Raw genomic sequence first — 72,089 nt, forward strand, 5'->3', positions numbered from 1 at the left:
CAGTGCTCTGCTTTCAGCGTCTGTAAGGGAAGGAAATTGGTTGCACCAACTTATGTTAGGATTTACTTTTAAAGAAGGTCCTTAAGAAAGGCAGCGTTTTAACCTAAGGGAGTGCATTTTCAAGAGTGGATTTTCAGGCAGGGAGCGCAGCCGGCTTTTCCCAACATGCCCGTGGGCAAGACTCGATCACGGCACAGAAACCCTGCTTTGCAGAGGTGACCACCCCGGCCCGCCCGGGAGAACCGGGCCCGAGCTGCTGCGCCGCCACGGTGACTCGGCCATAAGACCCGCCAGACGGGTAAGGTTCCTGGTCCGAGGCTGCCCCTTCGGCTTTGCACAGCTTCCTCGTGCCGCCGCCCCCGCCGCTGATTCCACGCTGCGAAGCGTGGGCCCAAGCACTTGAGTCATAGCTTCATAAGCGACTTTCCTGAGAATGCTAGGGCTTGGGGTGATATCATGGATGGTAGCGTAACGTCCCTTCGGAAGGAACCCAGCTTCCGGCAGCCCAGTGCGCCGCCCTTCTCCTTCCTCCCATTTCCTCCCGCCCAGCCAAGAGTGTCAGGCAAACCCTTCCCGGCTGCCCTCAACCCAACAGTTCCGCCTTCTTCAGAGTTCTCAAGCTCAGAGTCTTCCAACCTTCCAAACGAATACAGCATTCTGCTTAGGAGGTATTTCTTAAGGTTGTTGAATTCTCTGAGTCTCGAAGCTTGTAGGTCATCCCCTGTGTCTGTCTTGTTCTCTGCCGTTTGAGACAGGCTTAATGATAGCAACTAATTTTTTTATTATTATTAACAGCTGCCTGAACAATGTCATGCCCTGTCTCTTTAATTGATTCAGTATATTGCACATGGGTCTTCCATCTACATTGTCCTTTATTAGGCACGTGGGGCATTCAAACACGGACAGCACATGCTTTCTGCACTCCAGGAACTTAAATATAATCTTGGGAAAACAAATACCACAGGAAGAGTTAACACACCATTCTCCAGCATTTTAGGTAGGAATGATACACACATGTTACCATCTGTGAATGGTAGAAGAAAGTCACCTAGTGGGCAGTGGAGGCTTCAGAGAGGAGGTGGGGCTTGAAGTGTACCTTGGTGGGCTGGGTAGCCATTAGTTGGGTGGACAGGAGAAGAGGGGCCCTTCTAGATTGGAAGCGGAGTAGGAGGGAATTGAGGTGAGGAAAGACATGACCAAGCTTGGGGGTGGGAAGACTGACATAGGTGGGAAGTGTATGTTGACATGTGAACCGTCATCTCCAAGAGATACAGTCCTATCTTTGTATTTTGGGTGACCATCAGCCTTAGTAATGCAACAAAGTGTGACACTCCCCTCCCTATCTGGCCCCACTTGAGACCTAAGACAAAGACTGAGTAACACCATCCTGTGGGCTCTGGCTTTTATGCCTCCCTCAAAGCCACTCGGAAATGGCGCATACCTTTGGCAGGCACATGAGGTCCAAACAGAAACAGGAAGCTGTCTGGGTTTTATGGGCAGCCACATAATAGAAGAGTGATATTTGTCTTCTAGGGTGATGTCTATGATTAAGAAGATCTGTTTAAACATGGTTAGTGGGTTATTCAAACCCCATTTAGGGAGAGCTAAAGGAAACCTTAGTTTCTATGGGTTCTTAGTTAATAATCAGAGCAGGGCTGGAAGAGAAGGACAGGATGTGGTGAGCATAGGGGAAGAGAGAGGATTCCCAGGGGAAGACTAAAGTTGGTAAGACACTCTGAACATTACTTCATATACTAAGGCTTTATTTATTCTAACAGACCTTTTCTCCTCGAAAAGATAATAAAATCTGTACTATCATCACTTCAAAGGAAAGGAAGCATTAAATCATTTTAGATACAGAGGGTAGCAAGTTTTAATGAGGACTTACTACTGGGGGAGGCGGTGGGAGTGGGCATCTTCTCACATCTGGCATAAAATTGATGATCTTTTTCTGGTTTGTGTAGAAGGCTATGAATAGAAGATGGAGAAGAAACACCAGGGAGACTGCTTGGTGTTCAGGCCCTCTCCTCCTAGGTCTCTACACAAATGCTGCATTGATTTCTCTCCTTCTAGTCTTCACCTTGGAGATTCTTTAGGGCTACTGAATTCTTCCTTTAAGGTGGGGCACAGTGGCTCACACCTGTAATCCCAGCACTTTGGGAGGCTGAGGCAGGTGAATCATATCAGGTCAGGAGTTCGAGACCAGCCTGGCTAACTTGGTGAAACCCCATCTGTACTAAAAATACAAAAAATTTAGCAGGGCTTAGTGGCGCATGCCTGTAATCTCAGCTACTCAGGAGGCTGAGGCAGGAGAATTAATTGAACCCAGGAGGTGGAGGTTGCAGTGAGCTGAGATCACGCCACTGCACTCCAGTCTGGGTAACAGAGCGAGACTCTATTAAAAAAAAATTCTTCCTTTAAAATGAAACACACTTTAATGGGAGGAGAGGAAGGATAATAGAAGGGTAAAGAAGGCCAACCTGGCAAACACGACAAAATCCTGTCTCTACTAAAAATACAAAAATTAACCTGGCATGGTGGCACACACCTGTAATCCCAGCTACTCAGGAGGTGAGATGGGAGGACTGCTTGAACCCAGGAGGTGGAGGTTGCAGTGAGCTGAGATCATGGCATTGCACTGCAGCCTGGGTAAAAAGAAAGAAGGAGGAGGAGGAGGAGAGGGAGGGGGAGGGAAGAAGAAGAAAGAAGAAGAAGAAGAAGGAAGAAGAAAGAAGGAGGAGGAGGAGAAGGAGGAGAAGAAAGAAGGAAGAAGGAAGAAGAGAGGCATAAGACCAGAAGGATTTTAAGGTTTAGGGCATCTTGAGGGAAGAATATCTGAGAGGGGATCTTCAGAGGACTTTGGAGAGAACTGAATTGTTGGGAAAAGGCATCAACAATGAACTGGGAATGCACTAGGACAGACTTTGCCTAATGTGTGCTCAGTGATAATACAAAAATTGTGTTAAATGCCAACTATGAGAAATTTGCTTCAGAACTCATAAGGGTTTTTCAGATTTCTCTTGCCACTTGAAAAACTAATCAAAAACATAATGACCTAAATCAATAAGCCCATTGTATTATGTCTAGTGATTTTGTGGGTCAGAAATGAGCGGTGGCGGGGGGGGCTCTGCTAGATGATTCTGCTATTCTGTATGGAGTATATGGAGATCACTTAATGGTACTCTGCTACCATTTAAGAGGAAGAAGTAGAAAAAGTCAACTAATAAACATTCTTTGAGCAACTACTTAGTATGGCACAGGCTCTGCTGTCAGAATGCAGCAGTCTCTTCCAACTTGTATGGCCTTGCAAGAGTCACTTAGTTTCTCTAAGTGTCAGTTTTGTAGGGAAACTTCCTCTTGGTATTATTATGAAGTTCCAATGAGATCATATATATGAGTACCTATTAAATATAAGTTGGTGCTGCTGCTGTTTTTGTTTCTCTGGGAAAGCTATCTTGCTTATGTGTGGAAGCACAAAGATATAGCAGACATGATCCCTATTATTAAGCAGCTTAGAGAGACAAGCCCTACACCAACAGATGGATAATATAACAATGCATGATAGCGTTGACAAGTGCTGGCTTAACATGGGAGATTAGTGGAAGGGAGATGACTCTGATCCTACAGGACTTCATGGAAGGTGAACAGGTTTCAGATGAGGGAGTAGAAGAAGGGCATTCCAGGCTGCAGGGGAAGCAGAGATAAAGGGGAAAGCTGAAGGGATGTAGTAGGAGTATCAAGTAAGGTTCTTGTGGGGAAGTAGGGTTAGTTCAGCCTGGAAAGCAAGTGGGATGGACTGGAAGGTCTGAATTTCCACCATAAGCCCTTTGTCCTGTTTTAAGTTGTTTTTCATGAATTTCCATTGAAATATTCTAAACAGGAACTTGCTGGAGTCCAAAGCGGCACCACAAGCAGGACATCCCATGGAAGTCTCATATTTCATCTCAGAAATTCGTGTAATTTTTGTGTTTGGCTCAGCAATGCCTTCAGATTTATTTTTCATATAAAAATAATCTTTTAAATTACTTACTGTTGAGTAAAAGGGAAGGACCCAGTGAAGTATTCTTCAGCTTCCCTTCCTCCATGCGTGTGGTCTCATGCCACTGTGGGGCTGACCCCGGTGTGAGACATGAGGCCATGTAGGGTTTGGGTGAGCACAGACTGGAATGAAAGCAGTGTTCATAAATAGTCTACTGTGGGGGTGGGGGTAGGGGTGATGTGGAGACTAGTGGAGTTGCTGGAGGAGAGTGCCTGAGACTCTGAAATGAAGGGCTCGCTAGAAGTGGTGAGAGGACACCTTAATTTCTGCAGATCCAAGTTGACATCAGATGCAGTCACTTACTGGCAGCATGACCTGGTGAAGGTGTAACCTGTCTCAACCTCAGAGCCCTTACTCACTGTAAGCCAAACTTTATAATAGTGTCTTTCTTGAGGGGTTAGTGGGATTTGATTAAAGGTAATTTGTATGGTTTGGCTGTGTCCCCACCCAAATCTCATCTTGAATTGTAGCTCTCATAATTCCCACATGCTGTGGGAGGGACCAGGAGGGAGATAATTGAATCATGGGGGCAGTTCCCCCATACTGTTCTTGAGGTAATGAATAAGTCTTACAAGGTCTGATGGTTTGATAAGGGGTTTCCTCTTTCACTTTGCTCTCATTCTCTCTTGCCTGCTTCTATGTAAGACATGCCTTTCAGGCCGGGTGCAGTGGCTCACACCTGTAATCCCAGCATTTTGGGAGGCCAAGGTGGATGGATCACCTGAGGTCAGGAGTTCGAGACCAGCCTGGCCAACATGGTGAAACCCTGTCTCTACTAAAAATACAAAAATTAGCTGGGTGTGGTGGTGGGCACCTGTAATCCCAGCTACTCAGGAGGCTGAGGCAGGAGAATCGCTTGAACCCGGGAGGCAGAGGTTGCAGTGAGGTGAGATCACGCCATTGCACTCCAGCCTGGGCAACAAGAGTGAAACTCCATCTCAAAAAACAGACAAAACAAAACAAAACAAAACGTGCCTTTCACCTCCCACCATGATTTTGAGGCTTCCCCAGCCACATGTAACTGTGAGTCCGTTAAACCTCTTTCCCTTATAAATTACTCAGTCTTGGGTATGTCTTTAATAGCAGAGTGAGAACAGGCTAATACAGTGGTAAGTAAGTTTCTAATAGTTCCTGCACCTCATAGGGACTTAGGACTGTGAGTCTTCCTTTCCAATCCTCTTTTCCTTCTTTCTCTCCATGCCTCCCTGCCTTCTGCCTCCAGCATGATGAAGTGGCAGTGGGAATTCAGGAAAGGAAGTAATGGCTGTATCTCTTCTTCCAAAGCCTACCATCAATTTCCCCTATGTTTCTGAGTCATTTAGCCTCAGTTCCAGTTTCCACATCTGTAGAATGGGAAAACTTCCTCATGGATATTAGGAGGTTCAAATGAGGTCACATATGAATACTCAGTAAATTTAAGTCATTTAAATTGTCCCAAGTGTCTCCCATCTTTAAAAGAATCACCTTCCCATCTCCCATCCAGGACTGGTTGCCTCCCTCTTTTAAACTCTTTACAGATTAGCTTCACCAAGGTTTTCCAATTCATTGTCCTCACTTCCTACCTCCCACCTCCCATTGTCTCTTAAATCTAAGGCTCTCTGGCTTTGCTCCCACCACTCCAAGCTGTGCCTCCCAAGGTCATCAGGGACCTCTTCATTGTGGAATCTCATGGACAACCTTTTGGAAACACTGGCCATGATTAACACTCCTTTCTTAAAATCTGTTCTTCCTTTGAATTTTTTAGTACCCACTCTCATAGTTTTCCTTTTGCCTCTCTGGTGACTCTTTCTTAGCTTTTCTTATGCCCATTTTCTTCTGTTGCAGCTTAAAGGCTGATTTTTTTCCCTGGGGTTCCATATTCATCTTCTTCTCACTCATAATTCTTTCCTGGGGTCATTTTATTGGCTTGTGGTTTGATTTATCATCCGCTGCCTAAATCAATCTCTTAAGTCTCAGGCCATTATAGTCAACTGCCTCCTTGGAGCCTTTTCTTGGATTCTTCTGCCCCAACCTTTGCAACTTGCTGCCTTTCTGTATTTGACTTTTCACTGACTGTCACCACCTCAGGTGCCCAAAGTAGTCATTGCTGACTACCCGCTTTGTCTTATTCTTCAAGTGAAATCAATCACTAAGTCTTAGTTCTACAACTCGAAGTGCTTTAGGAAATTTCCCTTTTATCCATCTGACTACCATTCTCTTGTGTCAGACTTTCATTGTTTCCTACCTGGAGTGTTGCACTAACTTTCTTACTAGTCTCCCTAGTTGGAATACTGCTCTGCTACAGCCCATTCTCTACATGCAGCTAGAGTTGCTCCCCAGCTTTGAACCTTCCAGTGCCTCTCTATTGCCTTCAGGACAAAGCCCACATTCCTGTACTTGTGTGCAATGAAGGCCACTCATGCTCTGGCCTTGCTTACCTTTCCAGCCTCACCATTCACCACTCTGGGATAGGTTTCAAATGAATGAACTACCTGTACTTTGTATACTTCATTGGATGCTTTACTTTCAGATCTTGGTGTGTGTTAGTTCACCTGGCCAGTATCCTCCAATTTCTCCAACGCTTTTGTGACTAACACATATTAAGCCTTCAGAATTCAGCTTTGTGGATGTCTTCTTGGATAAGCCTTTGATAATCTGTATGTTCCAGGTCTGTTCTAGGTCTCATTTGAGACCTCATTGTACTTTATTTTGATGGTAGTGAGATATGCAAATGTAGGACCTCAAAATGCAGAGACCTGTACGAGACTTTTATTTTCTTTTTATTCTATGTCAATTTAAATTTGAATATCACTCAGAGTATTAGATGCACTGCTTCCAAACCTTTGTAGGCATGATTCTCTAAAGAACAAAGCTGTGTTGGGCCCAAGGGCTGGCATAGCTTTCTTGGTGCTGGAGGAAGATGTAAAGAGGGCTTCTCTGCATCCTTTTGCTAATCCCTATGCCTGATTATTCTAGCAAGTAGGTGTAGGGAGTCCTGATTCCTTTTATTTTCTTTCTGGAAAAAATTATGGGCTCCTAGTGACATAGAATTATGACTTATTTTCCTTCAGTGTAGTCTCAGAGCTCAGAAAATCCATCTTTTTTTAAGTACCTTTTATAATGTTGTTATTCCTCTTCTATGCCAGTAATAGAAAATGACTTCCCATTCTTGAAGCAGTTAATCAGTAATGCTTTTGGTAGAAATGATGCCTTCTTATTTTCTATGACTTTGCAAGCTCTCATTTTACATCTGAGTGTGTAGTGTCTCCTGAAATGTTACAGGGACTTTCTCATGCTACATGCATGTGGATTTGTTTCTAATTTCCAAGACGTTGGACTGTTAGAGCTAAGAAGGATTTCTACTAGTCTGGTAATTTTCACAGCTGTTGGGCATGAGAACATATGCACTTAAGAAAAAACTCATAAATTATCAGGCCCCACCATAGCGTTTCTTAATCAGAATTTGGGGTGGGCCCAGGAATCTGCATTTTAAGCACACTTCCAAGTTGATTCATGTAGGTAGCTCTGGATCCCAGCGTTAGACTTGCAAAGGAAAAAATAGAGGTGCAGGTAGGATATGGCTTGCTCGAGGTCACATGAACTGGTAGTAGGTTCAGAATTGGCCTCAGGGATTGCTGACTGCGCTGCTTTTCTTCCACAGGTGTGTTCCTGCAAGACCTCTCTTTCTCTAGGGGAAAATAGAGGTATCTCATCACAGATATCTCTAGGTTTGCTTTGGCCATGATATCCAAGTGGTCTGCTTGGTTCCACGCCTGCGTCTGAGCTGGCTCTGTGGGAGGTGCCAAGCTGCCTTCAACACTGTGCATGGCACTTTAAAGCTCTCAATAAATATTTGTCAAGTGAAGTCAATGAAGCAAGAAAGAATCTCAACTAGTTTTGAAGTAATGGTTCAAGATGACATCCTTTCTTCCCAAGGCAACAATTCTCAAAGCAGCGGTGGGGAAAAGAGCCACTTCTTGGCAGGGAGGGGAATGATTTTTTTTGCTGGGGATCAGTCATGGGAAAGGTGGCAAGGGGAGGAAGGTAAATTTAATTTGAAAAGTCATGTCCAATATAATTACTATGTCAAAGACTGACAGTTTGGTCCTCAATTTCTAACTAAGCACATTGCTGCTGAGAATAAGGACTACATTTTCCAACTATGTGTGGCCATATGATTAAGTTTTGGTGAATGGAATATAAGTGGAATTGTGTGGCAGCTTCTAGAAACTTTTCTTAAGTCAGCTGGCATATGCCTTTTGCCCCTTTCTTCTGTATGCTGACCTGCTTCTTGGATCACAGGTGTGATGGATGGAGTGAGAACTGGATTTCTCAACCTCCACACTGTTCCCATTTTGGGCTTAGATAATTCCTTGTTGCCATGGGTTGTAGGACATTTAGCAGCACCCCTGGCCTCTACTTTTTTGATGCCAGTTGCACCTTGTCCCCAATATGACAATAAAAAATGTCTCCAGACATTGTCAACTGTCCTTTAGGGGGAAAATTATCCCTGATGAAGAGCCACTGATCCAGAAAAATCTTAGACTGGGAGGTACTCTTGGGAAAGAGGGAAAAAGCCTGGGTCCTCAACTACTTGGTGGGGCACCAGCCACAGACAGCCTGCCTCCAGATTTTCCAAATAGGAGAAAGAAATTACCCACTATCAGTTTGAGTCTATGCTAGTTGCAGTCATACTTAATTCTAATTGATTAAATTGTCTGTATTTTGAAATACAAAATAAAGCTCAATAGAATTTATTTGGCAGCCATAAAAAATGAAATCATGTCCTTTGCAGCAATATGGATGGAATTGGAGGCCAGTATCCTTAGTGAACTAACTCAGGAAATCAAAGACCACGTGTTTTCACTCATAAGTGGGAGATAAACAATGGGTAAACATGAACACAGAGATAGAAATAATAGACAGTGGGGACTCCTGAAGGGGGGAGGTTGGGAGGAGGGCGAGGGTTGAAAAATTACCCATTGGGTACGATGTTCACTATTTGGGTAAAGGGTACAGTAGAAGCCCAATCCCCACAAATACAAAATATACTCATGTAACAAACATGCACATGTACCCCCCCAAGTCTAAAATATTATAAAATAAAAAATGGATTGCATTACTATTAAAATAGTAAAGCATTGAAATCAACTTGAATCAGTAATAGAACACTTACATGAACTACCATATATCCATAGGATGAGATTATATTTGCTGAAAAAGGAATGACAAATATCTCTATTTTCAATTAGTACATGTATGTATATTTGTTTGTATGTATGTATTTAGGTATATAAGTATTGATTCATGGTTTTCTATATTATTTGAGAGGACATATTACTGTTATTATTTATTTTCATGCTCAAACTGTCCCAAATTTGGCCAGTGGAAGTTCTTTCAAACTGACTTCTGTGTCTTTTTCAGTTTTCCCCAATCATTCTTTGATCACTATTTGGTTCTTTGTTGTTGTTGTTGTTGTTGTTGTTACTTTAAGTTCTGGGATTCATGTGGAGAATATGCAGTTTTTAAGAATGGCATTTAGAAGCCAGGCTCTTAGTGGTAGGTATGCTCACTGCTTTTGGCATGTAAAACAACCAAGCCCTCTCAAGTGGGCAATGGTAGGACATATTATATATGTGTAATAGGTTGAATAGTGTGCCTCCTAAGGCTAATGTCTATCCAGAACCTCAGAATGTGACTTATTTGGAAACAGAGCCTTTGCAGATGTAACTAGTTAAGATGAGGTAATATTGGATTAGGGTGGGCCGTAAATCCAATGAGTGGCATCTTTGTAAGGGAAAAGAGAGGAAAACGTGGAGCCATAGAGCCACAGACATGCAAAGAGAAGAAAGCCATCTGAAGATATAGACAAAGATTGGAGTGATGCCACTACAAGCCAAGAAATGCCAGAGAACATCAAGGATTGCTGACTACCACCAGGAGCCAGTTGACAGGCAGGGAATCTTCTTTCTCAGGGAAAAACACAACTCTGCCAATACCTTAGTTTTGGATTTCTGGCCTCCAGAACTGTGAGAGAATAAATTTCTATTGTTTTAAACCACTCTCTCTCTCTCTCTCTCTCTCTCATTCTGTTGGGAGGATATATAAACAGAATGAGAAAGTATTGTAAAGAACCATGGGTTTAAGAAAGTTTAACTCAAATGTTAAGGATTGGTTAATTAGTTGAGACTCTTAGTTGAAAGTGTCAGTTATACTTTCTATACTAGCTTAAGTAGAAAAGGTAAGGAAGCTCGTAGAACCTAAAGCAGATTTGCAGGAATCTCTGGTGGCCTCTGGGACTAGAACAGGAGAATTGAGGCTTCTAGAACACACACACTCTCTCTCTCCCTACCTCACTTAACCCATTGTCTAATTCTCTCCTACTCCACATGGCTTTTCTCCACACAGTGGGGAACACGGCCTCTGACACAACCTTGGACTCACATGGCAACAGCTGGGTCAAGAGGGAAAGGCGTGAGGTGGGCAGGTCACCCGAGGTCAGGAGTTTGAGACCAGCCTGGCCAATATGGTGAAACACCATCTCTACTGAAAATACAAAAATTAGGCGGGTGTGGTGGCACACACCTGTAATCCCAGCTACTCAGGAAGCTGAGGCAAGAGAATTGCCTGAACCTGGGAGGTAGAGGTTGCAGTGAGCTGAGATCACCCCACTGCACTCCAGTCTGGGTGACAGAGCGAGTGAGACTCCATCTCAAAACAAACAAACAAACAAAAAACAGAAAGGCATTTATTCCCACCAGCTCCACCCAGAAGCACTGACATCGGCAGCTGCTGTGATAAGACCACCCTGAGTCAGTCACTGTGGTCGAGGTAAAGTGTGGTGATTGTTCCAGCCTGGCTCATGCTCTTCCTCTGCAGTTAAGGGTTCAAGGCCTGAGATTAGAAGGGCCAGGGGTGGGAGATGGGCACAGGGAACACTACTCTGCTGCCCAACTCACACACAACCTTCTTCACACACACACGATCTCAAAGATATCTCTGCTTAAAATAGCTCCGCATTGTTCATACCTCCTTCTCCCGGGAGACAACCATGGCTACTGATACCTCTTCTCTCCTCCATTGGATCTGGCAAAGAGATAAGCATGTCACCCCAATGCACCCAATATAGAAACCATGATGGGGGAGAAGCAAGATAATAAAAACTTCCATTTTTTAAAAGGGGAAAGGGAACAGGAGGTGACAGCCCCTGGCACAGAGCACAGTGTGTCCTGCTTGTCAGGAATAGTGAGTAAGCAGGCAGACATGTTTCTTGACTCATGGCCTGGTTGTGGGTGAGTCTGTGGTCAGCCAGTATGGCTTCCCTGTTGCTGGGGTCTCCCATACAGGGCTCACTTTGGACACTCCTGAGGAGCACCTGGGAAGATTTTGCTGCTGGGGTGGCCCTGCCTTGAGGCCCGCTCCCTTCTGGCATGGGATCTGGTGCTTGGGGTTGACAATCGTAAGCGCCTATATGTTCAGCTTAAGGTTTCTCTGGCAATACAGCCTCAAAAAACTCTCACTCATTTCATTGGTTGAATCTGTGCCCAGCCTTGCAGTTCTGTCTCTTAGCTCATTTCCTTAGATCTCAGCTTAATGGCCTTGTTGGCCTTTGCTTTAGATCCAGGGCCTGGAACTTACTTCCTGTGAGGCCCTCTCTGAGCCTCTTTGTGAGGCTGGGGCAAGAACACAAAAAGAAGTCCCTTGCCCACCCCATCTTCTCTTTCCACTGGACTTTGTTCTGCTTAGTGGGGCCCCATGCAAGCATATGGACAACTCAGTGGGCACATCCAAGCTCCGTTCACCCCCCAGCCTCCATCAGCATCTCTTAGTAGCACCTCAGGCTAAGGAGTGTGTAACCTGGAAACCCAATCCCTTTTTAGAAGGAGAACTCAGGGAAGGGGGCCTCATGGGCCCAGAAAGCAAGCTCTAGGCCATTTGGGGAGGGCATTCTGTGGTCCTAGGTGCTCGGAGCATGGTCCAGAAGAGAGTCCCAGGCTCCAGGTGGACATATCCTCTTGGGCCCATGCGCTTCTTGTCCATAGGGAAGGGGCAGAGGAATGGCTAGAGGGAGGTGAGTTTGGGACATTTTAAAGCATTGAGGGGTCAGTATAGGGCCCTTCTTGCATAGGTGTAAGGTCAGTATGGCCTCTGTCCCCAGGCTGTTCCCAAGTGAGTGACACTTAGTTGTGGCCAGGAATTGCTAGCATTTTTTTTTTTTTTGGCAAAGAAAACATTGATAATAGAAGGTGCTTGGGATCAGACTTCCCCATTTCTTTTAATCCTCCCAGGTAGCCACATCTTAGTCAGGACGTTCATTTTGATTAGGGCCAGGGACAGAACTCACTGAGGAAGGAATGAATGACTCAGCGGTGCTGAACCCTTTAAGGGGCCCTGATGGGTCAGGTTGTGGCAAAGTGACAAGGAGCTGGAAACTACTGCTGAAAGGGGCAAATCCCTCTTCCTTCCATTCTCCCTGTATTTCATCCTATTGGCAGAATCCAACAGGCAAAGGAAAACAGTGGGTTGGGCTGGGCATGGTGGCTCATGCTTGTAATCTCAGCACTTTGGGAGGCCGAAGTGGGCAGATCACCTTAGGTCAGGAGTTCAAGACCAGCCTGGCCAACATGGTGAAAACCCATATCTATTAAAAAATACAAAAATGTGGTGGACACCTGTAATCCCAGCTACTAGGGAGGCTGAGGCAGGAGAATCACTTGAACCCGGGAGGTGGAGGCTACAGTGAGCTGAGCTAGCATCCATGCATTCCAGCCTTGGTGACAGAGTGAGACTCTGTCTTAAAAAAAAAAAAAAAAAGCCAGGCATCATGGTTCATGCCTGTAATCCCAGCACTTTGGGAGGCCGAGGCTGGTGGATCACCTGAGGTCAGGAGTTTGAGACCAGCCTGGCCAATATGGTGAAACTCTGTCTCTACTAAAAACACAAAAATGCGCCACCATGCCTGGCTAATTTTTCATTTTTTTAAATTTTATTGTCATTTCAAAATTTAATACAGGCAATTATTGAGATATTTTTTCCTCTTTTGTTATAAGTGTTTGGAACCCAGTGTGCAATTTACATGTGGAACACATCTCAATTTGGACTAGCTGCACTGCAAGTGCTACACCGTGGATAGTGGCTACTGTATTCAGTAGTACAGATCTACCCTCTCATTGAGATGCCAGCATTAGAGGGGGTCTCAGAATGTAGAAAGACCTTCTTGTTGGTTTGGCCAGTTCCATGGCCTGCCTGTGTGTACTCTTGTTGCCCCCAAATGCACTTGCACTTGGACCATTGACTCATGTCCTAGCTGCCGTTGTTTCCTTTGGACTGAGGGACTTAATTTTAGCCAGGTTTCCTGGCACTGTGCCAACTTGTCTCTGCGCTTCAGTTTTTCCCCTTCTAGTCCTTGCTTATCATTGCAATACAATTCAAAGCTTTGATGGGCTAGGATCCAATGGACCCAACCCAAACAGGAAACTGGCTTCCTCATTGTTTATTTGAAACCTATTTTAAACCATGAACCAGAAAATGTTGGACACTTGTTTTCAGTACTTCACTGAGCTGTAACTGAATTGGACCTCAACTATTTCCAGTGGGGCTTCCAACATGGAATGATTTATAAGCTGTAACTTTTTTTTTTTTTTTTTTTTTTGAGACAGAGTCTCGCTCTGTTGCCCAGGCTTGAGTGCAGTGGCGCAATCTTGGCCCACTGCAAGCGCCGCCTCCTGAGTTCACGCCATTCTCCTGCCTCAGCCTCTTGGAGTAGCTGGGACTACAGGTGCCCGCCACTACGCCCGGCTAATTTTTTTTTTTTTTTTTGTGTTTTTAGTAGAGACGGGGTTTCACTGTGGTCTCGATCTCCTGACCTCGTGATCCGCCCGCCTCAGCCTCCCAAAGTACTGGGATTACAAGCGTGAGCCACCGCGCCCGGCCCAAGCCGTAACTGTTAGATCAAGAGAACTAATTAGAACATGAATTGACCCTAAGTTTTCCTTACCTGAGCAAGATCACGTCTCATCCTTTGCTTAGAATCTTGTTAATTAGAGGTTATACAACCTTGTATGAGTCTGGGGCATCCCAAAATACTCTGGGAATATTCGAGCAAGTATTCCACAAAGAATCTCTTGTGTAAAAGGTCTTGGTCTAGATTTCTGTTCCAAATCCCTTTGTGAATCCCACAATAGACAGTCTAACCTATCACTATGTCTCTCTTGTGTGGGCACATAGGAACTACATGCTATATGGTGGTACTATATACCACTGTAGCAGCCATGTTGGCTGCCTAATTGCCACTCCTCTTGGTTTTGCTCCATATGGCAGAGTTCACCTGTTACAAGAGAAGCTGCATACTTTCTCAGATTTTTTAGGCAGCCATAAATAGCCATACAACCCAGTTCTGCCAAAAAGACACAAGTGAAATTATTTTGGAGGAGCTTCTAAGAAAGACTTCCCTCCCTGATAAAGACAAGAAACATGAGACAGTGGCCCTCTTGCAACTCTGTTTGCCCCCCTTCTTCTTGATGTGGTCGTGATGTTTGTAACCAGGGCAGCCATGTTGTAACTATGAAGCTACAAGCTCTAGGATGAAAGTGGAGCCTTCTGAGGATGCAGAGAATGATGAGGAAGATGGAAAGAAATCGCACCCTTTGTGACATCATTGAGCACCAAATCTGGAATTTCCTACTTTTAGGAATGAAATTCCTGTTGTTTTAACCACTTTTTGTCAGGTATTTTGTTACTTGCAGGCAAAGGCATCCTAACTGGTATGGATGCCTGGTACTTAATGTTATATTACTGTCTTCATTTTTTAGAAGAAAGAGGTCACTGGCATACTCTTCCCTCAACCTTGTCACCTGGCTGTCTCTTACTCATTATCATCACTGCACTATATTATATTACTCCTTTACTTGTCAGTTCACCTCATCAAGTTTTTGTGAAGGAAGAGACCATGGCTGTCTGGTTCACTATTGTAGTCACAGTTCCTGTTATGTAGTAAACAGTCATTCAATAAATGAATGAATGGGAGCTATCAAGGAGGTGGAACCCTCAGCACTTGGCTATCTATTTCCTGGAGGTGAGAGAATGAGGTCAAGGATGGCATCCTGTTTCTGGCTTTCCCAGTCGGGTGGAGTGTGCTACCTTTCTCCATGAGTCAACATGGGAGGGACAGAAGAATAGTTGAAGAAGATGAGTTTTGTCCTGGATATGTTGAGTTTGAGGAAGTGCTTTTGGAACAGTCCCTGTAGGGAGTTGAAGATAAGCTCTGGATTTAAGCATGAGAAGGATGGTATTGGTGAGGAAGAGTGTGCAGCATGAGAGGAGAAGCGACCCTTCAGTGCTCCATCAATGGTGTGGCACCACCATTCACCTTGCGGCCCAAGCTACAAATCAGGAAGCCATCCTTGACACCTCCCCCTCCCTCACCCTGCAAATCAACTCATCACAGAGTTCTGATGATTCTGCCTCCTGTCTCTCATATCCATGAACGTCTCTCCATCACCACTGGAGTCCAAGCCACCATCACTTCTCTCCTGCACTACTGCAATGGCCTCCCAGTTGGTTTGCTGAATTCACTCCAGTGCCCTTTCATTCACCATAATCCGGCCACAGCAATTTTCTCACTCCTTGAAAGCAACAATCTCCTTGTCTCAAGGCCTTTATCCACAAGGTTCCCTCTGCCAAGGGTACTGCTCCCTCCACACTCCACCTTCCTCCACCTTCTGCCTATTCCTTAGATCTCTGCCTAAACATCCCTTCCTCAGGGAGGCCTTCCCTAACTACCCACTCCTCACCCTATTGACTTTTGGGACCTCAGAAACTTAACTTTTTTGGAGCACCATGGGGAGGGTGTGTGATTGGTGACCTATAAATTTGGCAAGTAAAAATTTAAAAGACTTATGTATAAAAATTAGAATTATCAACTAAAATGAGAAATGTAACTATCAAGGATCAGAAGCTCATCAGTGTGGACACATGTGTTTTTACCCTGTAAGACAAGTCTGCATAGGAAGCCAAATAGCTTGTGAGTACAGGATTGGACAAGGAGCATTAGTTGCTTGGTCTGTATAGTTCAGTTTACTAAACCATAATACCCCAGTGCCATTTCCACCACAGAGCTCACCCTTGACACCTGTCCCACCCCAAGTTCCAATACTGAAGACCCCCTTCCTAGGTTTTCCTCCTCCTGAGCCTCAGTGGTTGACTTGCTACCCCATCAGGTGGACCTAAGCTTGCTTTAGATATGTTCACACCTACCAGGTTAATATTAAATAAGGTTAGGTCAGTCCTGGGAGCAATTTTCTCTTTTAGGTGACTTTGCACATGTCTGGTCTGATTTACTGCATCTACTTTATAGTTTAATTAAGAGCTGTGAAAGCAGCTATACTTATATTTCATTCTTTAAAAGTCTGTTATTTGCTATATTCATTTATTAAGCCTTAAATTCCTTCAGGATCTGCATTGCTGATTGCTTTAGCCAGTGGCACTCTACAGCCTTGAAGCTATAAGCCCTCCTAATGGTCTGGGGGTTGTCAATGCAGATTAAAGAAGAAGATGAAACTAAAGAGTGAAGCCTTTTGGAAGGAACTAGTTACATAAGGAGAAAGGCTGAAAACAGTCCTGTGCATGAAATCTTATCTTATGTTTACTAACCACAAAAATATTCTTGCAAAACTGTTAATAAGAAGCCTCCTTAGAAATTCCTGGTTTCTTGTAAAACTTAGCTTTGATCTTGACATATTCCGTGCTAATCATGTATCATGGGTAACAGGCAAGTTGGCCCCTTTAGCTCCTAAAGGTATAGAGTGTCTTTAGCATAAGAGCCTCACAACCTAAAGTTTCTCCCCCAGATAAAAGAAGACATAGAATGCCCAGATCACTCTGGAGAATTTATTTGAATTTACCTTGAAACCATAGGTAGGAGAAGTTTTGTTATGACAGAGGGCATTTCAATAGGGAGACCCCACTATGGCTCCTTTAGTTTCCTTTTAGGGCTGCTTTGAAACTTATCATTCAAACTTGTTGAAGTAAATTTCTCTTCTTACCATATTTTCTTTCAAATCTGCCAACTATGATGAAAGGGGGTGGAAGAGAAGTGCTTCTGTGGAAAAGACAAGCATGGCTGTGACTTCAGCCTCAGGGGATAACATTCTGACAAGTGGGTTGTCCTAGAGAGCTGACCCCTGAGGCATGCTGTGGCCCAGGGTCAGCCCTGATGGGGGTGCCCAGGGCCTGTCTGGGAATGCATTGAAGTGGCTCTTGGGAAATTGATCTCAAGGTGTTAGAAGCATGTCCTGAACAACTGTCCTCAGTTATTCATTCTCATCCTGGAGTTGAAAGAACAATGGATAGTTAAGAGGATACCCAAGGGGATGCGCCTGCCAATCTGAAATTGAAAAGGGTTTACTCAACTATACATCTGGTGCTATTACCAAGTGTAAGAAAGGAATAAGGATCCTAGCACATGCAACATAAGCAATACCTACTTATGCTTGTGATTGTTCATATACATGATGGCTATAAACAGCACATTATACAAAACTGAGCTGTGAGCATAATTTATTCATGTACTTGCATAGAAATTTGTTATACAGACATTAGGAAAAAGTATAAGTGCTCCCTGCAAATATTCAATTTTAGGATAATAGTAACAAAAATAGCTTGAGAAAATTAATATCATTTAAATTCGACAATGTACAATGTTCCTATTTACAGATTTGTCTGAGCACAAGAAGCTCCTGCATGGTAGATCCCTGTTCTGAAGATCGACTTGGGTCCATTTTAGAGGCCTCTGGTTCACTCAGCCACAGCCTAGATTCTTCACTGCTGATGATCTTTGGTTATGCTTGCTTTTTTTTCCCCATAATTCCTTCTTTCACACATTCCCTAACAAGAAAGGGTTCAGTTCAAACACTGAAAATTGAGCTTCTCCACAGCAATGTCCATAAACCTATGACAGTTGCAAATTCATAGCTCCAAAGGCTTTGGTCACTGGGTTTTAAAATTGGAACAATATATTTGCTTGCTTGGTTTCCTGAGAAAAGGAAGAAGTGAGCTTCTCCCTAAAATATTTGTAGGTTTACTTCCCTATTTCTGTTTATTCATTCAGCAAAATGTATATTGTGCACTGAGCACTGCAAACTGGAAGTGGAAAAAATCTTCAGGATTCTGACGTTTCACTTTCCAACCTCCAAAATACTACACGATACACACTGAAGTGGAAGGTAAATGAACATGACTTCCTTTTTAAATTAATTAATTACTTTTTTTTTGAGATAGGGTCTTGCTCGGTCACACAGGCTGGAGTGCAGTGACATGATCATAGCTCACTGCAGCCTCGAACTTCTGTGCACAAGCGATCTTTCCACCTCAGCCTCCTGAGTAGCTGCTGCAGATGTGTGCTGCCACAGCTGGCTAATGTTACTATTTTTATTTTTTAAGAGATAGAGTCTTTCTATGTTGCCAAGCTGGTCTTGAACTCCTGGGCTCAAGAGATCCTTTTGCCTCCATCTCCCAAAGTGCTGGGATTACAGGTGTGAGCCAGTCCCTGAATGTGACTTCTGTTGCTGTCTTCAGCATGTTTGGTTACAGAGACTTTATGGAACTGATAACTTTTAAATTAAAGAGAGGAAAACAGGGGAATCCTTACCTGTATATATTTTTTTTCTTTTGAGAGACACGGTCTCACTCTGCACTCAACACTGCGCTCAGGTTGGAGTGCAGTGGCGCGATCTTAGCTCACTGCAGCCTCCGCCTCCTGGGCTCAAGCCATTTTCCCACCTCAGCCTCCCAAGTAGCTGAACTACAGGCACCCACCACCATACCTGGCTAATTTTTGTATTTTTTGTAGATATGGGGTTTCGCCATGCTGCCCAGGCTGGTCTTGAACTTCTGGGTTCAAGCAATCTGCCTGCCTGGGCTCCCCAAAGTGCTGGGATTACAGGAGTGAGCCACCACACTTAGCCCTTTATTTCTTTTTGATGGTTCAAATGCCATTGATTTCTGAGAGAGAATATTGTGAGTGTACAAAAAATAATGAGCTTTTTTAAATTAAGAAATTCAACAACTTATAAAAATAACATCCGTAAGCAATCTGACGTTTGCCTTCAGTCTTTATAAGACATCCTCAAATGAATAAAAAATATGATTTTAAAGAGCCCTTTGGAGGTTGGTAACAATTCTATGCATTTATGGCATTTACAAAATCAATTTAGGGGTTAAAGTAAAAGTACCTAAGCTGAGTATTTCATAAATACAGTATGTAACTTTTCTTTAATATGTAAGAACAGGTTAAGCCAGGAACTTCTCCCATTTTATCTCATTTAAAACAGATCATTTTTCATGAGGAAAAATAATCTCTACCTAAAAAATCCTTTGTAATCTCTGAGAAAAGTTGCAATACAGAATAATTTTGATTGACAAAATTCCTTTCTCCCTCTTGCAGTCCTGTCAGTCTGAAAAACCCCAACATTGTCCCATGAGAGAATGTCACACACGCAAGGGATAGGGTGCAGGCCATTGTTTGCAGGAAGTGGGGACCGAGCTCAGCTGTCAGCTTGCACCTCTGTGATATAGACTTCGGCTGTAATGTGTAACTTGCATTGATTTAAAAAAAGTCAAGCTGCTTATCACAGAATTCTGGATTAACTTCGATTTTGTGACTGTGAATTCCATAAGGCTTAGTTGGTTTATGGGGTTTAATTTTTAATACTGTTAACATCATCGAGCCAGCTAAACACCAAGAATATCAATAAATACTAACAGTTTGTTTTCACTTCCTCCTTCTGTTGGAGCACTTTGACTTTATATACATTCCAGTCTTAGTGCCAAGGCCCCATTGGGGTTTCAAATTCCATACCAGAGCACATCACCTGGATGTGGCTCTCATATGCTCGAGGATATTCCTGGAGTTGAAAGGAAAATACAAAATGAGCATAAGAACAGATCACAGATGCATTAGTATGAAAGTTGATACTGGTGAAAAACAGCGGTTTGCTGAGATCCTGGAAGTTAGCTGGAGCAGTCAGGCAGAAATGACTCGTGACCATGGCTGCAGATGGGGCTTGTTCTCACAAAGGGCTTTCCACCATTCTTTTCTTGGCTTGCAGGTAGAAGATGCGGTTTTCTTCAGGATAAGTAACTTTACTGAGGGGCATCTTGTAGATGTTGGAGTTTTTTGTGGTCATCATGAGGAACAATAGAGTGGCTAAACAGAAGGGCCAGGTACAAGCTGGCAATCCAATCTGGGGAAGAAGAGAAAGCCACACACTCCTTTCAGATCCCATCTGACAGCTGAGCTGCACAAAGCATCCCCCTCTACTTGCATTCAGCCCAGGGGGATGAACCACTGGGGGCATTGCTCTGGATTCTGTGCATGCTCGTGGAGACTGAGTTTACAATCTCAGGGCATTGAGCCGTTGGAATGTTGACGTCCATTCTTTAGGGCAGCCACTTATGTCTCTATCTTGTATGTCTTTCTCTGCCTGTCATATATTCAGACTTCCTGCACTAGATGTGCCAAGAGGACATTTGACAAACAGAGATGACATTTGCAAACTGCAAATGGCCCCGGCCACTCTTAACGTCCACAAGGCCTTCTCTGATTAGTCCAGCCCACAGTGACCTCTCTGACCTTGACTTCTGCCTGGTCTAGGTCTTAGACTTGACTTACTCTGTTTCTTTACATTCTGTCTCCCAAATAGACTCCAAGTTCCTTGAGGGTAGGTCCTCTTTGTGCTGCTCATGGAAACTCACACAATTCTGAGCATACACCATTGGTTAGCTCTGGCCCAATGCATGGACCTCCCTGGGGTGTGATGGAGTGTAGGGGTACCCTAACCTGACTGCACATCAGAATCATCTGGGGGAGTTAAAAAAAAAAACACAGATGTTCAAGCATCATACAAGACCTACTCTATCAGAAATACCAAAGGACAGGGCCTAAGGCTCCATATTTTTCCATCTTCCTAGCTGACTCTGGTGTGCAGCTTGCCCATTTGGGTCCAGGGACTGATGCCTGTGAACCTTCTTTGTTGACATGTGAAGGGCCCCATGTGCTCTGATGTACTCTCCATCATGCATGCATGTAATGGGACTTTGGCTTTCTACCAGAAAGACACTGTGTCTCCTTAAGGACCCTCCCAGATAAAATCTCCGTGCTGCTGCCAAAAGGGCCAGATACTGCCTTGACTCCTTAGCAGCCATGACCACATCAAAATGGACTGAGCTATCAGAAACCAGCCCTGCATCACCTACAATGGAATATCTGGCTTTCTGTTTAAGTAAAAGATATCCTAAAGTCAACTTCTTATCACTCAGAGTTAGACTCTGAACTCGATAATATGTTATACAACCTAAGTTTCATTTTTTTTTTTTAAACCAAGCAATCTGATATTTGTAACATACTGGGTGATTGTAGTTTGGACTAAAGTTTGCTGTGATGCTGAAAGAAAGGCCAGGGAGCTCCAGCAGAAGGGAGAGCAGTGCTTCTCACGGTCGTGGATCCTGCCACTGGATGCCAGCCCAGTGGACTTCAGGAGCATTTCCCATATAGTCGTAAGCTGGTCAATTACGCTAATGAAAAGTGAGACTAAAGCAAACTCACCTCAGCCATAAAGTTTGCCATGCTGATTCCAAGATAGGCCGTGAATAGGGCTACAGACAAAAAAAGAGGAGAGAGAGAACAATGCTTGGTAGATGCACTTTTAATCACAGGAAAGGCTGCCTTCCAATATAAATCACCTGGAATGCACAGTGCCCTGATTACAAGCATGATCCTAAAGTCAGCAGTCCTGGGTTCAAATCCTGGCTCCATCACTTAGGAGCTCCATGGGCTCTGTTTTAAGCCTCCATTTCCTCACCTGTACAATGGAAGTAAGAGGACTATCTTTTTCATGGTGTTGGTGTGAGGATGAAAGGAAAAAAATGCATGTGTTTAGCACACAGTAAGTGCTCGATAAAGGTAGTTTTTTTATGGTTACTATTTTGTTGTTATTGCTAATACTTAAGGGAAAGGCCTTCTATGGCAAATAAATTTCTCTGATGTTTTATCCAAGCATAGCTGAGTTAAAATGAAACCTATGAATGTTTCTTGAGATAGCATCTAGGATTCTCATATTAATGAATTGAATTCACAGCTACAAAAAATCATAGCGCTTGCTTTGGCAGCCTGTGTACTAAAAACCAAAACAAAACCATGTTTACAAAATAAGAAGGAAAGAACTCAGAGAACAGCAGGAACTGAACACAAACTTGAGCTTCCTCCCCTTGGTAACATCTTCTCCAATACCATTAAAATCAATGAATAAACGTCTTATTTTTTTATTTTTTATTTATTTTTGGAGATGGAGTCTCAGTCGCCCAGGCTGGAGGGCAGTGGCATGATCTCTGCTCACTGCAAGCTCCGCCTCCTGGGTTCACGCCATTCTCCTGCCTCAGCCTCCCAAGTAGCTGGGACTACAGGCACCCACAACTACGCCTAGCTAATTTTTTTTGTTTGTATTTTTAGTAGAGACGGGGTTTCACCATGTTAACCAGGATGGTCTCGATCTCCTGACCTTGTGATCTGCCCATTTCGGCCTCCCAAAGTGCTGGGATTACAGGCATGAGCCACCGTGCCCAGTCAACGTCTTATGTTTTTATTTGCTTTGAGTGGCCAAAAAAATTGTAGAGTCGGTAATTCGAGTGTATGGGTGACTTTCAATGTAAAACAACAAAAGCACAGATCTCAGCCAGCTAATTATCTATTCCTCAGTTTTGGTTGAAGAGAAGGCTCACAGAGTCTCAGGGAAGCCCTCAGGTTTCATGGGGACAGCCTGAAGAATGACCTTCATATAATGGCCACACAGCCACTTGGGCCACCAGAGCTCACCGTGAGACACACTCACCATCTCGTCTTCATGTCTGGTACATCAGCTATCTTGGTGTGCGGGGATGTGGCAGGACGTGGTGGGAGAGGCTCTGTGATCCTCATTTACTTTTCCATAGACTTCTGTCCTTTTACCAATATTTTGTCTTTTTATCCTGGTGTTTCTTATTCAATAGTATATCAAATTCTTTCATGTATGAATTGTCTCACACTAGTGGGAAGGGCTGGTCTTTGGAAACAGTACTGTTTCAAATCCCAGCTCTGCCATTTTATTTGTTGTATAACAAATCACTGTCTTGGAATCTAGTTTCATCATCTGTAAAAAGGCACCTTGAAGATCTGCCTTACTGGGAGGTGAAGAATCTCAAATGAGAGCTTGTATTTCCATAAACACAGCTGTAAATGCATCTCTTTCACCATGGGACTGAGCTACTGCTCTGAGCAGAAGGGTGCTCATGGCTTGGCTTAGAAGAGTTTCTCTCCTCAGTTACACCAATTTCATTCATTGTTAAAATTTAATCAATTAATTCAACAACTATTCATTGGCCCTCTGCCAAGCACTGGGGCCCTCTGTCCCTGATCTCTTGAGTGCCTCCTCTACCACAACACCACCCCTGAGCACATGAGGCCTTGTTGCTTTCTCTCTTTTAAAAATATCCATTACACTTCTAAGGCTCACTTTTGGCACGTTTACGTCTCATACTGTTATGTTGCTGTGAAGCGATCTCCAATTCAAAGTTGCTTTTCTCTCCATACTACTAGTGATAGATTATTTAATGGTAGGTATGTAAATTAAGACTCGCCAAGTAGGACCGGGAAAGCCTTACAGTAGAGGGGCAATTCTGCACAGCATCATCAGTTTGTAGAAAATGACCCTGACAACATTCTTGGTAGCTGAGGGAAGAAAAAGCCCTTGAGTACTGAAGGGGAAACTGGATTTCAGCTCCTCCTGGATAGTGTCCCTTCCAATGGACTGCCACAGGTGAGTCCCACTGTGCTAACCCAACCATTGAGAAGAGATACACAATGTGTTTACACTCTCCACTGGTAAAACAACAACATTGAGATGTTCTCTGGCCATGGAGTTGCTCTGGCTTAGAGGCCAGAAAGACAGCAGTGCCAGGTTCTGTCAGAGTTTCCTGAGTCCACTTCCTGATAAAGCCATTGGGGACTAATAAAAAAGCAGCTCTGTAATAAATGTCTGTCACTTATTTACCTTGGCTGAGAGGGTTGGTCTTTTGTTTGGCAGTATCAGGGTGATGTGGACAAGCTGAAACTTGCTGTGGCATTTTACACGTGAGATACGCTTTCCAAGGGGGGCCAGAGATCTGCCTCAAAAATCCATGCACGGAGATTTAAAAGTCTGATTGTACCCTGTGGGGGCCCAGTGGGCACTCTCACACACTGCTGGCAGCAGTGGAAACTGGTATGGCTCTTTTGGAGATGAAGTTGCCATCCACTGAAATTAAAATTGGCATTCCCTTTAACCCATCAATTTAGCTTCTTGAAAAGAAGGTGAATCTTTCTTACAGAAATGCTTGTACAAAGTACACAAGGACATTTGTACCAAAAATATTCATTTCAGGACTCTTTGTAACAATCTCAAACTAGAAGCAATCTGAACCTCCCCCAGCAAAAGGGCACTTATATAAAGTGTCTACACAGTCACCATCTCCATGGCCTTGAGCAATGGAGGTTCTACACCCTGTGGCATGGGACCCTTTTTTCCTTAGATGCACCAGGAAAAATGCAGCTCCAGCCTGGGCTTCCATCTCTGCCCAGAGACTCACCCAAACAGCTGATATCCCGAGGGAAACATGAGCTCCCAGGACAAGGAAAGGGGACATCCCAGGAGAGCAAATACCATAAAAGAAGGACAACAAACTGAACAACCTACAGTCGATAATTTTTTTCTTTTTTTGAGACAGAGTCTCACTCTGTCACCCAGGCTGGAGTGCAGTGGCGTGATGTCAGCTCACTGCAGCCTCTGCCTCCTGGGTTCAAGTGATTCTCCTGCCTCAGCCTCCTGAGTAGCTGGGACTACAGGCGCGTGCCACCACGCCCAGCTAATTTTTGTATTTTTAGTAGAGATGGGGTTACACTGTGTTAACCAGGATGGTCTCGATCTCTTGAACTTGTGATCCACCCGCCTTGGCCTCCCAAAGTGCTGGGATTACAGGTGTGAGTCACTGCGCCCAGCCAATAAAATTTAATTAATGAACCAGAAATGAAGAGCTCAACCGATGATGTGATCAGCACAATGGACAGAGCCAAAGAATGATTGGGCCAATCAGCTGAACTGAAGGGCCTCAGGAAAAGATAAAGAGATGGAAAATATTAAGAAAAAGTCAAGAGTTATGAAAAACTTAGCATAAAGTATTGTACTCAAATACTAGAAGTCACAGAGGGAGAGGGGAAAAATTGAAAAGATTTGACAAAGTAAAAACTGATGATGTTCCCAGAATTAAAGGAAGATATGAGGGCTCGTGTTGAGAGGACTTGAGTACCTAGTAGCATAGAAAAAAAAAGCTACATCTAGACAGATAATAGTGAAATAAAACCATATATATATATATATATCTCTAATATACTATGCAAAGAGAAAATTCAGAGAGTCCAGAGAGAAAAATAAAATCAATTTTAACAAGAATTAGTTTCTTTTCAGACATCTTAATAGCAATTTTGGTTATAAGAAGACAGTGGAGTAGTCTTTGAGGACAACCTTCAAAATATTGAGAAAAAAATGTTAAATCTTGAGTTTGGTAGCTAGCTCAATTAAAATTTAAATGAAGGTAAAATGAAGATATTCTCCAGCATACAAGGTCTCTTTGCAAACCCTCTTTGAAGAAAACAAAACTCTCTTTGCAAACCTTCTTTGAAAAAGTAATCCACCAGTAATCCCAGCACTTTGGGAGGCCAAGGCAGGTGGATCACTTGAGACTTGAGGTCAGGAGTTCGAGACCAGCCTGGCCAACATGGCAAAACCCTGTCTATACAAAAAATACAAAAAAATTAGCTGGGCATGGTGGCACATATCTGTAATCCCAGCTACTTGGGAGTCTGAGGCATAGGAATCGCTTGAACCCAGGAGGTGGAGGCTGCAGTGAGCTGAGATTGTGCCACTGCACTCCACCCTGGGGAACAGAGTGAGACTTTGTCTCAAAAAAAAAAAAAAAGTACAGAAGGTTAATATGAACTAAGAGTGAATAAGCAAGTTAATAAAGTTTACAGTTGCCTAAATAAGCAAGTACCAAAAACAAAAACTTATACTTACAACAAACCCAAAATAAAAATTCTATACAGTATCAATGGTTTTAGTAGTCATTAGGGGTGGGCCTTCTCAGAGGAAGTAAAGGCAGGTTCGGGTATCAGTCATATTTGGGGAGAAGATACAGGTGTTGATAAACTTAAGAAATTGAGAGGAGAAAATAAACAAGCTTGATTCTTAATAAGTTATGCAAATCCACCAGAAAAACTTTTTTTCCAGACTTTTAAATAGCGCTTACCGAGTGCTAGACACTATTTGTTCTATGAGTTTCAGACACACATTAACTAATTTAATAATCAGAACAATTGTATGAATTAAATGTGGTAACTTCCATTTTCTAAGATGGGGAAACTGAGGCACAGAAAGGTTAAGTAATTTGCTTACATTCATAAGCAAATACGCTAGTAAGTAGCAGAGCTACTGGAATTGAATCCAGGCTGTCTGGTACCAGAGTCTGAGCTCTTAACTAGCTCAGTCAACTGCCTCAACCATTATGCTACACCAGTTAAAAAAAAAAAAATCTATCCCAAGGAAGGTGAGTGTGGTAGGAAGAATAATGGTCTCCAAAGATGTTCACATCTTAAACCTCAGAACTTGAGAATATGTGACCTCACATGGCAAAAGGGAATTAGCAGCAGCTGTGATTAAGTTAAAGACCTTGAGATGGAGAGAATTTCCTAGACTACTGAATGGACCCAATGTAATCACAAGCATCCTTATAAGAAGGGGGCAAAAAAGCCCTCTCTAGGGAGTAAAATGGAGTATTTCCACTTTCTGTTTCATACATTTCTATACAGATTACATTTTTGTTTTGTTTTATACAATAAACCTGTGCTGCTTCTATAATTGAGAAAATATCAAAGATATTCCCACTTTGGGGAAACACATGTCAAGAGCTTTGGCTTCGTTCTTCTCCATGGTCTGTCAAAACCTCATCACCAGCCGGGCACTGTGGCTCACGCCTGTAATCCCAGCACTTTGGGAGGCAAAGGCAGGCAGATCACGAGGTCAGGAGTTCAAGACCAGCCTGGCCAACATGGTGAAACCCCACCTCTACTAAAAATACAAAAAAAAAAATTTAGCTGGGCGTGGTGGCCCATGCCTGTAATCCCAGCTACTCGGGGGGCTGAGGCAGGAGAATTGCTTGAACTAGGACCCCGGAGGCAGAGGTTGCAGTGAGCTGAGATCGTGCCACTGCATGCCAGCCTGGGCTACAGAGCAAGAGTCCATATCAAACAACAACAACAACAAAATAAAACAAAAAACTCAGCACCTGCCAGGTGCGGTGGCTCATGCCTGTAATCCCAGCACTTTGGGAGGCCGAGGTGGACAGATCATGAGGTTAGAAGATTGAGACCATCCTGGCCAACATGGTGAAACCCCGTCTCTACTAAAAATACAAAAATTGGCTGCGCGTGATGGTACGTGCCTGCAAGCCCAGCTACTTGGGAGGCTGAAGCAGGAGAACCGCTTGAACCAGGTAGTTGGAGGTTGCAGTGAGCCAAGATCACGCCACTGCATTCCAGCCTGGTGACAGAGCAAGACTGTCAAAAAAAAAAAAACAAAAAACAGAAAAACAAAAACCTCATCGCCATCTCCTGTGCTCAAAATGCCTTTTCCTTGATCTTGAAGGACATGCTCAGGCTGTCCCCATGCTGGCTTGCACCACCCTTTCCACCAAACAGGATTCCTCCTCTTATTTTCTAGCATTTATGGAAAAGCCCCCTTCTCCAGGAGGCACTTTGTGATAATTCTGAATGGAAATGGACCCCTGGAGAATCCTGTACTATGGACTTCTTCTTCTCCCACAAAGATTGTATGGTCCTCTTGGGCTCCCTCCCTTGCCTGGCTTCTGCCCTCTACTATAACACTCTGTGTGCAGGAACTGCATGGGACCTAAAGCTTCTAAACCTCTTGCTCTTCCTGGTACTGTCTTTTGTATCATGTGTGTTTAATACATATTCATGGCTACTGCCTCCAGAAAAATAAAGGTATGCATTCCAAATAAAGGTTTGAAATCCCTAACCAATCTCAGAATAAAGCTGAAAGGTTGTAAGATAAACATTCTAACCCAGCTGAACTCAGGTGGAAACCCCTAACCAATCTCAGAATAAAGCTGAAAGGTTGTAGGATAAACATTCGAACCCAGCTGAACTCAGGTGGCTACAGCCCCTGTCTGTAACCCTCTCCTTTAACCTAAGCTTGTGAACAAATATGGAGAAGGAGCACAACATTTCAACAGAACCGCTAGGTGAAATAGCTGAGTAATAGTAAAGAATTTGACAAAATGACATCTACATGGCTACATCACAGCAACCTGAGTTATGTTACCCTTGCTATAGCATCAAATCAAAATGGAATGTGTCTTTAGAAACGCTTGGTTCCATCCCATTTTCTGCCAGTGCAGAGATCTATTCTAAACCCTGCCTGATACGTGGCCCACTGCTTTCATAACTGTTTAGGTACCTTGGCTTGATTAATCTGGTGATAAACTGACTCTAGACATATATTTCCACTAGATTAGAAATAATTGGCAGGGCGCGGTGGCTCACACTTGTAATCCCAGCACTTTGGGAGGCCGAGGCGGGCGGATCACGAGGTCAGGAGATCGAGACCACGGTGAAACCCCGTCTCTATAGCCGGGCGTGGTGGCGGGCGCCTGTAGTCCCAGCTACTCGGAGAGGCTGAGGCAGGAGAATGGCGTGAACCCGGGAGGCGGAGCTTGCAGTGAGCCGAGACCGTCTCAAAAAAAAAAAAAAGAAATAATTTCTCCACATTACACTATCCCTCCTCCTTTTTGTTCCCAAGCGAATCTCATTCTCTCCACTCTAGAACGTTATCTTAAATGCTTATACTTTGATTGAATTAGGGATGCCAGAGGCTATGGGTGAATGAGCCTCCACTCAAAATCCACCTGGGACATCTATTAGCTTTTCAGATCCAAATCACATGCAGTCTGTTTTCACCTAAGAGGTTGCCGTGAGGGCCTGAATGCTACAAAAGGGAAGCAGAGGAGTGCAGCGGGGTAACTCTGGAGGTGGATGGTAAGTGTGGGTTCCGGGGGTGGATTTACCCATCGCTGTCCAGATCCCTTAGCTGCAGCACATCCCTTAGCCTCTCTGGCCTCAGGACCCCAACAGTAAAGTAAGAAGGATGGAGTAGAAGTCTCAGGATGCCTTCTCGCTCTGACAGGCTGAGTCTGGCTAGAACACTGGGAGTCAGAAAGGATTAATACAGCAGTCCTTGAAATGTGATCCCCAGAGCAACAGCATCAGCACCTCCTGAGAACTTGTTAGAAGTGGAAATTCTGCCGGCGTGGTGGCTTATGTCTGTAATCCCAGCACTTTGGGAGGTGGAGGCGGGAGGATCGCTTGAGTCCAGGAATTCAAGATAAGCCTGGGCAACACAAGGAGACCCCGTCTCTATAAAAAATTAACCAGGCATGGTGGCACGCCTGTGGTCCTAGCTACTTTACTTGGGAGGCTGAGGTTGCAGGATCGCTTAAGCCCAGGAGGTTGAGGCTGCAGTGAGCTGTGTTCACACCACCGCACTCCAGCCTGGGCAACAGAATGAGACCCTTTTTCTTTTTCTTTTCTTTTTTTTTGTTTGAGATGAAGTCTTGCTCCGTTGCCCAGGCTGAAGTGCAGTGGCACGATCTTGGCTCAGAATGAGACTGTTTTTCAGAAAAATAAAATAAAAAAAAATTCTTCCCCTTACCTCTAACACTGAATCAGACTGAGGAGGGGGCCCAGTGATTTGTGTTTTAACAAGTCTTTCAGGTGATTCTGATGCATTCTCAAGTTTTAGAACGGCTGGGTTACTGTGATGCTCATTCAAAGGGGTAAATGTAATCAACCCTGATTCACCAGGGGACATTGCTCTGTATTTAGCTGGAGTTATTTCCCTTTAGTTTCTTGGGTCAAACAACTAGTTTGAAGAATGCAGGACAAGTCAGTTGAAAGCAAAAGGAGTGTCAGCTGTGGTCCCTGCCATCCCCAGTGGGAGGCATGGCAGATCCTCACAGCCAGAAGCAGTGAGTGCCACCACGCTGGGAGCTTATTGGTGGCCAAGGCCAAGTGTCAGTGCAAGCTGGAGAGCCCGTGAGCACAGGGGGAGCTTTGAGAAGGCATGTGTGGCATGCACCAGGGAAGGGCTGGTGTATCTCTGGGGATAAAGCTGAAGAATAACTGGGATTTTTTTTTTCTATCCTTCCAAACATCCATATTTTCGGATGTTAATATAACTTAATAGGCTCCTGCCTTCACAATCATCAGAGAGGTAGGCAGAGGTGATTTTAATGCTCTCAGAGAGGGGACGTCACTTGTCCTGTTCACACACTTAGACAGCGAGTGGGCTCAAGCCAGAACCCTGGCCCTGATTTTTCACTCAGTCTGTTTTTACTGCTTATCCTTGATTGAGATCCTATAGTCACGAGCAGCCCTCCCCCAGGGGCGTGGGAGACTCACCGCAGCCAAGAGCCAGGAGGTGGGTTTGCCAGGTGAGCGCCATGAACATTCCTCCCATTGCAATGCAGGCCAGAGAGCTGTTGAAACCCCAGAGTCCAAAGTAGATGTCCTCAAATGGGGCTGAAAGACTGAGTCCTGTTAAGACAGGAGGGGTCAGAACTCGGGACTAAAGGCAGGATGTTCTGGAAGGAAACTGAGAGTGGGATTGAAAGTTAGCAGGAAGCATCCCGGGAACTCCCACTGGTCCCTAGGAAGCCAAGATCTCAAGAAAGATCTGGAGCACAGAAGATGCCTGGTGCAATGCATGGGATGGAGGAGGTGCTCAATATTTGGTAAGGGCTTTTGTGCTCACCCGCTGCTATGCCCAGCAATGATCCGATGGCAGCATGCAGGCACATGAGTGGGGAGGAGAGTAGGATGGCTCCCAGGAAAATGCCCCCTGTCCATGGATTATCACAGCCATAGATCTGACCAACTCCCACTGGTATAGATTTCAACAACTGCAAAAGAAATTTTTTAAAAATGAGGCCACCAAAACAACTGAACAGAAACCCACAGGACACCCACAAACTCCTACAATGTAATTTTAGACTGGACATACCTTATCTCTTTCAAGAACAGTGTTACTATCTTTTAAAATTCTCTTTGATTACAGAAAAATCCCAGTCATTCTTCAGCTTTATCCCGAGAGATACACCAGCCCTTCCCTGGTGCATGCCACACGTGCCTTCTCAAAGCTCCCCCTGTGCTCTCCTGCTTGCACTGACACTTGGCCTTGGTCACTGTTAAGCTCCCAGCATGGTGCCACTCACTGCTCCTGGCTATGAAGATCTGCCTTCCCTCCCACTGGGGATGGCAGGGACCACATCTGACACTTCTTTTGCTTTCAAATGTCCATCAGTGTTGAGGGCGATTTAATCTATCCACGCATCCTTATGTTCAATAGAGATTATTATCACCATGCAATTTGGATGCTTACACTAAAGCCAGGTTATCTTGTCCACAATTTAGAAGCAATTATTAGCAAGTTCGTGAATTTACTTTTCTGTTGTTAAGTGGAACATGTATTCATTTAAACAAAGATATCTTTAGCTTATTCTAGTTATGAACAATTGTCAAGCAGGTCTCAAAACACAAAAATACATGGAAATGTCACAATTCTACTTTCTGGCTGAGGCCTGAATTCAGTTATTCTGTTCACAGAATTGCAGTTCTCAGGAGTGAACAGGGTTTGACTGAACCTAACAGGTGATCATTCTTTACAGCTGAACTTCTGGTAGGGCTAGGATAGGCATAATTAGCCATGGCATGTCCCTTTTGAGCAAGGCCATTTACTGAAAGATGTTTTCCCCAGCTCCCATCTTGCCCTCTCCACCATTGCTAGGTCGTGTATGTACCAAAGACCTTCTGGAGGCAGTGACTCTGCCAGAGGGAGCCCCAGCTTTGGCACAAGGGAAAGTGTCTTCTCCCCTCTTATATTAGGCTGAATCTAACATTGGCTAAGGGCACCAGACCATAGTGTGAGTTTGACTCTACCCTAAGATGGACTCTAAATTCTTCCAGCCTGTGCTGGGTCTTCATGTCTAAACATTTTGCTATTTCTAGACCAGGGAACTTGCAAAGATGGCATATGCTTTTTTGTTTGTTTTTTTTTGGACTTCAGAACTCTTTCTCAGGTAGCCATAGGGTTGGGGTTGGTGCTGAGGATGGGCTGTTCATTCAGAGTGAGAAGGACAAGGCTTCCCCTGCCCCAGATCAGCACTGTGTAGGATAACTTTCCGAGATGATGGAATAGTCTGTATCTGTGCTGTTTAATACAGTGGGTCCTAGCCACGTGTGGCTATCAAGCACCTGAGATGTGGCTAAAGAGGTTGAGGAACTCAATTTTTAACTAATCTACGTCTAAATTTATATAGCCACATGGGGCTAGAGGTTCCTGTGTTAGTGCAGTTCTAGATAGATTAATGCTATTTTATAGTGTTATTTTTCATGGCTAGTTCTAATGAATCTTTGATTTTTCCTTCTGAATTGTTTCCAGGTGCTCCCTTTAATTTTCTGGCAAGAAGTTAAGGAGAAGGTGACTTGAGCTCCTCATATGTTTTGATCACTCAACAAAGAAGACGGAAAAGGGCGTTTCATAACCTGACAGTGGGAGAGCACATTAAAAAGGTAAGGTTTCTTGGTTTTCTTCTAATTTCAGGTGTTCTCTTGTTCTTGATAATCCAGAAACCTTAAACATATTTATTACACACCAACAGGAAGAGCTGGAATTTGATTTGGGTTAACCAGTTTTTAAAAAATACGGGATCTCTTTATGGCCATCTTTAAAGAGATACATAGGATTCATCCCTTGATACAGCAGTTCTCAAACTCTGGCCCACATCACAATTTGGGGAGTTTGTTAAAACAGTTTCCAGGCCCCACCCATAGAGATTATGATTTAGAGGGTCTGAGATGAAGCCTGTTTGGGTATTTAAAACTCCCCAGGTGATTCTGATGCCTACCAAAGCTTGGGAACCCTAAATTATTGTCGATGTTCTATGAGCTATGCCATAAGAAAAAGCAGAATAGCGAGGTTCTGTCATAAGCTCTAAGAGTAAGCATCCAGTTTTTTGATTGGAGGGAGTAGACTGTGGAAGATTTAAAACCACGCTGGAGGCCACATGCCTTAAGGGCTGGCTCCCATCACCCCACCCCCAAGCTTACGATAGAGTGACTCCCAGTGGAACTGTACTCTGGGGTTAGCACTGTAGATGTTTAGGGGTAAAGGCAGAAAAATTAGCTTGACTAAATAGTAATTTTAAAAAATCCCTTAGACCTTAATGCTCTGGAGTAGAACAAACGCTTTAAATGGCAAAATGAAGGCAGAAAGGCCACCATAGTCCTGAGCATCTAGGAGACTCTGACACCCATGGACAATTGACCGGGAGGCCATTGTGTATCTTGCAGAGCCAGGGGCAATGTGAGAAGCCAGTGTCTCTTACCTCCAGGGCACTGAGGTCAGACCAGGAGATATTTGGAGCTGTAGTTACAGGTGTGACCAATTTGCCTGGAAAGAACGGATTGTAATGTCCTGTGGCTGAAAGGTACATTGACAACGCCATGTTGAAAGGGAGGGTGAAGACAGGGAGGTCCCATTTGCTGAGCGTGGAATTCAATGCGCTTGAGAAAATTGGGCTAAAAAAAGAAGAGCAGAAGAATGTGCATGTGACAAACCAGGCTGACACACGGAATCGCTATACTCTGGAGGGGCCTTGTTTCACCTGCCAACAGGCCCCTTACGTGTTGTGTTGGCGCATTTGCCACAGAAAGAAAACTTGGGATAAATCCTATTATAGAGGCAGTAAATATTACGTAAAGTAAAAAATCAACTCTCAGCTTATTTGGCTTTTGAAAAATTCTACTCTGGGGTTGCTCAGAGTGAGCTATATATTGAGATTTAAAAAATATTTTTGAAGTACTTATGACATACAAAATAAAATATTGTCTACATAGTTAAAGTCCCCTTTGTCCCTCCACTTGCTCTTATGTCCCTCCCTCCCCACTAGAGGCAACCCTGATTCTGATTTTGCATATATCATTTCTTTAATAGACCTATTTTTGGAAAAGAGAAACAATCATTCAAGGATGCAGGTAGTGTGAGCTGGAGGAAAACGATCTCACAGTTGGTGGGGCAGAGTGTGCGTCCTTGAGCTGTTGATAAATTGCATGACCTAGGCAAGGCGCATCTCCTTAGTCTCCAGGCCTGTAAACTGGGGGGCTGGGCTGCATGGTCCCGAGGTCCCTCATAGGCTCTCACTTGTTGGCCCAATCAAAGAGCCATCACTTAAAGACCAGAACTCCCATTTTCCTGGATTGTGGAAGGGAGTGTGGTGAGCACTTACAAGCAAGGCCTCCTTCCCATGAACGTATTCTTCAGAGCAGGTCCCAAATTACCTCCTAAAGAGTTTGGCTCTACAGGTCGGTCCTCGTCCACACACCCGTGGGTGCAGCAAGGGTGGGTGCAGCAAGGGTGGGCGGCCCTTCTGCAGACACTGCCCACAGCAGGCTGTGCTTCTTATTTATGTGCGTATTAGTATTTTATATTTAACTACAATATAGAAAGAAGGAAATCTTTGTTTCCAGAAAAAGGATTTAAGACATTGTCAAAATAAAAACTAGTTTGAAGGATTCAGGTTTGAAAAAAAAGGAATTCAGCCAAAAAATTTTTTCTAAGGGAGACCTGGGGGGCAGGTGGGTAAGGGGAATTCACGTAGGCACAGTGGTTCTCCCAGCATCATCTGGGAATGTGTTAGAAATACAAATTCTCTGGGGGGAGGGGGGAGGGACAGCATTAGGATATATACCTAATGCTAAATGACGAGTTAATGGGTGCAGGAAATCAACATGGCACATGGATACATGTGTAACAAACCTGCACATTGTGCACATGTACCCTAAAACCTAAAGTATAAAAAAAAAAAAAAAAAAGAAATACAAATTCTCAGGCCCCACCCCAGATAGACTGCATCAGAAACCCTGGAGCCAGGGAGCAGGTGCCTGTGGTGTAACAAGCCCTGCAGGTGATTCTCATATTGTTCAAGTTTGAGAGGCAATGATGGAGGAAGTGGGTCTCAACTTTGGCTATACTTTAGAGTCACCTGGGAAGCTTTAGGAACTCCCAATGCCCAGGCGCTACCGCAGACCAATGACAGTAGAGTCTTGGGAGGGAGGAGTCAGGTGTATGGGGGGCCACGTGCATCAGTGTGTTTCTACCAAAAAGACACCTGCACTCGTATGTTCATTGCAGCACTGTTTCCCCTCCCCATGGAAGTGTCAATGTGCAGCCACCTCTGGTTGGGGGGTATTAGTGGATATGTAGCCAGATCAGACAAAAGGCCAAATAGCTGGTTGTAGGGAAATACACATCTTTTAAAATGGTTGTTTCTGTTTCCAATAGACAGAATCTACTGGAATCCAATTTTAAATTTACCATTTTAACTGTTTGTCCTCCTCCTGCTCCTCTTCCTCCTTCTCCTTGCCCTCCTGCTACTCCTCCTCCCTTCCATCCTTCTCCTCCTCCTCCTCACTTAGCCCAAGCAAGAAGGTTTGGGGAACTGGAGTGCAGTGATGCAATCATAGCTCACTGCAGCCCCTAACTCCTGGGCTCAAGTGATCCTTCCCCCTCAGCCTTCTGAAAGTTTGGACTACAAACAAGAACCACTGCACCCAGCTAACTATTTTTAAGTGTGCAGCTCAATGACATCAAGGACAATCACACTGTTGTACAACCATCACCACTATACATTCAGAGGACATTTTTCATCTTGCAAAAAACTGAAACTCTGCCATATAACAACTCCCATTCCCTCCTTCTGCCATGTTTTTTCAAAAAGGCATTTTGAAAACCAATTGTAACTTACCAAGTCATGGACATAGCACATACAGGGAGTAACAGCCACCAGAAATAGTCTCCCTTGTCTGAAAAGACAGCCATGAGTATTCCCACCAGGGTGGCATTGTAGCCATAGAGCCCAGATGCTATTAATGACCTGTGGGGCAAGAGACACAGCACAGACATTTCCTGGGTAGGCTTTGGTTGCACTTGCACATAAATAACACTAATAACTTCCAGATCATATTCATATTAAAAATGAGATTGTATTTGGGAATGTATTTCAAAGTCTAAGCATCATACAAAAACTAATAAAGACATGAAGTGAAATATACATAGATAAAAATATTAATGTGCATTTAGATCAGCGGTCCCCAACCTTTTTGGCCCCAGGGACAGGTTTCATGGAAGACAATTTTCCATGGATGGGAAATGGGGGATGATTTTGGGATGAAACTGTTCCACCTCAGATTATCAGGCATTAGATTCTCATAAGGAGCGAGCAACCTAGATCCCTCGCATGCGCAGTTCATAATGGGGTTCGCACTCTTATGAGAAGCTAATGCTGCTGCTGATCTGACAGGAGGCGGAGCTCAGGTGGAAATGCTCACTAGCCCACCGCTCACCTCCTGCTGTGCGGCCCCGTTCCCAACAGGCCGCAGACTGATACCTGCCTCCAGTGCAGGGGTTGGGGACCCCTGATAGAGAATGACTCCCTCTACAGGTGTCAAGGCTAAAGACTGGTCTACAGCGGCTGAGAGGAAAGGGGAGTTTAGCAAGGCAATCTGCCGTGTTTTCTTTTAGCCTTTCCTTTGGAAAGTTATTCTTTTAAATCAAGAGCCTCTGACTTGAATAGTGCTTTTAGCATATGAAACTGTTGCTTAAGTTTGATTTCTTGGTGAGAGATATAAGATTCCTGAAATGTAAATTCACTTTCATAGTGTCTTTGATCTTATCAACATTAATCTTCCAGGTTAGTATACATTTTTGTGTCCTGATGCTTCTATTTTGTTGTCTCCAGACACACATTTCAAAGTTATCGCAAAGAAGAACGATTGCTTTTCTCTTACTTGGAGAAGTACCCGATTTAATTATGTGCATGTTGAGCACCCAATTCTTTCTGAGGTTACTTTTTGCTTAGTATTCAATCTCATTTCTTCCCCATCTTCTCCTTCTTTAGATTGAGGGGGTACATGTGCAGGTTTGTTACATAGATATATTGCATGATGCTGACAGAGGTTTGGGCTTCTATTGAACTCGTCACCCAAATAGTGAACAAAGTACCTGATAGGTAGGTTTTCAACACTTGTTTCCCTTCCTCTCCTCTTTTGGAGTCCCAGTTGTCTACTATTTCCATGTCCGTGTTTACCCAGTGTTTAGCTCCTGATTGTAAGTGAAAACGTGCGGTATTTGATTTTCTGTTATTACGTTAATTCACTTAGGATATTGGTCTCCAGATGCATCCATGTTGCTGCAAAGGACATGATCTCAATCTTTTTTATGGCTATGTAGTAGTTCATGTCGTATATGCACCACATATTCTTTATGTAATCCACTATTGATGGGCACCTATATTGATTGACCTGACAAGCCAGGACTCCCACAGCTCTGAGAGTTGGCAACGTCTGGCACCGTGAAAGGCACAGGACCCACTTCCCAAGGGCCTGTCACTCAAGGGCGATGTCTGTAGGGGGATGGGGGAGTAAAGATGATGAAGTGAGTGGGTGCGGCCTAATGCTGGGCTCGAGCAGGAGGTGCTACAGCCAGAGAGCCACACTGCAGGGGCTGGTAAGGGATAGCGTGAGAGCTGCTTCTTGGGTTGTTTCTAACTGGGCTAGGAGGCACCATTGCAACAGGCGAGATGATATCATGTACATTAATCCAGATGAACATTAGAGGTGGAGTTCCCTATTCAAAAGTTCTTTGTCTCCCTTAAATAATCCTTGAGGGCAAATGGGAGGTGATACAATTTGCAATGGTGCAACTCAGAAACTAGGACTACACATGACAGCGGAGAGCTATGCAGACTTGTCCTCTCAACAACTGACTTGGGAGATGTTAATGCTTGAGTTTGATCAGTGGAAAATAAATGGCAACATCTACAAATTGTGGAATGCCATAGTTAAAGCCACAGGAAGACATATATTTACCTAAAACAGAGGATTTCCATTTTAATGCAGTCTTTTCAGACCAGGGAAAGTAAAACATTTGAAACTAACACATATAAATGACTTGTCTTCTAAATAATATCTGACAAAAAATGAGTTGATCATGTTTCATCAGAGCAAAATAATAAAGGAATATTCAGTATGGCACAATTATAGACTCCATTCCCAAACTGAGGAGACCTTTCCTTGGCATGCGTTGGAATAGAGTTTAACCTAAGCTATAAAATCCCCTTCTACAGGGAGCAAATCAGACTCCTTGAAATTGATAGAAAAGTGGAGCATTTGCTAACTCTCTCCCCATGGACCTCTTTAGGCAATTTGCAGCTAGCGTTACAAGAGCTTAGTTGTGTAATGACCACACTGGGGATTATGCATTGATCCCAGACACCTGGAACACTGGTTCTCTCCCTAAAGGAACTGGCTAGTGGGGAGCTATCTACTGCCCTGGTGAGAGTCAGCTCATCACTTCTTCAATGACAGATCAATTTATAAAGTGTGTGCTATTTTTAATCTAATGAATATATCAGAAGACTCACTAAGGCTTCTTAAGTCAGAATCCACTCAGCTGGAATTCATGGTTATTCTTTTCTCCAGGAGCTGAGCTGACCTTTGCACTGTCTATGAAGAATGAGTTTCCTAAACTCATCATAGCAACAAGATATAATGGGGGTTATTAAGCCACTAAAACTTTTTCTGAATTCATATGCACTTTTTCCCAAATAGAATACTGATGACAAATAATTTTATCAATCATTAAAGAAGATCCCTTCAGAACCTCTCCAGGGAATTACTTGTAGCTTAGTCCTGGTTAGCACGTAATGCCACAAGAATCTGGCATCATTTAGACCAGCCACTTATTCAGATATCAAGAGCAAGAGACTGTAACCGATTCCCTGACCTCTGACTAAAAACAAATATAAAGAGTTCTGTGGACTAAAGGTTGTTTATCCTGGGAAGGATGTGGTTTTATCACTGTTGCCCACAGCAACTGGTCAGCCCCTGTGTCTTAGAAGGGAGCTGAGAAGGCTTGGAAAGCATACACCTACCTGTCCTGGCTGAGCAAGAGGGCCATCAGAGTGGAGACCACTGTTCCCAGCCAGCCAGTGAGAGCCCACCAGGGGTTCTGAACAAGAAGTCCTACCAGAATCAGGATTCCACTGATGGGGTTGTTGACGAACACCACTTGGGATGTGCCCCGAAGAATCCAGTCAATGAACTGGAGCACCACGGGTTTGTCTGGAAGGGATGAGGTAAAGCAGAGCTGAGGAAGCTGCCAAGTGATACTCCTCAACCACAGGCCCACCCTGAGCAAAATCAGCAAAACCTCCTGGAAGTGAAAAATTTTTGATATTTCTTTAATATTTCTCTCTGAACCCATTGTCGCTTTAGTGGCACCCAGATCCCTGAAAGCGTCTATCTACTGTATGCGTAACCCACACTGCCAATCCTAGAATCTAAGCTCCTGAAAGCATCTAATGCACTTATTATCATGCTTATAGGTATAAACTCTGAAGCCAAAGGAATAAATTTAAGTTGTAAGTACTGAAACTACAGGATGAAGCCAGGTGCCTTCTAACATGAGCTGGGCCCTGGCTACTGTCTCCATAAGAAAAAAAAAATGGAGAGGTTTGCAGGTTAAAAGATAAAAAGTAGAAAAATGGCGAGTAAAGAGATCTATAAAAAGTTGGAGAATATAACTAAAGATATAAGTAGAAGTACCAGGAAACCATTTCCCCCAAAGCTACTTCTCCTGTCTCTCCAAAAGATGAAAGGATAAATACCTTTAAGCCAAGTGGCAAGTTCTTTCATGTCACCGGTGACATAGCCAAGAGCTTTGGGGAAGCACCTTCTCCCTTGACATGGCGAAACCTGGTTTTCACCCCTAACCATAGTGGGGCTGTCCACTGTAACCATAGTGGGGCTGTCCTCCATGGCTATCTCTTCCTCTGTCTCCTTGAGGGAAAGACAGAGCTTGTAAGTATCCCTAAGGCAGAGCCCTCCAGATTAGCCAGCTTTGGGCCTGGTTACAGTAGAAGATCTGGACCACTATGTTCCATAGAACTAAGAGAGCACCATTTTCCTTCTGAAACACCACCACAGCGCTTATTAGCCAAACCCAAATCCCACACAGTACCTTTGCCATCAGTGTCTCTAATGCTACCATGAGAAGGTTCTGGTCTTTAATTTCATAAGGTGCAGTGTCTGCTCCAACAAACATTTACTGAGCACATATTTCTTGCACTTAAGGAGTTCAGTCTAGTTGAGAAGACTGAAAAACAGTTAATGTTAACAGAATGAGTCAAATCACGTAGAAAGAGCTAAAATTAAGTGCTTTAGCTTCATGTTGTCAATTAAGGAGCAAGAAATCAGGTTATGGAATGGCCTGCTCACTAATGCAGGCTGATCAGCTACTTGCCAAGACAGGTAGCCTTTTTAAATTACATTTTTATTTTATAAAAAGTTTTGTTTTTAAAAGATTGAAAGGGAAGAAATCTTTAAAATTTTGTGTGTTGACACGGTCTCCCCACCCTCTGCAAGTCCAAGATTGCTTGAATTTGTCCTTATGTCATGTGACTGCCTCAGATACTCTCTACTTTTGGGATTTGTTATTTAAATATGTAAAACCAGGCAAGAAGGATATTTCATCAAGGTAGAGAACCTGGGAAAGATGGAATTGGACAAAGCTGTTGAAAACCAAAGAGCTGTAATCTAAGGATTGTATGATAGAAAAATGTGTAGGGTATAATTATAGGAAACATGTCTCTGGAACATATGAACACTGTAACCATGACGGTGTTCACTATGGGACCATTCACTTCTCATGATAAGTATCTGCAAGAAAGCACCAATATCACCAGAATTTGGTACCTTGAAGACAAAAATGATGATTTCATGGTGCTGATGGTGTAGATGTAAAAGAATACCAGTGGCATAATCCCAGAGGCAGGCTGAGGGAGGAAGCCAGTGGTAAAACCACCTTGAATGTGCAAGAACATCCAACAGCACAGCCAGGTCAACTGGGAAGCAGGGAAACGCCAAAATCATCAGACCCTGGAAGGCACAATTGTGGAATGTTGAAGCCACAGCCACATAAGACACTACCAAAGAAACACTGAAAGCCCACATAGAGAAACCAGCCTGTCTTCTCTGTGTTGCCAGGCTGTGATCAAATGATCCTCATGGATATTTCTGGCCCCGTCATTGTTCCATTTACCATAGCTAACAAATAGCAATGAACAGATACTAAGTTACACCTATTAAAAAAAATTGAACTCTAGCTTTGGCTTCTATTAATCCCAGTAAGGAAATCAATATGGATAATTGATTTATTGTTAGCAATTACATTTCAATTGTATTACCTCACTGCCCAACTAACCATTCTGCTTTTTAAACAATGCTGAACTATTAATCGTTACACAAAAAAGCAGCCTTTTATACAATGCATGCCAGACCAAGGTCATTTTATCTTGGTAAAACAATGTTAGACACCAATATATGTGTGACTTGCAATGAATCTTGGAGGTCAGGAACCAAAATTAAGTCCATATGGAGCTGAGTTGGCTCCATAGTTAAAGATAAAAAACCGTATGAATAATTAAGCACTTATGAAAAAGTACTTCTATTTCATAATCTAAGTGGTGGCTGTCATTTATTTTCAGATTATCTCCCTCTTCACATTTCATAGCTGAAAATATTGCTTGATAAGCCCATGCCTCTGCTGCAGTGACCCATTTTCAAAGCCATACCAACTTATGGGAGGCATCAGGCTTCAGCTCAGGCAAGGACAAGCAGCCCAAAGACATAAATGCCTTGAGTTTCTGGAACTGAATCTATAAAACCCTAAGGTGGCAGCATCAAATGAAAACACTCAAGTGGCATTTTCCATCAACTCCCAAAGCAGGAACATGGGCTATTTCAGAATAAATAAATTCATGTTCTCAAAATTCCCAGCATATATTTATTTATTTTAGAGAGCTTGAAATATCCCATCACCTCAGAGATTTTGGAGATACAGATTCAAAACCTGATAATATAACTGGCCAGATGTGATTGAGAGCCTGAGCGGCCTGAGTCTCCTGTTGAGCCACCTAAAGTTAAGTAAAGATTAAACTAGTTTTCTCCAAATCGACAGCCCAACATATAGAAGACTTATTACCGTTTGTGAATCTAATTTCAACATAATTGGGATGGGTTGTAGGGCTAGGATGTCCTGCAGAGAGGGGTCTTCTCATGACCTAAGCAGACAGTTGCTGCTATTTTGGAGTCCCCAGGAACCATTTATTCTGAACAGCTGAACCCTTCTAGAGCCCCTGGGAGCCCTGACTACTTGCTCCAGAAGTCAGGCATGAGAACCACTTAGGAAAAATCCATAACTCACAGTTGTAGTTTGCCCTAGAATTTTGCCATGCTAAAATGTTTGCATTTCTTAGGGAACTTTAAGAGTCCTCACATCCTAACTGGGAAGACAAGGCAAGGCTACGCAGCCAGGACCTTCTGCTTATGTTCAAACATCTTAGCCCCAGTGAAGCAGGCCATTAATTTCAACTAAGAAGAAGGGACAATAAGTAAAAGGCACTCTAATAAAATAGACACAGGGTAAATGTAAAACTCCAGGTGACTTATCCTCAGCTTTTCCATGGCTGTCAAAACTTCTCAGCTCAATGGTCCAGCCTCTAAACCAAGGTGAGCGCCATGGAGATTTTGGGCCAAGATCCCTGTGCCTTTGGCTTAGCTCACAGCCAACTCCCACTTCCCAGGCTCTGCCCAGAAAAGATACACCAGAGTTTGGAGCAGGCTCCTAGGTTCTCCGAGCCAGAGGCTGCGTGAAGGAAGCATACCTGTTCCTGCGACCCATCTGCCAGGGCCAAGCTTAGCCGGGCGATGCCTCTGCGCGGTGCTTCACCAAAAGGGTCCTTCCAAACGGGACCACGACGGGCGTCACCAGCGCCGCCAATCAAAGACCGTCCATTCATCCTTACTTTTTCTCAATACATGACAAAGGGCAAAAATATGTGAATCAGCATGACGTGTGCCCTAGCTCTAATGACCACGCAAAAGGCAAGCTGAGGGGTGCTGGAACGCGCCCAGTGGGTTCCTGGTGAGGGAAGGTGTGGCCCCACACGGGAGACCTCTAATGGAGAAGGAGGACTTTGCCTTCATCAAAGAGCTCTCAGTGGGCAGAAAGACAACCAGCTGACTATGGAAATTAAATGTTCATTTACTTTGCTTTAAAAAAAAAAACAGGAAGCCATCCTACACAGGGACCAATGCCCAGATTTTGTTCTGCTGCGCGTGTCCTGCTGTTGGATCTGAGGTCACCTCTTCTAGAGGGGGAGGAGGGGGTTCATGTTCTGACACATTTGGGGGCAGATTGTGAGGGCTGCATCTTGGGGACCAACATCAAAGCAACAGGTTGCCCCACAGTAGTTTCCCCTGGCCTTGTTTATGAAATGTGAGAGAAGGATGCATGATGTGGGCTCTGTTTTCTGTAATGAGATACTAGCCATGCTTTGTATGCATTCCCAAGCCTTCTTTAAGAGAGTCCTAAATGGTATTATTTTTTCCTGTGCCACCACATCCAGCTGTGTTTATTTTAATTTATTTTTTTTCTTTTTGTAGAGACAAAGTCTCATTGTATTGTCCAGGCTGGTTTTGAATTCCTGGCCTCAAATGATCCTCCCACCTCAGCCTCCCAAAGCACTGGGATTACAGGCATAAGTCATCATGCCAGGCCAATAACTCTTAAATTTTGAACATCACTTTATTAATAATAAACAGTTTTTAGTTGAATTCTACAAGTGTGGCAGCTTTTTATAAATTTTCTTTTTCCTTTTTAAAACTTCCATTGCATCCAAGAATATCACTCTTTTACCAGAAGTTCCAAAACAGTTGTGTGTGTGCTATTTCTCTTTTTCTCCCCCTGTTGTTTATTCTGTTTTTACTTTCTTCTACTGGCTTGGCCGGAAACCTGAAAACCTACCCTTTACCAGAGTGACTCAGAGAAATCCACAGTTTTGGGAAACACTTCTGACATGTCTCAGGTAAAAATTGTGTGTGTGCTTGCGTGTGTGTATATTTACCTATGGTAAACTGGCTGGCTAGTTCTGCACCACGCTGATGTGCCTGCATGTTGCATTATGAATATTTTTATTTGATAAAGAACAAATGGTTAAGAAACCCAGTGGTAAGGCTCTCATGTTATATAAAGCTAAAAACAAAGAAATAAACAATGAAGAATGAAAAAAGAGACAAGCAGGGGTTGTCACATTCTCTCAGTGTAGACAGCTTCCCCTTCTGCCCCCGCCTGGTGCCTGCCTTTCCTCTACCACCAAAATCACACACCTTGGAGAACCCCTTCCTTGAGCTCAACATCAATATTTTCCTAGAACCAAGAGAAATTTGAGAGCTAGGTAGGATTTTAGAGACCACATAGTTCAAGCCTTCATTTTATAGAAGAGAAAACCAAGGGTCAGAGTGGGCACCATCCAGATTCACTCAGTACGTGGCAGGCAGAGTGGGTCTTACGGAATAGGTCAGCTCTGGTGGTTCTTAATTTTTCAGTCTGGGGCCAGGCATGTTAATGCCACCCAAGGTTCTGTTCAAATCAACAAACAAGTGAAGCAGCACTTTCTGTGTGCTGGAGTATGCAGAGGGGGCTAGGACTCAGCGATGCGGTGGGCACAGACTGTCTTCACGGTCACTTTGAACCAATCTTGGGGTGAGGGTTGAACAACCACAAAGAAAGAGCTCTGCTATCCCCACTTTCACCCTATGCCCTTGCCAGAAGCAGTTACTCTCTGACAAACAAATGTCTCCCTGTGCCTCAAAGCTGACACATCTACAGCAAGGCTTATGTGTGCTGAAGTTAACATCCCAAGAATATCCTGGAAGCTGCACCTGAAGAGCTTTCCAGCAGAAGTCAAAAAGCTCATACCCCAGATCACTAGTAAAATGAAGCAGTGCTTAGCATTTTAATACAAGGCAATATCAAGATTTCAATTCAACTAATATCCTCTATTTTATTACACGAAATAAAATATATTCTATTGCCAGCATGTATTAGAAATTTGTGCAATTGGAGAGACCTGAAGTCTTCAATTTTCCATGCTTCAGCTATTACTTTTAAAAATAATATGAAGTGTTGGATATAGAAGAAAGCATTTAACACTCATGCTCTAGCATAACAAAGAGACTTTCAGCATTGACACTTATTTGGTACTTACTATAATCTTTATTTTAGGTAGTTTTTGATTTTAAGTAGCAGGAGATGCCCAGTTTTCTTTAAAGCTGTAATTGGAAACAAAGAAAATGCTGTCAGATATTCCCGTGTCGTGGTTAAAACACTTCTGTCCTCGGAAAACACTACTCCCAGAAGTCTTGATTCCAGACACCAGAGAGGGCAGCTGCAAGGAAGCTGCCAAATTCGTGGCTTCAGTTGTGACTGACTCGTTCTCCCAATGGGTGCACAAGAACATTCCCTTTAGCATGACAGCACACACACAGGAGTCCATAAATCCATCACTGGAAAGGGCCATTCCCAGTGGCCCACTTTTCTCTTTTGAGTCATGTAGACACTTGCCTCGAACTTATTTCAAGAACACAGCCCGAATTATTATTTCAAGAACACAGCCTGAAACTCCTAATAGTGTTGATTAACTCAGAATCATTGAGCACATTGGGTGGACACCTCCCTGCAAACCCTCTTCCACACCAGCTCAGGTGCTGCACGCACCTTGCTTCAGAAATCACGAATAAAGGCATGCCTTTGAGCTTCCAGGAAGAAGCCTGTGGCTTTGGTAAATTGCTTTCTAGTCTACAAGAACTCTGATTTTGCTGCTTCTGATCAATTCCAGTGATATAAAACACTTTCTTCATTAAGAAAAAGAGCAAAACTTAGAACTGTGAAGACAAGCCCCAAATGATGAATAGTTGGAAATGAATAGAAACGAGGATGGGTACTTACACCACTCTAGCTGGCTTCCCGGCGGCAGAAGGCAGTGGCTGATAAAGATTTGCCCGCCTCCACGACGAGGGAGAGTGCTTCTCAGGAGACGGTGCTGGAGGGAGGCACCTAACAGTTATATACCCAGAGCCCTGCTCTGCTCTGTGTGTTTGTGCGCTCAGCTTTCTCCTCCCACTTCAGGCATCAATGGCAAAGCAACACCAAGGAACTGGTCCCCTGGCTTCAGTACCTGATGTCTCTCTCTCTGTTCTTGACACAGTACCAACTGCTTTGCCACTGTTTCCACAGCATTCCAAGGTCTTTGACCAGCAATAATCCTACCAAAATGCATCTTTTTCTTCTCCTGTTTCCTCTGGCCCCTACTCATATTTTTGGAAAGATTTACAACTGAAAAGGAGCAACACAGTGTCAAACTAAAAACCATGGGGCAGGTTGCTGCTGTGTGGACTCAGAAGCTAAGCGGCTGCTCCTGGAGTGAAATTTTCTTAGACTTGGCACAACTTCTGCACAGATGTAAGACTCCAGCAAGGGCCTGAGGGGCTGTTGGGAGGGTGGGGAAGATAAGGTACATGCAAGTTGTTTACTGAAAGCCAGCTGCCTTTTTCCCAGTGAGGAGAAAATAAAAATATCAGTGTTTCCCTGGAATGTCCATCTTCCCAGGTGAGAATTCTTGGACATACTCTGCTGCCTCTTTAAAAGTCAGGAAGCAAACATTCTATAGCAGGGAAATCTAAAACTGAATTAAAATATCTCCTCCTTCCCCCTTCTTTTTAAATTTCAATTTTGTGGCTTGTTCTGTTATGGCAAAAATCTAACTCAAATGTACTTTTATAAGCACAGAATTTAAAAAATATATATGTGTATATATGTATATGTGTGTATATATGTAACATATATACATCTATATTACATACATACATGTATATATACACATATATTACATGTGTGTATATATGTAATATATGTATGTATATATGTAATATACATACATATATACATATTTTTATATGTATATATTATATATATGTAATCCCACAGCCAGCCATGCAGATGTCATAGGTCTTCTTTCATCTGGGTCTCCTGCCTGCTTGGATGTGCAGATGTACTTATCAGCCTTCAGCCAGGTGGCCCGTGGCTGGGAGCTCTCTGGCTCCACCCGCTGGACACTCGCCAGACCACAGGGTTCTTGCCGACTTGGGACATCTTTCCTCCAAGTGCCTCCTGAGCAGCTGAGGTAGGGTGTGTATAGGTCTAGGTTCATAATAAGAGTTTTGAGGTTCAGGCAAATCTCCTTCCAACATTTTTTCCCTGGTAAAATAAGGAGAAAATAAGCTCCTAGGGTTTCCCTGAAGGAGAAAAATGAATCCTAAGGAGACAGTGTGAGTGGCCTGCTTTGGGAATGAAAGGACTCATACTAGTGTCTCCACGACTTCCTTATGCAAATGAGCCACTGTCCCTGATAGAAATAATCATGCTAATGATAGTAATGAGAATAATAACTGCCACAAATGGTTGAGCATTCACAAAAATCCTATATTATACTATTGTCCCCATTTTGTAGATGAGCAATCTGAGGCTCAGAGTTTAAATAACTTGCTCAAAGTCTGATTCAAACTTTGTACTTTTAACCACTCTATTGCTGTCCAGTATTTCCAACTTCTGCCTGTATGTTTGCTTTTCATTAATTCCTTCACTCAACTTGGCCATGATGCATATTTATGGACCTCATCCTGAAGCTGCCTCCACATGGCACCCATGCAGCCTTCTGCCTCAGTGGCACTGGTCAGGGCTGAAGGTGTGTAGTGAATCTCAGGCCTTCTTGGAAAAACCACCTCCTTCTGTACCCACCCTCCCTCCCTAGCCTTTCTCCTGGTCCCTGTAAAGCCACACCTTAAGTGGGGGTCACAAAATACAGTCTTGCCATATTGTATGCACAAAGCAGCACAAGGCACATGGAATTCCAAGTCAGATAAACCTGAGTTTGAATACTGGCTTTTCTCTGACAAGCTGTATGATCTTAGGCATGTTACTCACAGTTTCTGAGCCTCAGTGTAAAGTGGGGTAACTTTACTTCCTTTATAAAGTTGTGATGAGGGATGACATCTTCAAAGCACCATGCCGAACATGTAGAGGTGCCCCCATTCTGATGTCGGCCCCTCTCAATCAGCACCGGTTTACCTTGGGGATTTCCAAATGGAAACTTCCTCCTGTCTTGAATAAGGGGACAAGCTTCTCCCTGCTTTGACATCAGAAGGGGTGCAGTTATGAGTACAGAGGAAACCATTCATTTCATTCAAGAACTGCGAACTAGGTAGCTTTCTGATCCAGGGCTTGCCAAATTCTCATACTGCAGGATCCTGAGATGCCAGGGTCTGCAGCCACCCTGTTGCTGTAGACAACTGGGCACTCATAGCATGCATATATGTGTTCTCGGTGCTTTTAAGCAGCCTAATTGCACGATACAATGACCTTTTCTCTGTTCTTTCTACAGTAGCTCCTTTATTATTTCCAGAGAGTCATTTGCTGAGTATTTATGCCCTAACATTGACTTTCCTTGGTCTTTCCCTTGCATCTCCTCTTTGGGTGCCCCTCTCTGTTCCCATACCAAGTGAATGCACCTTCCTTCTCTCTGCCAGGAACAATCACAAATGAACATACATAAAGCTGCTCTCCTCTTCCACTTTCTTCTTGGAGTTTCTGCCCCTAGAATGTTTTCTCTCTCCTCCCCCTCCTCATACTCTGCCCAAATCTATTTGGATTTCCCAGTGGGCTTCTGTGCACTTAAAGCAGTTTACATCTCTATTCCTCACTGGCCATGAAATCATGCCCACTAGCTCTGCAACAGTTCTGGTACTGTCTTTTATTTTTTAAAATATATCTTACGATGCACAGTCCCATCTGGGCCGGAAGGTACTGGATGATGAAGTCAGGATCCAATAGCTCTCTTTATTCATAATGGACCTCTCTCTTTCCAGAAAGATTTTGAGGCAGTTCATCAAATATATGTAAGAGGACATAAGAACCAGGTAACAAAATGGAGAAAGGAGAAAGCAACTATGGATAAAACACAGTTTTCATATTTTTTCTACAATACCTTGCATTTGTAGGTATTTCTAAATTTGTGTTGTTTTAATCAGAAATTATAACACTGTTTCATTTGATTGCTGCTTGATATTGATCTACGCATAGGCAGTTTAATGTTATAAATAATTGGCACCTCAAGATTATGTAATTGGGCAGCGCCCACACTGAGGACTTCTACAAGACATTCTCATGCTTTTCTGTCCTCTCATCCCCTACGAAGAGAGTAGAAAGGACTGCAAGCCTGGAACAGGATGTTCCTTTGCAGTGTGTTCTGAGCCTACTGACTTCTTTGGTTTGGTAAACAGTCAGACAAAAAGGCACCAGACGAGAGCCAAAACTCCCAGAACGATACTTGGAGGAGACCCTTTGTGGTAGGCATTCCCTAGAGTGAAGCCAAGGACCAAGGCAAAACAGAGAGTGCAAATGTCTCACTCAAACCTCCACCGCCTGCCCTTGCTGGGGGAACACAATGATGGGCGATGAAAGGAGGCACTGAGGTCCTTAAGTTTTTAGCTCCCTTTAAATGCAGTCCTGAAATTATTCCATCCATTTTAGGAGTAAACGGGGATCAATAGCTGGGAGCATCCGGAGATGTTCCTCCTGCACAATGCAGAGGGTTTAGGTAATCTCTATCCCTATCTACAACTTTCATCAGATGCCCACCTGTCACCTTTCCAGCTTTTAAATTAAAATCAGACCAGTGTAAGGCTCATAATGTAGTCTCTGGTGTCATGGGCCAATGTGTAAGGGTGTGCAGGTTGTGCACTGCACAAATGTACCATGTCTAAGGGGGTCACCATTAATGTCCTAGACATTTATGTGTTTATTGCAACAAAGTTGTTGCAGATGGCACTAAAATGTCTTGAGAAAAGGGGTGCTAGGGTGTCTGTGCAAGGAGCCATATTGTCTAGCAATACTTTGAGCTTTTAAAAATTTTCATTTTTTTTGAACACTGAGAAGCTAGCTTTTGTTTCTTCTTCTTCTTTTTTTAGACAGAGTCTTGCTCTTTTGCCCAGGCTGTGGTGTCATCTCAGCTCACCGCAACCTCCACCTCCCAGGTTCAAGTGATTCTCCTGCCTCAGCCTCCTGAGTAGCTGAGATTACAGGCATGTACCACCATGCCCAGCTAATTTTGTATTTTTAGTACAGACAGGGTTTCACCATGTTGGCCAGGCTGGTCTCAGACTCCTGACCTCAAGTGATCCATCTGCCTCAGCCTCCCAAAGTGGTGGGATTACAGGCATGAGCCACCACTCCTGGCAAGAAGAAAGGCTTCCCTGACCGGGAATCAAACCAGGGCCATGGTGGTGAGAGTGCCAAATCCCATCCACTAAACCACCCGGGGCATCATCCTCCCTCCCAGGCTTGCGCCTTTTGTTCCTTCAAGATTAAAAAAAAAAATCATTTCCCAATGAGGAACAATAGGGAAAGAGGTAGGAGGAGAATCATTTCAATATCTTTAGGCTCAGATGAAAAGGAGAGTGAAGTGTTGGGAAAAATGAGGGGTGGGGACTGGTGTGGCCGCATTTGTCTAGGCCCCCGCTGAGGGTAAACCACATGCATCGGATTGTTCTCTCACTGTAAAAGATAAGGGGATGCTGGCCCCAAACTCAGGAAGTTGATCTCGATTTGATAATCCTTTCTGTATAGCATTGGAAAAATATGAAATTTTCCATTTCTCATTCAAGATTCAGATGAATAAATGGTGATAGAACTAAAAGGAGGGTTCCTAATTAATCACAAACCCCTGCTCTTAAACAAAAGATGGTGACTCGCAACACTATTGTAACTCTTAGTTGGAGAAGTGTTCGCATTGACTTTGTTTCTGGTACTGGAAGAAGCCGGCTTTTAATTCAGCTTCTTGGGACCAGTGGAGCCTTCTCCCAACTGGGTGTCGGTTGTGGGTCCTGGAGAAACAGCAATGTGGGAAGAAATAGGGCATACACAGGGAGAGATGGGTTTGCCATTGTTTATCCGTTTTCCCTACCTGCAGTCTTTTTCTCACTCAGCTGAGCTTGCCGATTATTTTCTCCCAACACCTGGACCAAGGGACATGTTTAAATTGGGGGCTAATATTTAGTTTTGTCCTGTGGCCTGAGGTGGCTGGGATGTGCTGATGTGAGTGAAGTCAAAGAGTTTATTCCTGGGTAGGTCACTTAGCTTTCTAGCCCCCAGCAGCATGACACACTGGCACGCCGGCCAGCCAGTGGCAAAGTGTCAGTGGAGGTCTGAAAGTGGGCCAGGGGAGCGAAGATGGGTGAGGAAATGTCCTTCCTTCATACAGAAGAGTGCCTAAGGCATGGTTCAGGAGATGTCATCTTTGAAGACAAGTGTCTGTGATCTCACAATTAAACCCACATTGACATGGACAATGAATTAAACATCGTTGAGTGAGATGGAAAATCCTAGGCAGAAACTTAAACACACGTGTGATATGATGAGTAAAACAATATCCCTGTGTGGACTTTTAATGCCTGATGTCACTTAGCATTTTGGCTCCTTCTGACTCACATTTTTGTAAAACCTGGGGTCTACAGAACCTCTGAGAGACTTGACTGCTGTGTAAGTCTCACAACCAATTGCTCAATTGCTTTATTTTTATTTTTTTTGTAATCAAGGGGTCTTGCTAGGTTGCCCAGGCTGATCTTGAACTCCTGGCCTCAAGTAACCCTCTCACCTCAGCCTCCAAAAATGCTGGGATTATAGGTGAAGACCACACTTGGTCCTCAATAGCTTTTTATCTTCAATGTTTAAAAAGGAGAAATTCACTTTAATATCCATGACAGCCTTGAAGAATGAAGTTACCCAGGGGCATCCCAGGTGGTCGGTGGAGTACCCAGAGCTTTGTTCTGTTATCTAAGATTTCTCTTTGAGGAGATGGTGGGGGGCTCTGCCCTTTTCTCTTGATTATGGCAACAGATGGTGCATTATGGTCCTTAGAGTAGCCTCAAGCATTTTTTTTTTTTTTGCTTCAAGCATATTGTTCCATTTATTTCTCTACTTGGCGTATTCCATTCTACTATTTAAAAATCATCCTAATCCTAATCAGAAAACCTTATAATGACTTCTTCATGGAGACCATTCACTTTTGTAGTCATTCCTTCAACAGATTCATACTGGGTAAAACCATCTCTCCTGTTATTATGCCTTTCCTCAATCCCAATGTGACACCCATTTCTTACTCAACTTGGCTTCCGAACTTTCTTGTCCATTAGAGCCACACCACCTTTCTCATTCCCTCCATTCACTCATCCATCCATTATGTAAGAGATGCCAAGCACAGGAGGACTCCTAAATGAAGAAATGTTGTTCTTGATGTTAAGTGTTTTAGTTTGGTGAAATTTTCTATCTTTTGGAATTTTCTCCTCAGTTCCTAAATGTGTGTTGCCTCCAGTGTTGGCTTGGATTCTCAGCTCCTTAAGTATTTTCCCTTGGCAAATTCCTGCATCCTGCTTTCTTTCCCATTCTGCTTCATCCCACTACATCATGTTATGTTTAGCCAGTTTTTGGAAAGAGTCCTGGAGAAGGAATGGAGAGATACTAGTTCTGACAAGGTTGCCATTTCATTTATTGGCTTCTCAATTGCTCACTTCTTAGGAGAAGAGGTGGGCTAACTCAGTGATTCTCAGGCTTGTCTGCACATTGGAATTACCTGGAGAGCTTTAAAAAATGTGACTAGAGCATCCCTCCCCTAGAGAGTCTATTGTAATTAGTTTGGGGTGTGGGGAGGTTTAAAGTTTTCTTGGTGATTCTAACATGCAGGCAAGGTTGAGAACCACTATGTTGAATCTACTTAACCCTAATTCCCCACTCTCCAGAACAAGGAACTGCTTCACAGTGGGATCAGGTAGATTTTGGAGATTAATAGACCAGGTTCAATTTCCAGCCAGCAATAACACCTCAGGGAAAATCACTTCACCTTTTTGAGCCTAATTCCACTATGAAATAAATGAAGATTAATAATACCTACCTTCCAAATATAAGGATCAAACAAGATCATAGAACAGGACCGGCATTCGAGCAAAGGTAATTATTATTATTTCTCCTAAAACAGTTGCTGTCTCTGACTTCATTATTTCCACCAATGGTGTTACCATTATCTCAGTTCCTAGGCTGAACAAATGCTTGCTGAGTGAGCACCAGATGGTGGAGCCGATCATGCTTCCTTGTGAAGGAGAAGTGAAGGTTAAATTTCACTCACTTTGGTGAATGTTTTCAGGTCTTGCTACTCAGAGTGTGGTCCCCAGATCAGCAACATTGACATCCCCTGGAACTTGTTTAGAAATGAAACATCTCAGTCCCACCCAGACCTTCAGAATCAGAATTTGCATTAAGTAGGTCCCCAGGGGATTTGTGTGTGCACATTACTGTTTGGAAAGCACTGCTGTAAAGAGTCCTTGAGACTAGGTGAAAAGGCATGAATTCAGCCCCTGGAGTGGGGACAGTTTACAAATTCCAGTGTCTTGTTTGGAGATGCCATGGTGAGCCCAAGTGAGTCATGATGGCATTCCAGCTGGCAGCAGGGAGTGTGCCGTTGCATGCTGGGCCACACCAATGGAAGGCAACACTCTAGGCCAAGCCTTGTGCTCCCATTAAACTCCATCAACTCACTCCATCAGGTCCCACCCTCTGTGTGGTGCTGATTGCTTCATATAGGTTTGGTGGGTGCCTTGAGGCCATCAGTTACCATGAGACATCATCACATGTCACGGGAGGGTGATGCTTGCACGCACAGGGGCAGGGCTTCCTCCAGCCCAGGGAGCCTGGCAGCACCTTGTGTGGTTTAGCCAGAGGCCTCTGCATCCTGCCCACCCACAGGACTGACATCTACTGCATTGCAGGAGCAATCCCCACCCCAGGGTCTCAGGGGACTTCTTGAAACATTTTCTTGGTGGGTTCCATGCCCTGGTTTTTCCACCTTGGATTCCTTGATCTTTGTAAATTCAGGGACCCTGCAATAATTCTCTCCTATACCACCCCAGTATACATAAAACTTCTTTGTCCAAAAGGCCAAAATAACAAAACACTCTGTGGAACTGTACTTTGTATAGCCTACACTATAAAAATAGACATTTTGAAGGCAATTTTCTAAATGACACTGCCATCCCATCTGCTATCCCTCCTACCTTAGGACAGGGGTGGGTAAGCATCTTCCATTATGACTCCCTGCTGGAGGAAAGGTCAAACTTCAGGCCACAGCCATTGGCATGCATCTCCCAAAATATTTCTCTTTCCTCTCACCGTAATTACAGGATCTTGCAACTGTCTGCTTTATAGAGCTTCCCCACTCACTGGCTAGCTTCCTGAGAGCAGAGTCTGGGATGGTCTTGTTTACTGATGTAGCCCCAGGTTCAGTGTCTGGCTCATGGAGATTCATAATAGTTATTTGTTGAGTATATGGATGAATAAATGAGTGAATGACTCTGATACTTGAAGACAAGGATGAGTTCCTGTGAGATCTTGAGATAGGGTGTGTGTGTCTCTAGGTTGGCAGGGAAGTTGGGGTAGAATTCCTCTAAATATAGCCCTCAGAGCGGGGGTCTAGAATTGTGACTGGGACAGGTAGCCCGGGGTCAATGCCCTTGCCACTGGGGACACACACAGAGCTCATAGCTCCTGTGGCAGGTGAATCAGCCTTATGCACCAAGCTCCCAGGATGCCAGCCTTGCAGATCTACCCCGAAGGGAGAGGCTTTAGCTTGCTTCTAGGACTGCCCTGAACCTGTTGAGTGTCAAGCCTTAGCTCTAGGTGCATAGATTGGCCAGTTCTGGGGACACCCGAGCCATTCTGAAGACGGCAAGCAGGAAGGAAGCCTGTATCTTCAGGCCCTCTTTGGCAGAGATCATTGTGGATGCCACAGGGCAATACCAATCCCAGCTGCCAAACCCAGAGGCCCGAGGTCCCTAAGGATCAGGTGTGGAATGGGACCGTCCTCCTTGCTTTACATTGTGGTCACAAGCTGTAAACTCATGATCACCTTGGCCAGCTCACTGCCTTCCTACTTTCCAAACCCAGCACCTTCTCTCAGGCTGCAGGCCATGCCCTTCCAATTAACTGTCATTTTTCACCCCCAATTTCCCATCCTACTGAGTATCTGGGTAAGTTCTCAGGACTCCAGGGAATGGTATGACGTGTGAGATAGTTCTCGCACCTGGAGCAGCAATAAGACACAGGAAGCATCAGTGAGAGTCAAGGCTGTATAAGATCAGTGGTGACATTGGGGCAAAATAATGCTTCTTCCTTAGCACACAAGGGGTTTGCAATATCATTAGCTAAAAGGAAACCCATTATGTAGTCTTCCAGGGAGGGACAGGATGCCCGTCAAGTTCAATCAAGAACTGCCAGATTTTAAGTCTCCCTTAAATGATACTACGTGATATGCAATTAAGTGCTAAATTGTGGGCAGACACGATTTAGGATTAAGAGAGTTTGGGTAATATCAGTAGAGTCTAGAGTAAGCAGAAGGAACTTTACTAAAGATATCGGCCTAATAAGGCCCTTAATATTTGAGTAGCATTTAGCAAAGGCAGGAAAAGAGAGAATGGCCTTCAGGGGAGAGACTTAAGGATAAGCTGAGAGAAACATGGCTTGTTTTAGGGGCTGCAAACAGCCTGTGATCAGACTAGAAGGTGTGTGCTGTGAGTCATGGCTTGTGAAGCTAGCCCCCACTTATGTCCATAAGGAAAGCACTGCTCCTTTATGTTTGCATAAGGCATCAGAATGATAGCATCTTCTGACATTCCCTTCCTCGTGTTGTACGATATAATGACCAGGCATGGAGCCCCTACTGCCGCTACCAAAGGACTCAGCATCAAATAAAGTACAAGTAAGAAAAATACTACATTATCAAAGACAAGATGCAACTATGAACCCCTATGCCATTTAAAATAGCAAAATTATGCTCTACGTTCCATAATATGGGCAATATGAACCAGAATGCATTGGGATTTCCTATATAAAGTAGGATTCAAGTAATAACTATAATAACATTCTGTATAACTATATAACATTCTAATAACTATATAACATTCAAGCAATAACTACATAAACTGTAAGCAAATATTAAACACAGAGCAATCTGATGTTTCTTCTTAACATGTGGGAGAAATAAGCATCATTTGCCTGCTCTCTATTTTTTATGCATTTCTGTGATTCTCTGTAATGATAGAAGGTTTCAAACACTTTCTACTGGTCTAAAACCTCCCTTGGTCAGGCACGGTGGCTCACATCTATAATCTCAGCACTTTGGGAGGCCGAGACGGGCGGATCACTTGAGGTCCGGAGTTCGAGACCAGCCTGGCCAACATGGTGAAAACCCCATCTCTACTAAAAATACAAAAATTAGCCAGGCGTGGTGGTGGGCATCTGTAATCCCAGCTACTTGGGGGGCTGAGGCAGGAGAATTGCTTGAAGCGGAGGTTGCAGTGAGCCGAGGTTGTGCCATTGTACTCCACCCTGGGTGACAGAGCGAGACTCCATCTCAAAATAAATAAATAAAAATAAAGCCTCCCTAAATGCAGCAGATGCTTGATGCCTGTAGCTCCAAAGTTCTGCCTGCTTTCATATTAAATAAAGAATAGTAACAAATAAGAAGTGGTGGTTGCCACTTTAAGAAATTTATGCACAATGAGATAACATCTCACACCAGTTAGAATGGCTATCATTAAAAAGTCAGGAAAAAACAGGTGCTGGAGAGGATGTGGAGAAATAGGAACACTTTTACACTGTTGGTGGGACTGTAAACTAGTTCAACCATTGTGGAAGTCAGTGTGGCGATTCCTCAGGGATCTAGAACTAGAAATACCATTTGACCCAGCCATCCTATTACTGGGTATATACCCAAAGGACTATAAATCATGCTGCTATAAAGACACATGCACACGTATGTTTGTTGTGGCACTATTCACAATGGCAAAGACTTGGAACCAAACCAAATGTCCAACAACGATAGACTGGATTAAGAAAATGTGGCACATATACACCATGGAATACTATGCAGCCATAAAAAATGATGAGTTCATGTCCTTTGTAGGGACATGGATGAAACTGGAAAACATCATTCTCAGTAAACTATCGCAAGGACAAAAAACCAAACACCGCATGTTCTCACTCGTAGGTGGGAATTGAACAGTGAGAACTCATGGACACAGGAAGGGGAACATCACACTCTGGGGACTGTTGTGGGTTGGGGGGAGTGGGGAGGGACAGCATTGGGAGATATACCTAATGCTAAATGACGAGTTAATGGGTGCAGCATACCAACACGGCACATGGATACATATGTAACAAACCTGCACATTGTGCACATGTACCCTAAAACCTAAAGTATAATAAAAAAGTTATGAAAACCTGCCAGGTCATTAGGATTTTTTAAAAAGTTCTTTACAACTTTGGGGCTTCTCAGAAAACGAGGGTGTTGGAACAAGTTCTCTGAGGCTTTGCTGCCACTACCCTCTACAGCTAGTGGGGAGGGAGGGTTCCTTACAGAACTGCTAACAAAGAAGACAGTTTTCCTGCCAAACAAGCTGATGCTGGAGACTTACTGGAAGAGAGATTATGACACTGGAAAATGATATGTGGGAATTATGAAGCCCAAAAGAAAGACGAAGTCTTCTTGATTATTGACCAGGTTTGCAGAGTGTCAAAAACTAGATGAACAGCTATAACTCTACAGTAATTGGAGATCAGGAGTAATTGAAGCTCTGTGGGCAGAACAGTGTGAGGATGAAAGCAGCATTTAGGGAGCTTATCTGGGAGCAGTCCACAGGGTGGCCTGAGGGCCAGTGCCAGGGAGCCTAACTGAGCTCTCCTGAAGCAGGACAGTACTGAGAGGAAAGGGCTGAAAATATGAGATCATTCTGGAGGAAAAAAGAAATACCTTAGGCATGGAAGGGTGAATCAAAAATGGCATCAAGTGTTGGCAGGGAAGTGGAGTTGCCAAATCTTACGCACACTGCTGGTAGAAATGTACATTGATACGATCAATTTAGAAACTGCTGGCACCAGCTAGGTGCGGCGGCTCACTCCTGTAATCCCAGCACTTTGGGAGGCTGAGGCAGGCGGATCACCTGAGGTCAGGTGTTTCAGACCAGCCTGGCCAACGTGGTAGAACTCCATCTCTACTAAAAATAAAAGAAAAAGTAGCTGGGTGTGGTGATGGGCGCCTGTAATCCCAGCTACCTGGGAGACTTGAACCAGGGAGGTGGAGGTTGCAGTGAGCCAATATCGCACCACTGCACTCCAGCCTGGGTGACAGAGTGAGACTCCATCTCAAAAAAAGAAAAAAAAAAAAACCTACTGGCAGCATCTATGAGAGCAGAAATGCTTAATCCATGGCCCAGCAATTCCTTCTTGGGACTATACACAAAAGAAATGTGTACATATAGTCACAAGAAAAGACATGCACCATCAAGTTCAATACAGCAGGACTCATCATAGCTCCTAAAGGGAAACAATCTGATTGCCATCAGCCACAGATTGGGTAAGTAATACTGTACTTGCACAGCAAGAGAATGGGTGATCTATACTTCCATGCAATGGTATGAATGAATCTCACATTGTTGACCAAAAGAAGCCAGACATGGAAGAGAACAGACTGTATAATTTCATTTATACAAAGTTCAAAAACAGGCTAAGCAGACAGAAGTCAGGCCATCGGTCACCCCTGGAAGACGGCCCTGGGGGACTTCTGGGATGCTGATGATGTTCTGCTGCTTGACCTGGTGCTTGTTACCTGGATGTGTCCATTCATGAAGGTTCATCAAGCTGTCTATTTGTGATGTGTGCACTTTAATGTAAATCTATCACACTTTAATAACAATGTTAAAATGAAAATAGGAAGTGGAGCAAAGGGAACTAGGAGTCCATTCTGTGACAGAGTCTGAGATGTCTGGCCAGGCAGGTGGACATGGCCAGGATGCAGTTGCAGATGTGGGAGTCTGGTCTGGGTAAGAATCACGGGCTGGAGACACCGAATTTGGAGATTGTTTGCACAGAAGTGACAGGGAAGATGATAGCATGGGCATAGGGGAGCAGTTAGAACCAGCTAGAAGCAGTTGGAGCCAGCTAGAAGCAACTAGAACCAGTTAGCTGTTAAAGGCAGGAGGATGAGGAGTGCGCAGAGCCATTCATCAGGGTCATGTTCAGCACTTTCCCCCGGAAGGTCCCTGCGCTTGGTTCTGCCAGCCGTGATTTCTGTTCTTTAGGACTTAACGTTTTAATGGGATGGGGCAGATGCTCCGTCATCATTTCATGTGGCATCATCTTCCTTTTACAAGCTGAGGAAACAGAGGGTTGGTGAGGTGAGCTGTCCAGGGCTGGTGTGGGGCGGAGTGTTGGCACCTGTTCAGCCTCCCACACACTTCAGGGTATGCGGTGCCTCTGACCCTGCAGCTCTCAACAGCAAAGGGCAGCAAGGCCCCTGGGCAGGTCAGCTGGCCTCACAGAAGGGCCCTGAAAGTCAGCCGAGGGGGTGGTAAGCAACATGCTGCTCTGCACTCCTCCCTGGTACAGGACCTCTCAGGATAAAGGAGGAGTGTGTTGGAACCCATGTGCACATATAGCAGTGACACAGGCTTGTTTTCCCACTGCCTCGTGTGAGCTGCTGGGATTGTGCTTTTCCTGCAAGCACATCAGGCCAGGAGGTCAGGGTGCCATTCCAAACCCCTGTGTACTGCTGGGGGCTGGGGTGATGTGTCAATAACAGAGCCAGCACATTTTCTCTCATAGAAAAGCCCAGGGCAGTAGGGACTACCAAACACACCCACATGAAACATCAAGACATCTGCAGAAGAAATGCAGAAGAAAAATTACACTCAAGATCTCACACACGTGCAATGTCTTCTCAACCATCACACATGGAGGGGCAGGAAGGGTGAAGTAGCAGGTTGGGGCCAGTGAGAGATGCCCTCCATCAAAGCTCCTCTACTTGTTTTCAGGACCCTCCCTCTGTAATGCGGCATGACTCCATGCCTCCATCCCTAACTCTCATTACTCCTCAATGGGATGTTGCATGAAGGTGTCAGTTCCTTCATGGGGGGAAGTGCCCTGGGAGAAATTGTCCTTATTCCTATCCCAGGCCTTTGCCTTTGCTGTTTCTTCTAGGAAGATGCACTGGGAGCCAAATAGGTTGAGATCCTGATTTGGGGGCTTCTGAGCATCATAATATATAGATTTGGAACAAGTCCTGTTACCTCTGTCTTTTCTTTAAAAGGGGGACAGCCCTCTCAGTGGTATCAGTGAGAAGGTATACATGAAGTCCTTAGTAGAGACACCAGTATAGAGTTGGCAGGCAAGCAGTCACAGCTGTTCTCCACCTCACTTCCCTTTTCCCTTGCTTGGAATGTCTTCAGAGTAGAAGTCATCTTGTTCTCCATACACCTCTGGTTGTTTTGAAACTGACCCAGTTGTCACATAGATGTTTTTTTTTTATTTTTATTTTTTTAGATAAACATAGAAATGGACTCTTGTCTTAAACATTGAAACTTACATTTGTTTAGTCTGAGTTCCTTTTTTAGGAACTGACCTTCAGGCCTCTCAAAAAAGTATAAAAAACCTGAAACTCTGGAACAAATTGCTGCATACAGACAATGAGATGCCAAATCCCTTATTTATCATCATTGCTTCCTTGCCCCTCCCTAGTTTCTGTTTTCTTACACCTTGTTACATTTCTTTTCTGCTATGTAAATCCCTGCTTTTAGTCAGTGGGGGAGATGGATTTGAGACGGAGCTCCCATTGCCTTGGCTGCAGCGCCCGATTAAAGCCTTCTTCCTTGGCAACATCACCTCAGTCATTGGCTTTCTGTGGGGTGAGCAGTAGGATCTAGACTGAACCCCTGGTGTTTCAGTAACAGCTTCACTCAGTTAGAAAATGTACCTGTCTCTCTTGCGTCTGGCTCAGCTCCAAGGCTCAGGTGTACTCATGGTGGGGCCCAGGTGACTTGAGGGCTTGAGTTTTTCTTTGGAATGGAACACAGTGTCTCCAGACCCTTAGAGTGACTTCCTCAGTGGCATTTTGGCTTCTGTAACTTCTAAAATGTCTTCAAAAAGCTAGTAACTGCTTGCATATTGAAAATTAAATAATAAGTTTAAATAGTTAAAATGCATTTTTATGTACAATTTTTGAGAATCTTCTGGATGCTGGTAATATTCTGTTTCTTGACCTGCATACTGGTTACACTGGTGTGTTCGTTTATGGGAAATTCATTGATTAAGTGGTACATTTATGATTTTCTCACTTTTCTGGATAGATGTTATATTTTAAGAAAAACATGGCCGGGCACGGTGGCTCACGCTTGTAATCCCAGCACTTTGGGAGGCCGAGGCGGGCGGATCACGAGGTCAGGAGATCGAGACCACGGTGAAACCCCGTCTCTACTAAAAATACAAAAAATTAGCCGGGCGTGGTGGCGGGCGCCTGTAGTCCCAGCTACTCGGAGAAGCTGAGGCAGGAGAATGGCGTGAACCCGGGAGGCGGAGCTTGCAGTGAGCTGAGATCGCGCCACTGCACTCCAGCCTGGGCGACAGAGCAAGACTCCGTCTCAAAAAAAAAAAAAAAAGAAAAAAAAAAGAAAAATATAAAAAACCAAAAAACTTGTCATAGCCTTTCTGAGCCCAGAGCACATCCTGACCTGCTGCTCGACCTCATAGTATGTGTGCAATCCTGTAATGGAGTGACTGCTGTCTTACCCTGGAGGGCAGCAGACCAGAGTTCTCATATCAGTCTAGAGGGGCCAGTGGAGAGGTCAATCAGAAGTCCACCTCTGGTGAGAAGGGAGACCCCACCAGCCTCTTAAAAGCCAGATCAGAAATATTAGAGACGAAGTTGACAAAAGTGTTGAGGAAGAAAACTTAACTTTGCCTTGAAGATCAGAGAAGTCCTCACAAAAGATGCTAGTGACATTTGAACTGCGTATTAAGGACTGAATAGGTGTGTTTCTGGTGGAAAACAGAAGAAAGGGATGACAAGAATAGCATGAACAAAGACAATAAAATTAAGGTGCATTGGGTCTGAGGCTCAGAAAGTAATTTAATGTGGAAGAGCTTAGTGAGTAAGTGTAAGAGAGTGAGTGTGTGTGTATTGGGAGAAGTGAGTCTAAAGAGATAAGCAACAGCTGGGGCATGAAGTGCCTTGTCTGTCAAGCTCAGGAGTTTGGCCTTTATCCTTCAGACAGGTAGAATCTCTGAGGGATGCTAAGTAGGAAAATCTATCGCCTCCACCACCACCACCACCACTACCAATGCCACCACCAGCTTCACCACCACCAGTGCCACCACCAACACCATAAATTCCACCACCAGCTCCACCTCCACCATCATCACCAGAGTACCTGTTACAATAATTGTCTTCACAGAATAAATTTTCATAGTGCTAATTATAGCACAATTAATTAGGGAACAAATTTATTTATTTATTTATTTATTTATTTATTGAGACAGAGTCTCTCTCTCTCGCCCAGGCTGGAGTACAGTGGTGCGATCTCAGCTCACTGCAACCCTCTCCTTCCAGGTTCAAGCCATTCTTGTGCCTCAGCCTCCTGAGTAGCTGAGATTACAGGCGCCCGCCACCATACCCAGCTACTTTTTTTTTTTTTTTTTTTGAGACAGAGTCTCACTCTGTCACCCAGGCTGGAGTGCAGTGGCGCAATCTTGGCTTGCTGAAAGCTCCGCCTCCTTGGTTCACACCATTCTCCTGCCTCAGCCTCCTGAGTAGCTGGGACTACAGGCACCCACTACCACGCCCAGCTAATTTTTTGTATTTTTAGTAGAGACGGGGTTTCACCATGTTAGCCAGGATGGTCTCAATCTCGTGACCTTGTGATCTGCCCGCCTCAGCCTCCCAAAGTGCTGGGATTACAGGCGTGAGCCACTGCGCCTGGCCCCCACCCAGCTGCTTTTTTGCGTTTTTAGTAGAGATGGGGTTTACTCTGTTGGCCAGGCTGGTCTTGAACTCCTGACCTCAGGTGATCGCCTGCCTCGGCCTCCCAAAGTGCTGGGATTACAGGCATGAGCTTCTGTGCCTGGTCAGGGAACAACATTTTAACTACATGTCTTTTAAAATTGATGAGCATAACGTAGAGAAAGAAAGCTGAGTGAGTGGAGTGTGATGCATGAGAATGGAGCTGATCTGTTGGAGGGAGAACTCTCTTTTTTAACCTGTGCTCTTCTGCTCACCATTGGTGCTGCCAGCAAAATTACAAGGTTAAGGCCAAAAACTGTGGAGGAAATGGAAGGATTCTGAGTACATGGATGAAAGACAGCCATGACTGAACTTAGATTTGTTAATAATTTGTTAATGATAAAATTTAAAATTTATTTTAAATTATAAAATTACAACATTATTTTTGTAATTCAAGGTTTCTGGTTTTCTAGAAATGCAAATCATTGCCTTATGGTAATGTAACAGGAGCTGATCAAAGAGCTTCACCTCTGTTGTCTCATTTAAAAAAAAATTCTAATTTATTTTAGGTTCACGGATACATGTACAGGTTTGTTACATAGGTAAATTGTGTGCCACAGGGGTTTGGTGTACAGATTATTTTGTCACCCAGGTAATAAGCATAGTACTTGGTAGGTAGTTTTTTGATCTTCTCCTTTCTCCCACTCTCCACCTTCAGGAAGGCCCCCTTGTCTGTTCCCTTCTTCATGTCTATGTGTACTCAGTGGTTAGCTCCCACTTGTGAGAACATGCAGCATTTGGTTTTCTGTTCCTGTGTTAGTTTGCTTAAGATAATGGCCTCTAGCGGCTGGATGTGGTGGCTCATGCCTGTAATCCCAGCACTTTGGGAGGCCGAGGTGAGCGGATCACCTGAGGTCGGGAGTTCAAGACCAGCCTTACCAACATGGAGAAACCCTGTCTCTACTAAAAATACAAAAATTAGCCAGGCATGGTGGTTCATGCCTGTAATCCCAGCTACTCAGGAGGCTGAGGCAGTAGAATTGCTTGAACCCAGGAGGTGGAGGTTGCTGTGAGCCGAGATTGTGCCATTGCACTCCAGCCTGGGCAACGAGAGCAAAACTCCATCAAAAAAAAAAAAAAAAAAAAAAGATAATGGCCTCTAGCTTCATACATGTTGCTGCAAAGGATATGCTCTTATTTCTTTTTATGGCTACATAGTATTCCGTTGTGTATATGTACCACGTTATCTTTATCCAGTCAACTATTGATGGGCATTTAGATTGATTCCATGTCTTTGCTATTGTGTATAGTACCGTGATGAACATATCTATGCATGTGTCCTTATGGTAGAATAATTTATATTCCTTTCAGTATATATCTGATAGTGGAATTTCTGGGTTCAATGATAATTCTTTTTTAAGTTTTTTGAGAAATTGCCACGCTGCTTTCCACAGTGGATGAACTAATTTACATTCCTATTGGCAGTGTATAGGTGTTCCTTTTTTCCTGCAACCTTGCCAGCATCTGTTATTTTTTGACTTAATAATAGCTATTGTGGGGTGGGAAATAGCATTTTCTTGTGGGTTTGATGTGCATTTCTCTAATGATTAGTGATGTGGAGCATTTTTTCATATGCTTGTTGGTCATGTGTAGGTCTTTTGAAAATTGTCTCTTCATGTCCTCTGCCCACTTTTTAATGGAGTTGTTTTTTGCCTGTTAATTTGTTTATGTTTCTTATGTATTCTGTATATTAGACCTTTGTCTGATGTACAGTTTGCAAATATTTTCTTCCATTCTGTGGGTTTTCTGTTTATTCTTTTGGTAATTTCTTTTGGTGTGAAGAAGATCTTTAGTTCCTACTAGTCAAGTTTTGTTTTTGTTGCAGTTGCTTTTGACACCTTTTTCATAAAATCTTTGCCAGGGCCTATGTCCAGAAGGGTATTTCCTAGGTTATCTTCCAGGGTTTTTATAGTTATAGGTTTCACATTTAAGCCTTTAATCCATCTTGAATTGATTTTTGTACGTGATAAAGGAAGGGGTCCAGTTTCAATCTTCTGCACGTAGCTAGTTATCCTAGTACCATTTATTGAATAGGGAGTCCTTTCTCCATTTCTTGTTTGTGTTGACTTTTGGCTTTTGTTAAAGACCAGATGGTGTATGTGTGAAGCATTATTTCTGGGCTCTCTATTCTGTTCCATCAATCTATGTGTCTGTTTTTGTACCAGTACCATGCTGTTTTGGTTACTGTAGCCTTGTAACCAAAGTCTAGTTTGCCAAAGTATTTGAAGTAGGGTAATGTGATGTCTCCAGCTTTGTTCTTTTTGCTTAGGCTTGTCTTGGCTATTCAGGGTCTTTTTTTGTTCCTTATGAATTTTAAAATAGTTTTTTTTCTAATTCTATGAACAATCTTATTGGTAGTTTGATAGGAATAATATTCATATGGTTTGGATCTATGTCCCCCTCCAAACATTTTACATGTTAAAATGCAATCCCCAATGTTGGAGGAGGGGCCTAGTGGGAGATGATTGCATCATGGGAGCAGTTTCTTATGGTTTAACACCATCCCCTCCTGGTGCTGTCATCATGATAGTGAGTTCTCATGAGATCTGGTTGTTTAAAAGTATGTGGCACCTCCCCCTCTCTCTCTTGCTCCTGCTACTGCCATGTAAGATGCCTACTCCCACTTTACTTTCTGCCATGAGTGAAAGCTCCCTGAGGCCTCCTCAGAAGCAGATGCCACCATGCTTCCTATACAGCCTGTAGAATCATGAGCCAATTAAACTTCTTTTCTCATAAATTAACCAGTCTTAGGTATTTCTTTATTGCAATATGAAAATAAACTAATACAGAAAATTGGTACCAAGGACTGGGGCATTGCTATAAAGATATCTCAAAATGTGGAAACAACTTTGGAACTGGGTAATGGGCAGAGGTTGGAAGAGTGTGGAGGGCTCAGAAGAGGGCAGAAGGGCAAGGGAAAATTTGAAATTTTCTAGAGACTTGTTAAATTGTTGTGACTGAAATGCTAAGAGTGATACGGACAATGAAGTCCAGGCAGAGGAGGTCTCAGATGGAAATGAGGAACTTATTGGGAACTGGAGTAAAGGTCACTTTTGTTGTGCTTTAGCAAAGAGCCTGGGTGTATTGTGATCCTTCTCTAGGGATCTATGGAACTTTGAACTTGAGAGTGATGATTTAGGTTATCTGAGGGAAGACATTTCTAAGTAGTAAAGCATTCAAGAAGTAGCCTGGCTGCTTCTAATAACCTATGCTCAATGTGTGAGCAAAGAAACGACCTGAAACTGGAACTTATATTTAAAAGGGAAGCAGAGTGTAAAAGTTCAGAAAATTTGCAGCCTGGCAATGTGGTAGGAAAGAAAAGCCCATTTTCATGGGGAGGAATTCAAGCAGCCTGGAAATTTGCATAAGTAAAATGGAGCCAAATCATAACAGCTGAGACAATAGGGAAAAAGGCCTCAAAGGCATTTCAGAGACCTTTGCAGCAGCCCCTCCCATCACAGGCCCAGAGGCCTAGGATGAAAGAATGGTTTCATGGGCCAGGCCCAGGGCAGTGCTGCCCTGCACAGTCTTGGGACACTGGACCCTGTATCCCAGTTACTCCAGCTTCAGCTGTGGCTAAAAAGGACCACGTACACCTTGGGCCACTGCTTCAGAGGGTGCAAGCCAGAAGCCTTGATGGCTTCCATGTGGTGTTAAGCCTGCAGGTGCACAGAGAGCAAGAGTTGAGGCTTGAGAGCCTCCACCTAGATTTCAGAGTATGTATGAAAAAGCCTGCTGCAGGGGAAGAGCCCTCATGGAAAACCTCTGCTAGGGCAGTGTGGAACGGAAATGTGGGGTTGGACCCCCCAACATAGACCCCCTGGGGCACTGCCTAGTCAAGCTGTGAGAAGAGGGTCATCATCCTCCAGACCCCAGAATGGTAGACCAACCAAAGGCTTGCACTATGTACCTGGAAAAGCTGCAGACACTCAACACCAGCCCTTAAGAGCAGCCATGCAGGCTGAACACTGCAAAGCCACAGGGATAAACCTGCCCTGTGAGCCCACAGGGATAGATCTTCCCATGACTGCCCTGCTGGGTTTTAGAATTGCAGGAGGCCTATTCACCCTTTCTTTTGGCTGATCTCTCCCTTTTGGAATGGGAGTATTTACCCAATGCCTATATATCCATTTATATCCATTGTATCTTGGAAGTAACTAATCTGTGTTTCATTTTACAGGCTAATAGGCAGAAGGGACTAGCCTTGTCTCAGACGAGACTTTGGACTTTGGACTTTTGAGTTAATGCTGGAATGAGTTAAGACTTTGCAGGAATGTTGAGAAGGCATGATGGGATTTTGCAATGTGAGAAGGATATGAGGTTTGAGAGGGGCCAGGGATGGAATTATATGATTTGGATCTGAGTCCCTGTCCAAATCTCATGATTCAACATGTAATCCCCAGTGTTGGAGGTGGGGCCTGGTGGAAGGTGATTGGATCATGAGGGTGGTTTCGTATGGTTTAACATCATCCTCCTTGGAGCTGTCACCACAATAGTGAGTTCTCATGAGATCTGGTTGTTTAAAAGTACGTGGCACCTCCTCACTCTCTCTCGGTCCTTCTCCTGCCATGTAAGATGTCTGCTCCTGCTTTGCCTTCTGCCATGAGTAAAATCTCCCTGAGGCCTACCCAGAAGCTGATGCTGCCATGCTTCCTGTACAGCCTGCAGAACTGTGAGCCAATTAAACCCTTTTTTCTTTAGAAATTACCCAGTCTTAGGTATTTCTTTATAGCAATGTGAGAATAGACTAATACAAGCATTGAGTCTATACATTGCTTTGAGCAGTATGGTCATTCTAACAATATTGATTCTTCCTATCCATGAGCATGGAAAGTTTTTCCATTTGTTTGTGTCATCTCTGATTTCTTTGAGCAGTGTTTTGTGATTCTCATTGTAGGATCTTTCATCTCCCTTGTTAACTGTATTACTAGATATTTTATTCTTTTTGTGGTTATTGTGAATGGGATCACATTCTTGATTTGGCTCTCAGCTTGGACATTGTTGGTGTACAGAAATGCCACTTTTGTACATAACTTTTTTATGCTGAAATTTTGCTGAAGTTTTTAAAATCAGATCTAGGAGCTTTTGGGCAGCAACCATGGGGTTTTCCAGGTATAAAATCATACCATCTTCAGAGATAGTTTGAATTCTTCTCTTTTTCTATTAATGCCTTTTATTTCTTTTTCTTGCCTATTTGCTCTGGCTAGGACTTCCAGTACTATGTTGAATAGGAGTAGTGAGAAGCATCCCTTTCTTGCTCCGTTTCTCAAAGGGAATTGTTCCAGCTTTTGCTTATTTAGTATGATGTTGGCTGTGGGTTTTTCGTAGATGGCTCTTATTATTTTGAGGTATGTTTCTTTAATGCTTAGTTTGTTGAAGGTTTTAAACATGAAGATATAATGGATTTTATTGAAAGACTTCTGCATCTATTGAGATGATCATGTGGTTTTTGTTTTTAGTTCTGTTTATGTGATGAATCACATTTATTGATTTGCATATGTTGAACCAACCTTGCATCTCAAGGATAAAGCCTACTTGATCATGGTGGATTAGCCTTTTGATGTGCTAGTGGATTCAGTTTGCTAGTATTTTGTTGAGTATTTTTGCATTTATGTTCATCAAAGATATTGGCTTGAAGTTTCCTCTTTTTGTTGTGTCTCTGCCAGGTTTTGCTATCAGGTTGATGCTGGGCTCATTGAGTTGTGGAGGAGTCCCTCCTTATTTTTTTGGAATAGTTTAAGTACGAATGGTACCCCCTCTTTCTTTATATACATCTGGTAGAATTTAGTAGTGAATCCATCTGGTTCTGGGCTTTTTCTGGTTGGCAGGCTTCTTATTACTGATTCAGTTTCGGAACTTGCTATTGGTCTCTTCAGAGATTCAGTTTCTTCCTGGTTCAATCTTGGGAGGTTGTATGTTTCCAGGGATTTATGCATTGCTTTTATGTTTTGTAGTTTGTGTGCCTAGAAATGTTCATAGTAGTGTTGGAGGGTTTAATTTTTGCATTTCTGTGGGGTCGATGGTAATCTCCCTTTGTTATTTCTGATTGTGTTTATTTAGATCTTCTCTTTTTTAATTCATCTAGCTAACAGTCTATTAATCTTATTTATTCTTTCAAATAACTAACTCCTGGATTTGTTGACCTTTTGTATGGTTTTTCACATCTCAGTTTACTTCAGTTCAGCTCTAATTTTAGTTATTTCTTGTCTTCTGTAACTTTGGGGTTGGTTTGCTCTTGCTCCTCTAGTTCTTCTTGATGTTAATTAGGTTGTTAATTTGAGATCTTTCTAACTTTTTGACATAAGATAATGCTATAAAATTTCCTCTTAACACTGTTTTAGGTGTGTCCCAGAAATTCTGGTATGTTGTATCTTTGCTCTCATTAGTTTGAAATAATTTCTTGATTTCTGCCTCAATTTCATTATGTACTCCAAAGTCATTTAGGAGCAGGTTGTTTAATTTTCATGTAATTGTATGATTTTGAGCAATTTTCTTAGTAGTTTTTTTTTTTTTTTTTTTTTGAGACAGAGTCTTGCTCTGTCACCCAGGCCAGAGAGCAGTGGTGTGATCTTAGCTCACTGCAACCTCTGCCTCACAGGTTCAAGTGATTCTACTGCCTCAGCCTCCAGAGTAGCTGGGACTACAGGCATGTGCCACCACACGCAGCTAATTTTTGTATTTGTAGTAGAGACAGGGTTTCACCATGTTGGCCAGGATGGTTTTGAACTCGTGACCTTGGGTGATCCACCTGTCTCAGCCTCCCAAAGTGCTGGGATTACAGGTGTGAGCTACTGCACCTGGCCCCTTACTATTGATTTTTATTTTATTGCTTTGTGATCTGAGAATGTGTTTGGTATGATTTCGGATTTTTTTGAATTTGATGAGGATTGTTTCATGGTTGGTTGTGTGACTGATTTTAGAGTATGTGCCATGTGCAGATGAGAAGAATGTATATTCTGTTGTTTTTGGGTGGAGAGTTCTGTAGATGTCTGTTAGGCCCATTTGGTCAAGTGTCGAGATAGAGTCCTGAATGTTTTTGTACGTTTTCTGCCTTGATGATATGTCAAATACTTTCAGTGGGATGTTGAAGTCTCCCACTATTATTGTGCAGTTATCTAAGTCTCTTCATAGGTCTCTAAAAGCTTGCTTTATGAATCTAGGTGCACTTGTGTTGGGTGCATGTCTATTTAGGATAGTTAGGTCTTCTTGGTGAATTGAACCCCTTTACTATCACGTAATGTTCTTTGTCTTTTTAAAATTGTTTCTGATTTTAAGACTATTTTATCTGAAATTAGAATAGCAACCTCTGCTTTGTTCTATTTTCTGTTTGCTTGGTAGATTTTTCTCCATCCCTTTACTTTGAGCCTATGAATGCCATTGCATGTGAGATGGGTCTCTTGAAGACAGCATATATTTGGGTCTTACTTCTTTATCCAGCTTGCTACTCTATGCCTTTTAATTGGGGCATTTAGCCTATTTACATTCAAGATTAATATTTATATGTGTGGATTTGATCCTGGCATTCTGTTGTTAGCTGGTTATTATGCAGACTTGATTGTGTGGTTGCTTTATGGTGTCAACGGTCTAAGTACCTAAGTGTGTTTTTGCAGTTGCCAGTGATGGCCTTTCCACATTCAGCATTCCCTTAAGGATCTCTTGCAAGGCAGGTCTGGTGGTAATGAATTCCAAGAGCATTTGCCTGTCTAAAAAGGATCTTATTTTTCCTTTGCTTATGAAGTTTAGTTAGACTGCATGTAAAATTCTTGATTGGAATTATTTTCTTTAAGAATGCTGAATACAGGCTCCCCAGTTGCTTCTGGCTTGTAGAGCTTCTGCTGAAAGATCCACTATTAGCCTAGTGGGATTTCCTTTGTAGGTGACCTGTGCCTTCTTTCTAACCACCTTTAACATTTTGTTTTTCATTTTGACCTTGAAGAATCTGATGACTGTGTATCTTGAGGATGGTCATCTTGTATAGTATCTTGCAAGGGTTCTCTGCATTTCCTGAATTTGAATGTTGGCCTGTCTAGTGAAGTTGGGGAAATTTTCATGGATGATATCCTTAAATGTTTTCCAAGTTGTTTGTGCTCTGTGCTCACTCGCTCTTGCGTGTGTTCTCTCTCTCTTTTTCTCTTTCAGAGATGCCAGGGAGTTGTAGATTTGGTCTCTTTACATAATCCCATATTTCTTGGAGGTTTTGTTTATTCTTCTTTATTGTTTTTTCTTTATTTTGTCTACTTTGTAGAACTGGTCTTCAAACTCTGAGATTCTTTCCTCAGCTTGGTTGATTATGCTGTTAATATTCGTGATTGTATTATGAAATTCTTGAAGTGAGTTTTTCAGGTCTATCAGATCAGTTTGGTTCTTCCTGAAAATGCCATTTCATATGATATCTCCTGTATTGTTTTATTATATTCCTTAGATTCCTTGGATTGGGTTTCAACTTTCTCCTGGCTGTCAATGATAATGATCTCTGTTCCTATCCATAATCTGAATTCTTTTTCTATCATTTCAGCCATTTCAGCCCAGTTAGGGACCATTGCTGGGGAACTTGTGTGGTCAGTTTGAGGTAAGAAAACATTCTGGCATTTTGAGTTGCCAGAGTTCTTGTGCTGATTCCTCCTCATCTGTGTGGGCTGATGTTCCCTCAACCTCTGAAGCTGCTGTCCTTTCTATGCGGTTTTTTTTCTTTTCTCTTCTTTGCTGCCCTTGGGGGTTTCATTGTGGTATTAGATAGGTTCAGTTGACTGGGTTCATTTCTGGAAGATTTTAGGGGCCATGGCTCAGCTCAGCACTCCTGGTGGACTCTAACTCTGGGGAGTTGATACCAGGACCCCAGCTTTGTTATCTGGCCCCCTGAGATTGGGAACCTGCTATATCGGAGGGGCCAAGGTGTTCCTGGTCCACTGGCCACAACCCTCTGATG

The 72,089-nt window shown here is 43.5% G+C and overlaps 1 protein-coding gene across 1 annotated transcript; it reads right to left on the reverse strand.

Annotated features, from left to right (window-relative positions):
• Positions 1 to 18,389: 18,389 nt before the first annotated feature.
• SLC14A1 (solute carrier family 14 member 1 (Kidd blood group)) lies at positions 18,390 to 43,132 on the reverse strand. Its single transcript, XM_032152411.2, has 9 exons — positions 42,998 to 43,132; positions 39,941 to 40,112; positions 39,206 to 39,395; positions 36,020 to 36,148; positions 33,602 to 33,794; positions 30,970 to 31,117; positions 30,618 to 30,752; positions 21,621 to 21,670; positions 18,390 to 20,259 (listed from the first exon to the last, which is right to left on the reverse strand). The coding sequence occupies exons 1-9, from the start codon at positions 43,130 to 43,132 to the stop codon at positions 20,086 to 20,088; spliced, it is 1,326 nt and encodes a 441-aa protein (XP_032008302.1). The 3' UTR covers positions 18,390 to 20,085.
• Between the last annotated feature and the right edge of the window lie 28,957 nt (positions 43,133 to 72,089).

The sequence above is a fragment of the Hylobates moloch genome, unplaced genomic scaffold, assembly GCF_009828535.3.
Source record: "Hylobates moloch isolate HMO894 unplaced genomic scaffold, HMol_V3 SCAFFOLD_5, whole genome shotgun sequence".
Classification (NCBI taxonomy): Eukaryota; Metazoa; Chordata; class Mammalia; order Primates; family Hylobatidae; genus Hylobates; species Hylobates moloch.

Bases quoted from the DNA above. Each gene is read 5' to 3' on its own strand.
- SLC14A1 (XM_032152411.2), bottom strand. From the start codon at position 43,132: ATGAATGGACGGTCTTTGATTGGCGGCGCTGGTGACGCCCGTCGTGGT. The intron at 36,149-39,205 runs GTAGGTGTATGC...CTTGCCCCACAG, and splicing joins CTCTTGCTCAGCCAGGACAG to GTCATTAATAGCATCTGGGC. The intron at 20,260-21,620 runs GTGAGTTTGCTT...CTTCTTCCCCAG, and splicing joins TGGCAAACTTTATGGCTGAG to ATTGGATTGCCAGCTTGTAC.